General features: G+C 39.9%; 1 protein-coding gene across 1 annotated transcript; it reads left to right on the top strand.

The window, feature by feature from the left end:
• Positions 1-27,958: 27,958 nt before the first annotated feature.
• Positions 27,959-59,764, top strand: LOC131947021 (myosin-11-like). The gene is made up of 28 exons (XM_059308104.1): positions 27,959-28,006; positions 28,333-28,561; positions 28,802-28,885; positions 39,639-39,701; positions 39,810-39,893; positions 40,177-40,230; positions 41,769-41,831; positions 42,093-42,167; positions 42,558-42,620; positions 42,833-42,898; positions 43,264-43,326; positions 45,748-45,810; positions 46,008-46,070; positions 46,827-46,898; positions 49,095-49,157; positions 50,355-50,417; positions 50,917-50,988; positions 54,901-54,963; positions 55,095-55,157; positions 55,325-55,396; positions 55,796-55,858; positions 56,030-56,113; positions 56,468-56,542; positions 56,762-56,821; positions 57,106-57,243; positions 57,494-57,568; positions 58,395-58,486; positions 58,981-59,764. The coding sequence occupies exons 1-28, from the start codon at positions 27,959-27,961 to the stop codon at positions 59,659-59,661; spliced, it is 2,754 nt and encodes a 917-aa protein (XP_059164087.1). The 3' UTR covers positions 59,662-59,764.
• Positions 59,765-72,089: the final 12,325 nt, after the last annotated feature.

Here is a 72,089-nt window from a genome sequence, read left to right as displayed (position 1 = left end):
ATATGCTAGACTTGCCACTCCCCCTAACCTGAAAGCCTGTATACGCCTCTGCATACCACATACAACACTTAACTTACCATCACCAGAACAAAACAGCTGATCAAAGCCGGCAACAGAGCCGTCTGCCTCCACCTGTATTTTCCTGCTTGTGTTACAAAACTTGCCGGCTGAGTAAATTTTTCCCCGGACGGCAGGGTCTGACGGCGCGGCCAGGACTAGCCAGGAACCTGCAGACAATTACAAAAATTCTCATCTAACCAGAATGGATAAAATTATATTTTCAGTCTCGTATCAAATGTATCACAAGTCAAATGTCCAACAATGTTACTTGATAAACGTCCTCTGTAAAATGTTATATTGTTACATGTCCTGTATGTCCTGTATGTCCTGTATGTCCTCTATGCCCTGTTTGCCCTGTATGTCTTGTATGTCCTGTAGGTCCTGTGTGTCCTGTATGTCCTGTATGTCCCGTATGTCCTGTATGTCCTGTATGTCCTGTATGTCCTGTATGTCCTGTATGTCCTGTATGTCCTGTATGTCCTGTATGTCCTGTATGTCCTGTATGTCCTGTATGTCCTGTATGTCCTGTATGTCCTGTATGTCCTGTATGTCCCGTATGTCCCGTATGTCCTGTATGTCCTGTATGTCCTGTAAGTCCTGTATGTCCTGTATGTCCTGTATGTCCTGTATGTCCTGTATGTCCTGCAAGCTGCCCTACTCACCCAGGCCACAATGTCGTGTCGGACCGTCGTAGATGTAAGTGTAGCACGTTATGTTGGACGTCGTACAGCGAGTGGCACACGACAGATGACTGACGTCACTGTACTCCACATTTATGGGCAGCATCAGCCGGTTTTGTTCCTGCACCATTTTAAAACTTGTCTGCTTCACTAGGGCAGCCAGAGGGACTTGTGCTGGAGAATATAATATTATATAAACTTGTATTTTTATATAATATTATATTAATTGATCTATGTAAACGTGTATGTTTATATAATGTTATATAAACTTGTATTTTTAAAATAATATTATATAAACTTGTATCTTTATATAATATTACATAAACGTGTATGTTTATATAATATTACATAAATTTGTATATTTATATAATATTACATAAATTTGTATGTTTATAGGCTCAAATGGTACCCGAGCCTTGTAGAAACATCATATCATATTTGTGCATGTATGAAAGTGGTTGATTTTTATTTAGTTCATATCCAGTAGAGACCAGCTACATCATTTTTCGGTTACTTGAAACGTTGTCATGGTAACAGTTGATGGTTAAAGTTTTTTCTGAGGGTCTGACAGTTATCACTAGTCCATGAGTTCCCTTTCTAAATGGTGGGATTGTTTTTATGTTGTATATTTATATCTTTGTATTTTTTATGCCATCAATATCATATATGAAGGGTTCGAATGCAAAGTTACCTGTAGTAGCCATATCACTGAAAAATGTATGGTCCAGTCGAGTCAAAGTTACATGTAGTAGTCATATCACTGACCAATGTATGGTCCAGACGAGTCACAGTTACCTGTAGTAGCCATATCACTGACCAATGTATGGTCCAGACGAGTCAAAGTTACATGTAGTAGTCATATCACTGACCAATGTATGGTCCAGACGAGTCAAAGTTACCTGTAGTAGTCATATCACTGACCAATGTATGGTTCAGACGAGTCAAAGTTACCTGTAGTAGCCATATCACTGACCAATGTATGGTCCAGACGAGTCAAAGTTACCTGTAGTAGTCATATCACTGACCAATGTATGGTTCAGACGAGTCAAAGTTACCTGTAGTAGTCATATCACTGACCAATGTATGGTCCAGACGAGTCAAAGTTACCTGTAGTAGCCATATCACTGACCAATGTATGGTCCAGTCGAGTCAAAGTTACCTGTAGTAGTCATATCACTGACCAATGTATGGTCCAGACGAGTCAAAGTTACCCGTAGTAGTCATATCACTGACCAATGTATGGTCCAGACGAGTCAAAGTTACCCGTAGTAGTCATATCACTGACCAATGTATGGTCCAGACGAGTCAAAGTTACCTGTAGTAGTCATATCACTGACTAATGTATGGTCCAGACGAGTCAAAGTTACCTGTAGTAGCCATATCACTGACCAATGTATGGTCCAGACGAGTCAAAGTTACCTGTAGTAGTCATATCACTGACTAATGTATGGTCCAGACGAGTCAAAGTTACCCGTAGTGGTCATATCACTGACCAATGTATGGTCCAGACGAGTCAAAGTTACCTGTAGTAGTCATATCACTGACCAATGTATGGTCCAGACGAGTCAAAGTTACCTGTAGTAGCCATATCACTGACCAATGTATGGTCTAGACACGAGTCAAAGTTACCTGTAGTAGCCATAGCACTGACCAATGTATGGTCCAGTCGAGTAAAAGTTACCTGTAGTAGCCATATCACTGACCAATGTATGGTCCAGACGAGTCAAAGTTACCTGTAGTAGTCATATCACTGACCAATGTATGGTTCAGACACGAGTCAAAGTTACCTGTAGTAGTCATATCACTGACTAATGTATGGTCCAGACGAGTCAAAGTTACCTGTAGTAGCCATATCACTGACCAATGTATGGTCCAGACGAGTCAAAGTTACCCGTAGTAGTCATATCACTGACCAATGTATGGTCCAGACGAGTCAAAGTTACATGTAGTAGTCATATCACTGACCAATGTATGGTCCAGACGGTCAAAGTTACCTGTAGTAGCCATATCACTGACCAATGTATGGTTCAGACACGAGTCAAAGTTACCTGTAGTAGTCATATCACTGACCAATGTATGGTCCAGACGAGTCAAAGTTACCTGTAGTAGTCATATCACTGACCAATGTATGGTCCAGACGAGTCAAAGTTACCTGTAGTAGCCATAGCACTGACCAATGTATGGTCCAGACGAGTCAAAGTTACCTGTAGTAGTCACATCACTGACCAATGTATGGTCCAGACGAGTCAAAGTTACCTGTAGTAGTCATATCACTGACCAATGTATGGTCCAGACGAGTCAAAGTTACCTGTAGTAGTCATATCACTGACCAATGTATGGTCCAGACGAGTCAAAGTTACCTGTAGTAGTCATATCACTGACCAATGTCAGTTCTTAGCAATCCTACTGCAAGGCAGCGAATGCTGAAGAGTAACAACCGCTACAAGCAGATCAGGATAAAAGGCTTAGCATCAGCTCCAATATTAGACTACTAGGAGAGATGGCAATGAAAGTAGTTTCCGAATTAATAGCATAAAGAAGATGTCGATAGATAGGGCACGTTTCTAAGAATGAATCCTGACGTCATTGCAGAACTGGCGCTACACTGGACGCTTCAAGGAAAAAGAAAGCAGGGAAGGCCAAGTGAGACGTGGAGACACACGGCGGGGAAGCAGCTGGCAGAGGCAGGATTGTCATGGGGGACTGCCAGAAAGCAGAGGCAGGACTGTCATGGGGGACTGCTAGGAAGCAGAGGCAGGACTGTCATGGGGGACTGCCAGGAAGCAGAGGCAGGACTGTCATGGGGGACTGCTAGGAAGCAGAGGCAGGACTGTCATGGGGGACTGCCAGGAAGCAGAGGCAGGACTGTCATGGGGGACTGCCATGAAATCAGAGGCAGGACTGTCATGGGGGACTGCCAGGAAGCAGCTGGCAGAGGCAGGACTGTCATGGGGGACTGCCAGGAAGCAGAGGCAGGACTGTCATGGGGGACTGCCATGAAAGCAGAGGCAGGACTGTCATGGGGGACTGCCATGAAAGCAGAGGCAGGACTGTCATGGGGGACTGCCAGGAAGCAGAGGCAGGACTGTCATGGGGGACTGCCATGAAAGCAGAGGCAGGACTGTCATGGGGGACTGCTAGGAAGCAGAGGCAGGACTGTCATGGGGGACTGCTAGGAAGCAGAGGCAGGACGGTCATGGGGGACTGCCATGAAAGCAAAGGCAGGACTGTCATAGGGGACTGCCATGAAAGCAGAGGCAGGACTGTCATGGGGGACTGCCAGGAAGCAGCTGGCAGAGGCAGGACTGTCATGGGGGACTGCCAGGAAGCAGAGGCAGGACTGTCATGGGGGACTGCCAGGAAAATTGCTGGCGACCGAAAAAAAGTGGAGGGAGCTTTCCGTAGCGGCCATGTATCTAGGACCCTAGGACACAAGAAGTCGGAATGATAAGATGATGAAAGTATTTATATAATAACTGTAGTAGATGTAGTAGATGTAGTAGATGCAGTAGATGTAGTAGATGCAGTAGATGCAGTAGATGCAGTAGATGCAGTAGATGCAGTAGATGCAGTAGATGCAGTAGATGCAGTAGATGCAGTAGATGTAGTAGATGCAGTAGATGCAGTAGATGCAGTAGATGTAGTAGATGTAGTAGATGTAGTAGTTGTAGTAGATGTAGTAGATGTTTCTGGAAGAAACTCAAGCGATTTAACGAATTATCTTGATCAATAGTTAGTACTCACATTTTGTCTAATCACTTCATTGGATGCCTAGACATTGGATATAATGATTTTTCAAATAGGACTTATTCCCGTAACTCAAGTTCGTTACACTGACTCTAAGTAAACTATCCCACTAATTTTGCACCTAATCTGAAGTGCCCAGATAGCTGAGATGATAGTGTAATAGTTATCATGCGGGTGGTACGGGTTCGAGACACATCATGCCAATGTTAAATTTTTTTTTTTTTTTATGTGAATGATGAAGTTGGCTATTAGGACTTGGCGGAGCAGTGGAAGTAGAGTTCACATGTTTCTGTGTCCTCAGCATATGAAGGGATTGTGTGGTCAGACCTATGCTCAGTCAAAATCTGTGTTTTTAAAAGACTATAACATGTTGTCTGCGGTGTGAATGTTGGGATCTGACATTTTGTGCGATCTTTGACAGTGGGAAGGGAAAGTGAAAGTTAAAAATCTTCAAACAAACGTGACGTCATTTATAGATTACTCCCGAAACCCATGGGAATAAAGGGTGGTCGAGTACTTTTTGAAATATCAAATTATAATTAAAATCAAACACGGCCCAAAGTATAATAAATATTTTAGTTTTTTAACAACATAACAATCAGTGTATCCTATATATATATACACACACACACTCATATATATATATACATATACATATATATATATATATATATATATATATATATATATATATATATATATATATATATATATATATATATGTATATATGTATGTATATATCCTAGTTTCCAATGACGTACCTTGTGTTGACATAACAAATATGAAACACGCCAATGTATTTGGATTCATCTTTTATTTTGTTAACGTTTACCGTCATCCCCAGCCACAGATCCAAAAAATTTGCCGAGGTAAAAGAGTCGTCACCAGTGGCCCAGACTACAACAAATGTTGGTTGGCCAAACTTTGCTGGCCCATATCCTAACAGTTACGGTCATTAATTAAAAGGTCATAAAACTACAGTAATCAAATACCAGTGTCATCTTTCAACTGGTCCGCACTTTTATGTTTATAAAGTTCTCTCGAGTGATGGTTGTAGGCCCAACAAAGCAAACCTTCAAACCTTGGTCGGATTAGACGCTTGTCTGACACAATGGACAATAGCTTCATGCATTTATTATTCACGACAAGAGGGCATAGGAAATAGTAAACAGCCGTTAGCAGAATGTCAAATTACGGGACCTGTTGTTAACGAGCGAAAGGATGGAAGATCGTTAAACATTCAATGGGTTGAACACGTGACCTGCTGTTAAACATTCAACAAGTTGAACACGGGACCTGCTGTTAAACATTCAACGAGGCTACCACTTGATCATGCAACTTAACGAGTTGCCTTGATGTATCCTTGACCTCTTCCTCTTTCACCACCCATCCACACCACCCCTCCACCACCCCTCCACTTAAGGTCTGGCTAGGTGAGGTCATGACCTGACCTTGACATAAATTCTCTTAAAAAGTGACCATGAGGTCAGGATTACCTGCTGAAATTAATGACAGGTGGAGCGTGAAGGTCAGGTGGAGGATGAAGGTCAGGTGGAGCGTAAAGGTCAGGTGGAGGATGAAGGTCAGGTGGAGCGTGAAGGTCAGGTGGAGCATGAAGGTCAGGTGAAGCGTGTAGGTCAGGTGGAGGATGAAGGTCAGGTGGTGCGTGTAGGTCAGGTGGAGCATGAAGGTCAGGTGGTGCGTGTAGGTCAGCTGGAGCGTGAAGGTCAGGTGGAGCATGAAGGTCAGATGGAGCGTGAAGGTCAGGTAAAGCGTGAAGGTCAGGTGGAGCGTGAAGGACTGGTGGAGCGTGAATGTCAGGTGGAGCATGAAGGTCAGATGGAGCATGAAGGTCAGGTGTAGCGTGAAGGTCATGTGGAGCGTGAAGGTCAGGTGGAGCGTGAAGGTCAGGTGGAGCGTAAAGGTCAGGTGGAGCGTGCAGGTCAGGTGGATTGTGTAGAAGATGCTGTCGTCAGAAAGTGGCCTGAATAATGTATGACAACCTTTGTACAAACACCTCAACATCTTGCATAACTCATGAGTGGGCCAACAAGTAATGGGACAATACTGTGAAACTATACACACGACTGAGTGGACACACGACTGAGTGGACATATGACTGAGTGGACATATGACTGAGTGGACACATGACTGAGAGAGTGGACACATGACTGAGAGAGTGGACACATGACTGAGTGAGTGGACACATGACTGAGTGAGTGGACACATGACTGAGTGGACACACGACTGAGTGGACACATGACTGAGTGAACACATGACTGAGTGGACATATGACTGAGTGGACACACGACTGAGTGGACACATGACTGAGTGGACATATGACTGAGTGGACACACGACTGAGTGAACATATGACTGAGTGGACACACGACTGAGTGGACACATGACTGAGTGAACATATGATTGAGTGGACACACTACTGAGAGAACATATGATTGAGTGGACACACGACTGAGTGGACATATGACTGAGAGAGTGGACACATGACTGAGAGAGTGGACACATGACTGAGAGAGTGGATACATGACTGAGAGAGTGGACACATGACTGAGAGAGTGGACACATGACTGAGAGAGTGGACACATGACTGAGTGGACACACGACTGAGTGGACACATGACTGAGAGAGTGGACACAAGACTGAGTGGACACATGACTGAGAGAGTGGACACATGACTGAGAGAGTGGACACATGACTGAGAGAGTGGACACATGACTTAGAGAGTGGACACATGACTGAGAGAGTGGACACATGACTGAGTGGACACACGACTGAGTGGACACATGACTGAGAGAGTGGACACACGACTGAGTGGACACATGACTGAGAGAGTGGACACACGACTGAGTGGACACATGACTGAGAGAGTGGACACACGACTGAGTGGACACATGACTGAGAGAGTGGACACACGACTGAGTGGACACATGACTGAGAGAGTGGACACATGACTGAGAGAGTGGACACATGACTTAGAGAGTGGACACATGACTGAGAGAGTGGACAAATGAGTGAGAGAGTGGACACATGACTGAGTAGACATATGACTGAAAGAGTAGACATATGACTGAGAGAGTGGACACATGACTGAGTGGACATATGACTGAGAGAGTAGACATATGACTGAGAGAGTGGACACATGACTGAGTGGACACATGACTGAGAGAGTGGACACATGACTGAGTGGATATATGACTGAGTGGACACATGACTGAGAGAGTGGACATATGACTGAGTGGACACATGACTGAGAGAGTGGACACATGACTGAGAGAGTGGACACATGACTTAGAGAGTGGACACATGACTGAGAGAGTGGACAAATGAGTGAGAGAGTGGACACATGACTGAGTAGACATATGACTGAAAGAGTAGACATATGACTGAGAGAGTGGACACATGACTGAGTGGACATATGACTGAGAGAGTAGACATATGACTGAGAGAGTGGACACATGACTGAGTGGACACATGACTGAGAGAGTGGACACATGACTGAGTGGATATATGACTGAGTGGACACATGACTGAGAGAGTGGACATATGACTGAGTGGACACATGACTGAGAGAGTGGACACATGACTGAGAGAGTGGACACATGACTTAGAGAGTGGACACATGACTGAGAGAGTGGACAAATGACTGAGAGAGTGGACACATGACTGAGTAGACATATGACTGAAAGAGTAGACATATGACTGAGAGAGTGGACACATGACTGAGAGAGTGGACACATGACTGAGTGGATATATGACTGAGTGGACACATGACTGAGAGAGTGGACATATGACTGAGTGGACACATGACTGAGAGAGTGGACATATGACTGAGTGGACACATGAGTGAGAGATCGGACATAGGACTGAGAGAGTGGACACATGACTGAGTGGATATATTACTGAGTGGACACATGACTGAGAGAGTGGACATATGACTGAGTGGACACATGACTGAGAGAGTGGACACATGACTGAGAGAGTGGACAAATGAGTGAGAGAGTGGACACATGACTGAGTAGACATATGACTGAAAGAGTAGACATATGACTGAGAGAGTGGACACATGACTGAGTGGACATATGACTGAGAGAGTAGACATATGACTGAGAGAGTGGACACATGACTGAGTGGACACATGACTGAGAGAGTGGACATATGACTGAGTGGACACATGACTGAGAGAGTGGACATAGGACTGAGAGAGTGGACACATGACTGAGTGGATATATGACTGAGTGGACACATGACTGAGAGAGTGGACATATGACTGAGTGGACACATGACTGAGAGAGTGGACACATGACTGAGAAAGTGGACATATGACTGAGTGGACACATGACTGAGAGAGTGGACACATGACTGAGAGAGTGGACACATGACTGAGAGAGTGGACAAATGAGTGAGAGAGTGGACACATGACTGAGTAGACATAAGACTGAAAGAGTAGACATATGACTGAGAGAGTGGACACATGACTGAGTGGACATATGACTGAGAGAGTAGACATATGACTGAGAGAGTGGACACATGACTGAGTGGACACATGACTGAGAGAGTGGACACATGACTGAGTGGATATATGACTGAGTGGACACATGACTGAGAGAGTGGACATATGACTGAGTGGACACATGACTGAGAGAGTGGACACATGACTGAGAGAGTGGACACATGACTTAGAGAGTGGACACATGACTGAGAGAGTGGACAAATGACTGAGAGAGTGGACACATGACTGAGTAGACATATGACTGAAAGAGTAGACATATGACTGAGAGAGTGGACACATGACTGAGAGAGTGGACACATGACTGAGTGGATATATGACTGAGTGGACACATGACTGAGAGAGTGGACATATGACTGAGTGGACACATGACTGAGAGAGTGGACACATGACTGAGAGAGTGGACATATGACTGAGTGGACACATGAGTGAGAGATCGGACATAGGACTGAGAGAGTGGACACATGACTGAGTGGATATATTACTGAGTGGACACATGACTGAGAGAGTGGACATATGACTGAGTGGACACATGACTGAGAGAGTGGACACATGACTGAGAGAGTGGACAAATGAGTGAGAGAGTGGACACATGACTGAGTAGACATATGACTGAAAGAGTAGACATATGACTGAGAGAGTGGACACATGACTGAGTGGACATATGACTGAGAGAGTAGACATATGACTGAGAGAGTGGACACATGACTGAGTGGACACATGACTGAGAGAGTGGACATATGACTGAGTGGACACATGACTGAGAGAGTGGACATAGGACTGAGAGAGTGGACACATGACTGAGTGGATATATGACTGAGTGGACACATGACTGAGAGAGTGGACATATGACTGAGTGGACACATGACTGAGAGAGTGGACACATGACTGAGAAAGTGGACATATGACCGAGTGGACACATGACTGAGAGAGTGGACACATGACTGAGATAGGGGACACATGACTGAGTGGACATATGACTGAGAGAGTGGACATATGAATGAGAGAGTGGACACATGACTGAGTGGACATTTGACTGAGAGAGTGGACATATGACTGAGAGAGTGGGCATACGACTGAGAAACTAGGCCTACAGGTATATAATTTGATTTTCTTACATTTTTTATATTCAGAAAAACATTAAAATCTATTACTTCCCAGCCATACGTACAAGTTAGCAAAGAAATTAGCGTACAACTGTTAGCGTAGAAATTAGCGTACAACTGTTAGCGTAGAAATTAGCGTACAACTGTTAGCGTAGAAATTAGCGTACAACTGTTAGCGTAGAAATTAGCATACAACTGTTAGCGTAGAAATTAGCGTAAAACTGTTAGCGTAGAAATTAGCATACAACTGTTGAATTTCAGTGGCTTAGCTATTATGTAAAATAAAATTATAGTAGTACTCTGATGAAATATGAAAAAAAGCACACATTGTAGGCCGACAAAACAAAACAATTTGTCACTCTAAACAATAAAACAAAATATACACACAATACAACCAAAAACAATGAACGCAACGCAATCTGTTTTTTAATCCTTGTAAAAAAAACAATTTGCCATAATGATTCCTAGAATATTAATTAAACAAGCGAACTAGGGGAAATAATCACTTTCTTAATACAGCTATGTATTTTTCTACAAATTTAATTGTAAATGTCAAAACAGATCAATAATTACTTTAGTATGTAATAAAGTAGCTGAAAAATATTTATTTTTACAAAAATATTTTGTCTTTAATCAGAATTGTATATATTGTCATCATAAATGCTAAAATACTACAGCATAATGGAAGTTTTTGAAATCAGAGTTGTATAAAAATCACGCTTTTCCGTCAATTAGAATAGACTAAATCTAATAGGTTGAACATTCTGAATAAATAAATAGCCTACAATATTCTAAAATATTGGTCTTACAGTACTGAAAAATCATTTTTTTAATTAGCTACTGTTTTTGTGTTCTTTAAAGGTCACTTTTAACAAAATGATAAAGTGTGGGTTAGATCATTGTATTGATCACTCTGCTCTTAACTGGTAATTGCAAAAACAATATTTACAGTTTTACCTGTTTCAAAAGCTAAGATTCTGGCGGCATGGTACTTTGGTACATCATTACGCGTTTTCCCAAATGTACTTAAAATATAAGTTCGGGTTGGGGGGGGGAGGGGTTCAACTTCATTCACCACTGTCCGGTCACTTTAGGTCTATAATTTTATCCAGCGTACACCTAGGTGTGACATTAATGTCGCTCTACACAATTATGACCTGTCCGGTTTTAGGTGGTGAGGTGGGAGGGGGGGGGGGAGGGGGATAACCAACTCAAAGTGAACATAGTGTCAGTTTTTAGATGACTGTTCTAAACATACATATACAATTATACATATATACTGATTCAGAAATAGATTTAAATAAGTAACAGTGGTATTATGGAGGGAGCATAGGGGTGGGGTTTGTAACCCTCTACCCCCCCCCCCCCCCACCCCCCGCCTACGCCACTTTTGCCTTTAAGAACTCCTGATGCTCTTTCATATCTGGTAGCAGGTGTTAAAAACAAATAGCCGCCATGTTTTTTTATAAATGGGGATCATGTTCTCAAAAATTAATTTGGTTCGAAAATAAATTTATATCTCTTCATGGGTGCTGGTTAAAAAAAGTAAATAAAATTGCTATAACAATTTTAAAATAAACCGGGAATGATCTCCCCTAAACTTTCTCGAATATTTTTATATAAAATAACAGGGGATGGGAACTCGGGCTATAGACATGATTTTTAATCCATTTTAAATACTTAAACTTTTAAAAATAGAATAAAATCTCGTAGACAAAAGAATTGCACACCAAGTGAACGCTAAATAAAAAAGTGCATAATTGTGCGCAATATTAATTTATTATTAGTACTTTAAAAATTTACATTACTTTTTTGAGAAATCGGAAGTAGCGTAAATTAGTACTTACGTTCAACGGAAATGACTCAAAATTTAACAGAAGGTCGGGAATTAGATCTTTTACTTACATGTGAATTTTCGTTTATCTATCTGAAATAGTACTCAAGTTATAGGCTTTTGAAAATTTCAAAGTAGGAAAAGTACCACTTCCGGTTATCGGAAATCGCTCAAAAGTTTATGCGGATCTACGATTTTGATAAAATACTTATATATGAAATTTCATCAACCTAGCTGTAACGGTACTCAAGTTATCGTGTTTACACACACACACACACACACACAGACAGACAGACAGACACACAGACAGACACACAGACATACGGACAAGATTGCAAAATTATGTTTTTCCGTATCAGTGAGATGTAAAACGTCGAGATTTGTAAAAATCTCGATTTTTTTTTGCACGATTACAATACTTTCTCTATACTTCGTATATACGAGAAAGTAAAAAGTCAAAATCAACTAAAATAATCCTAAATACTATAAATCAGAGGCGTAGCGAGGGGGGGGGGCGGGGGGTGCGGACCGCACAGGGTGACACCATTTAGGGGGGTGACACCAAGGCAAAAAATAGCAAAATATATAGAGAAAAACTCGAGGGGGGTGCAAATCGAAAGTTTGAGGGGGGGGGGGTGTAAATCGAAAACTTGAGGGGGGGGGGTGCAAATCGAAAGTTTGAGGGGGGGGGGGTGCAAATCGAAAACTTGAGGGGGGGGTGCAAATCGAAAATTTGAAAGTTTGTCCCTGGGAAGGGTCTCTATGCCTCTGGGGGGTGATACCATTAAGTGCCGCACCGGGTGACACCCGACCTCGCTACGCCACTGCTATAAATATTCATGTAACAGTTACACTAGTGGTGTTCACAATACAAGCAGCTAAGGGACGACAAACCTGAGTGTGGACATTTACAATTAATTGTGTGGACATTTACAATTTATTGTGTGGACATTTACTATTTATTGTGTGGACATTTACAATTTATTGTGTGGACATTTACAAAAAGAAATCTTTGTTTAGCACTTGATGTCACGTGAGTTCAATGGGTTCTGGCATCAAATATGTATGACACGACGGTGACATCTATTTATAGCCTGGAGATTTCTAACACGTGACGCAATCATTGATTGACCTGCCTACTCCAGTAGACAGAGGACATAATTTAACACAGGTATGTCTAAGGGAGACCACACTTAGCACAGGTATGTCTAAGGGAGATCACACTTAGCACAGGTATGTCTAAGGGAGATCACAGCACAGGTATGTCTAAGGGAGATCACAGCACAGGTATGTCTAAGGGAGACCACACTTAGCACAGGTATGTCTAAGGGAGATCACACTTAGCACAGGTATGTCTAAGGGAGATCGCAGCACAGGTATGTCTAAGGGAGATCACAGCACAGGTATGTCTAAGGGAGATCACAGCACAGGTATGTCTAAGGGAGATCACAGCACAGGTATGTGTAAGGGAGATCACAGCACATGTATGTCTAAGGGAGATCATACTTAACACAGGTATGTCTAAGGGAGATCACAGCACAGGTATGTGTAAGGGAGATCACAGCACATGTATGTCTAAGGGAGATCACACTTAGCACAGGTATGTCTAAGGGAGACCACAGCACAGGTATGTCTAAGGGAGATCACAGCACAGGTATGTGTAAGGGAGATCACAGCACATGTATGTCTAAGGGAGATCACACTTAGCACAGGTATGTCTAAGGGAGACCACAGCACAGGTATGTCTAAGGGAGACCACAGCACAGGTATGTCTAAGGGAGATCACCTTACTTTAAAAAACATTTCCGACACCACAGATTTTTTATCTTTTTCCCAACCTTTTCTACTTTAAAGTTTATAATCTATATTAACTCAGCTCTGGAACTCAGTTCTGGAACTCAGTAACTCAGTTCTGGAACTCAGTTCTGGAACTCAGTAACTCAGTTCTGGAACTCAGTTCTGGAACTCAGTTCTGACCCACTCCTACTGCAGCGATTTCTTTCACTATCCAGCTACCAACTTTCTCGATGGCAATGCAAGTATATCTAAATTTTAATTTAATGAGATCAACAATTAGTTATTAAAATTTAATGTTGAAATTTCCTCATGTAGTAACGAATGTCAAGCTATTATGAGGGACCACACATGAGCACGTTACAAGACTCGAAACTTCATCTCAGTAGCTGAAAGCTGGTCCCGAGTCGTTACAAGACTCGGAACTTCATCTCAGTTGCTGAAAGCTGGTCCCGAGTCGTACAAGACTCGAAACTTCATCTCAGTTGCTGAAAGCTGGTCCCGAGTCGTTACAAGACTCGAAACTTCATCTCAGTGGCTGAAAGCTGGTCCCGAGTCGTTACAAGACTCGAAACTTCATCTCAGTTGCTGAAAGCTGGTCCCGAGTCGTTACAAGACTCGAAACTTCATCTCAGTGGCTGAAAGCTGGTCCCGAGTCGTTACAAGACTCGAAACTTCATCTCAGTTGCTGAAAGCTGGTCCCGAGTCGTACCAGGCAGCCTCCAGTTGATGCCTTTATCACCTGTTGATGTTCCCCACTGACCGTTCAAGTTGACGTAGTAGCAGATGTTATACCACCAGGCCACGTGATTCTCTACAGCACAGTTGCCACCTTTAATGTCGTTGTCCCGGTCGGGTGTGGAGAACCTCATGTTGGTGTGGTTGCTGAACGCGTCCCCTGCGGTGCCAGAATAGCCTGACACCTGCAGCCTGTAACTGTCAGCCTCACCTGAGATGCTGAAGTTGGAGTACCTGGCGTAGTAGTTTGTTCCAGAAAAGGTCATATCTATTCTTAGCTCGTGTTGTCGCTGTGACGTAATCAAGTAAATGTTCTCATTACCCAGGTAAAAATTACCTGAACTGAAGTTCCCAAACCCGTTTTTGTAATCCGTCCAGTTCCTGTAAAAATCTACAGTCCCAGAAACACGTTTTTGGAAAATGGTCCACCCTCCACCGTCTGAGTCAGTGTCACACATGACTAGACACCCAGGTGAAACAGCCACGACAGGTCTAGACTGGGAGGTCACGACGTCTTTACAGGAGCCGTGGACTGGGGGAGAAGGGAGGGGGGGGGGGGAGAGTTATATCAAATTCATGTCAAAATCAGATGGAAGATTATATTGATTAAAAAATAGCTAAAACAATTATAAGCGCAAGTAAAGCACTAAAAAAATTGCTGGTATATATACTTTTCGCTTTATTTAAATTGCAATTGCTGTTAATTATGCGAGCCTATTTTAGTCACAACTTAATTATTAATGTAATAATGTGTGTTGATTGAAACAAAATTTAGTCTATGTTCAAAGTCAGTTAACCCCATCACCTCATATATTGTATAAGATCGTCACTTGAATTAAGCAGAGTACTGCTTATTTCCTTAATTAATGCGGTGATATGCCTTGACGCTTATAGTTTCTAGTCTACGGGCTATAGAGCAAGTATTGTAATCGTGCAAAAATCGTAATCGACGTTTAACATCTCCCTGAAACTTAGGTTTCGCAACTTTGTCTGTTTCTCTGTGTGTCTGTCTGTAAACATGTTAACGTGAGTACCGTGTCAGTTATGTTAACGAAATTTCAAATATCAAATGTTAAATTCTGTGTTTAACTTTTGAACGATTTATGATAACCGGAAGTGCTACTTATTCTACTTCCGGTTTCTGAATAACTTGAGTATCGGTTAAGTTAGGTGAACGAAATTTTACTTGCATTGTATGTATCATTGAATGAATATGCTCTTATCAATTTTGAAAAAAATTCCGATAACCGGAAGTTATCTATATTGCTGTGAGAACAACCTAACGTGAGCACTGGTTCAGTTATTAAGACACAATGTGACACAATGTGACACAATGTGACACAATGTGACACATTAAGACACAATGTGACACAATGTGACACAATGTGAAACATTAAGACACAATGTCACACAATGTGACGTATATGAAATAGATCATATGCTTGAATCATTTAAGATTTTTTACTGACCTCCAAAAACCGGCATTGGTGCTTTACTCCATTTCTGTTTTCTAAACTACCGATAATTTAAATGACGTCTCAATTAGGTAGACTAATATTTATACATAGGTATAAAATCTTATTTTGATGATTCTGTCAATTTTTTGTATTATGTCCAGTGACTTGGAGTAGTACTACACGCTACTTCCAATAATTATAAAAAGTCAATGTAACCATACTAAATTTTAAAAAAAAATCTTTTAAAAAATATGGCAAGTGATAAAGTTATAGTTACATTTTAAAAACTTAAAACTGTTTGGGAACGATTGATTACACTAATTTTCATATCTTTGTATTGAATATAAGCCGTTGAAAAGCCGTTTAGAATTATTTTATCAATTCAAGTATTTTCAAAAACTGCCCTCAACCTCTCCTTGAAGTCTACCGGAATGGCCAGGGAGAGTAAAACAATAAAAGTCAGAACAATAGTTTCTTTGATAAAAATACACGATAGTGATCTATGGTGTATAGCCTAGTATTGTATTTATATGTAATAATACAATACTCCCTATTAACACAATACACTGACACTTACTCTACTAATCCAAATTAAAAAATAAAAGTATTTGCTAAATTACTATTATATTACAATTAATTATTTGTTTGACTATTTCTATCCTTAAGAAAACGGGAAGTCATTTTGTACTTATTACACAAATGTTATCAAATATTCAATTTTTGGTTGAAAAATTGCTTTCTTGCAACAATCATTCGGAACCAGTTTTTCAAGTCAATTTCTCAATTAAAGGGGGAGTGATCTCCCCTAAACTTTCCCGAAGTTCCTTATACAACACTACGGGGGATGCAACTCAGTATATATACATGCTTTTTAATCAACTTTTAATCATTTAAACTATTTAAAATAGAATAGAAACTCATACAAAAAATTGCCTACCACGTGAACAGCAAACAATGTGTGTATGATAGTGCGGAATATTAGTACTTTATAACTTCATATACGTTATTTTGAGAAATCAGAAATAGCGTAAAGTATTACTTCGGGTCAAAGGAAATTTCGCTTTTCTATCTGAAACAGTGCTCAAGTTATATGCTTTTGAAAAATCAAACGTACAATAAGTTCCACTTCCAGTTACCGAAAGTCGCTGAAAAGCTGATACAGAGCTACAAATTTGATACAATACTTATATAGAAAATGTCATCAACCTAGCTTTAACTTACTGCTATTTGGAGTATTAAAAAATTCATTAAAAAAAAAAACTTTTCTAAAGCCCTATCAGACTTGGCATGACGTTCCCCTCCCCCCTTCCTTACAGTTTTATAAGAATATACAAGAAAGTTTAAGGGGGATCACTCCCACTTTATTTCTTATTTCACTTATTTTCTGTTTGCACATTTTTCTGTGTGCAACTTTTTGTCTGCACATTTCTCAAGATGGACGATTTTCTGTCTTCCGTCAAGGTCAAGAAACTTACTTCTCGTGTAAACCTTTAAGGTCAAGAAACTTACCTCGCGTGTAAACATTCCCCAACACAACCGGATATGAACTTGCTTGAGTGAGATCAAAGCTGGTCCCTTTAGAGCACATATATACATTGAATATGAGCCAAACTATGGAAGGTTTCCACATGTCAACTAGAATCAATTGTGCTACAAAAACTGACCACTCCATGTCCTGTATGTCCTGTATGTCCTGTATGTCCTGTAGATCCTGTATGTCCTGTATGTCCTGTATGTCCTGTATGTCCTGTATGTCCTGTATGTCCTGTATGTCCTGTATGTCCTGTATGTTCTGTATGTCCTGTATGTTCTGTATGTCCTGTATGTCCTGTATGTCCTGTATGTCCTGTATGTCCTGTATGTCCTGTATGTCCTGTATGTCCTGTATGTCCTGTATGTCCTGTATGTCCTGTATGTCCTGTATGTCCTGTATGTCCTGTATGTCCTGTATGTCCTGTATGTCCTGTATGTCCTGTATGTCCTGTATGTCCTGTATGTCCTGTATGTCCTGTATGTCCTGTATGTCCTGTATGTCCTGTATGTCCTGTATGTCCTGTATGTCTTGTATGTCCTGTATGTCCTGCATGTCCTGTATGTCCTGTATGTCCTGTATGTCCTGTATGTCCTGTATGTCCTGTATGTCCTGTATGTCCTGTATGTCCTGTATGTCCTGCAAGCTGCCCTACTCACCCAGGCCACAATGTCGTGTCGGACCGTCGTAGATGTAAGTGTAGCACGTTATGTTGGACGTCGTACAGCGAGTGGCGCACGACAGATGACTGACGTCACTGTACTCCACATTTATGGGCAGCATCAGCCGGTTTTGTTCCTGCACCATTTTAAAACTTGTCTGCTTCACTAGGGCAGCCAGAGGGACTTGTGCTGGAGAATATTTCTTTAGTTCTCACTTAGACTAGTACGTTACCATGGAAACTAAATTTTTAGGTTTTAAAAAAACAATGAATCCTGTCAGTCAGATTAATTGAAACGACTAAAACATCTCACAGAGGTAATGAGAATTAGACTTCGGTGCACATGTCTGTTCTCATGTGTGTGTTCATATGTGTGCTCATATGTGTGCTCATGTGTGTGTTCACGTGTGTGTTTATGTGTGCGCTCATGCGTGTGTTCATGTGTATGTTCATGTGTATGTTCATGTGTGTTCTCATGTGTTTGTCCATGTGTGTACTCATGATCAGCACAAGATATGTTCTGTGTATTTAACGCTACATCCGGGCATCAAACTTATTTCAAAGAATATGATACATATCAAATATGTCGAGAGCTTAAATGTGAAACCCTTCCACAAACCCCTATATATATATATATATATATATATATATATATATATATATATATATATATATATATATATATAAACACACATACATATACGTATATACATAGTAGATAAATGTTTTCATTTTTTACTTACCTTGATACATGAACGAAATGATCATCATCACTTTACTGTTATACAACATAATGACTGTAAATTGAAATGTCAATTCGTGAATTCAAATTTTATACCTCCAAAAATGTATTTACAACAGTTTAGTCCAACATATTAGTTTCCTAATTTTAAATGATCATATATGACAAACGCATGATTTATACATAGCCATTATAATCATAACTCAGCTTCTTACGATCTACTTGTAGGACGAATAACAGTTTAACTGGCACAAATTAGCACGTCATGGCATGGGTTTCATTTACTGTCCACAAAATCTCAAGTAGTTTACAACTGCATAGCTTTCCTTTTAATTTTATACCAAATTCAATTACCCAAGTTCAAATATCAAAGTAACTCAATCACCCTAAAATTGATGTTTGTTAAAAAATTTATTGGTACTGTCTAGCTGGTCTGACGCAGTCGGCTTGTCTAGTCCAGATTATGTTTATATAAGTTGTATTCAATTAGTTTTTAATAGATGATAATTATGATGTAGGGACATTTAACTTTCATACTGAGGAATACTTTGGTAGAAGGTAAACACTGATTTATAAAATGATGACGTATTTAACGTTTACCTTGTCTTCTGCTCCCGTACTCCAGTGTTAAAGTTCCTGACGGTCTATGGGGCAAGTGAAGTAGAGTTCAGCTGATTCTGCTACCTCGGCATGTGAAGGGACAGAGTGGTCAAACGTATGCCTGTACTCCAGTCTATTGCTCAACACATTTCACATCGACTGCAGGATTCTCATTATAAAACTTTATTTAGTATACAAATGTATATACGACCACGCAAATTAAAATAAAAAGAGACTTTTTATGTGGACATATTGACAAGGGCGACATAGACACAGAAGGTCGACTAAGCTCGACCTAGAAAGCCACATTGAACACGCACCATAGCACCACACCTAGGTCTAGTTTGTTTAGGTTTGTCTATGGTGAACTGACAATCCTAGCTTAGGCTGGGGACAATAGCATCAAGCATTTAATATTAATTTAAACGTGGGCACGCAAAAATAATTGATGCGGGGCAGCTTAAATCGCCTGAGGTCACAATTGGTTGGGGAATAACGTATCAAGTATGACAGATTTTTCCCGTCCGCCGCATATATATATATATATATATATATATATATATATATATATATATATATATATATATATATATATATTGAGAAAGAGAGAGAGAGAGAGGAGTAAAATGAGCCATGAAAGTTTGTCCTTATTTTTACAGTACTCTAATAGATAAATCACATTTAAAGGAAAACATGTACCGATACAATATTTTGAATTTTAATTTTAGTCATAATTATGTACTGATGTCAGACCTCATAATGACTTCTCCCCCTACCCTCATTCAGTTATCAACCTCGACAGTAATAGACTATCCTGTCCGCCCGCTATTGTCCTATGGTGGTATTGTCTCCTCTGTTGAATTATTTAGCCAGACTTTTTGTTTAGCATCCATTCTATCATTTATGCCCGTTTGAAAGAGTCAACAAAAGCAGGGGGGGGGGGGGGGGCGCTCCGGGCGCCGACCTAGGGGGGGGGGCGCCAAAAGGGGTTTGAAAAAAAATAAAAAGCCTTTGCATACTGATTTAACTATTTTCTACCTTGATTGTGTAACTGTAAAACATATACACTTAAGAATTAGTGACCGGAAAAACCCGTTCTTACCTAGATGGAAGGGGTGGGGGCGCTTTTTCAAAGACTAAAATTGGAAACATTTACACTGGATTAGTGAATAGTGGGCCCATTAAAAATTCAATAACTTTAGTCTTGGTTAAATGACCTCGTTTGTAGCCTCAGAGAATGTCATCATTTAGCTGTGTGGCCTCAGAGAATGTCATCATTTAGCTGTGTGGCCTCAGAGAATGTCATCATTTAGCTGTGTGGCCTCAGAGAATTTCATCATTTAGCTGTGTGGCCTCAGAGAATTTCATCATTTAGCTGTGTGGCCTCAGAGAATGTCATCATTTAGCTGTGTGGCCTCAGAGAATGTCATCATTTAGATGTGTGGCCTCAGAGAATGTCATCATTTAGCTGTGATTTTGTTACACTTAGCCGTCTTCACAAAAACTAAAAACAAAAATGTTTTGGAATTAGCTGCTTAAATCATTCTACTCTTCCTGTTACCTAATTAAAGCCAAAACTAAATAAACCGGGAGTGATCAATAGTAAACTTTCTCGAATATTCTTATATAATACAACAGGGGATGGGAACTCGGGATGTAGACATGATTTTTAATCCATTTTAAATACTTAAACTTTTTAAAATAGAATAGAATCTCATAGAAAAAAAGAATTGCGCACCAAGCGAACGCCAAAACAAAATGTGCATAATAGTGCGCAATATTATTACTACTTTATAAATTTACATGCGTTTTTTTTTTTTTTTTTTTGAGAAATCGGAAATAGCGTAAAGTAGTACTTCCGGTCAACGGAAATTACTCATAATTTGATAAAAGGTAGAGAATTAGATCTTTTACTTACATGTGAAATTTAATTTATCTATCTGAAATAGTACTCAAGTTATAGGCTTTTGAAAAATTCAAAGTAGAAAAAGTACCACTTGCGTTTATCGGAAATCGCTCAAAAGTTGATCAGTATCTACGATTTTGATAAAATACTTATATATGAAATTTCATCAACCTAGCTGTAACGGTACTCAAGTTATCGTGTTTACACACACACACACAGACACACACACACACACAGACACACAGACATACGGACAAGATTGCAAAATTATGTTTTTCCGTATCAGTGAGGTGTAAAACGTCGAGATTTGCAAAAATATTGATTTTTTTTGCACGATTACAAGACTTTCTCTATACTTCGTATATACGAGAAAGTAAAAACATAGTTTGGAATTAGCTGCTTAAATCATTCTGTTCTTCCTGTTACCTAATTAAAGCCAAAACCACAAAACATTTTCACACATTTCATCAACAGAACCACGACATTTGTGACATTAAACCCACGACATTTTGTCCTACACTGTGACATTAAACCCACGACATTTTGTCCTACACTGTGACATTAAACCCACGACATTTTGTCCAACACAAAACTGTGACATTAAACCCACGACATTTGGCCTTCAGTGTGACATTAAACCCACGACATTTGGCCTACACTGTGACATTAAACCCACGACATTTTGTCCTACACTGTGACATTAAATCCACGACATTTTGTCCAACACGACACACTGTGAGACTGCTATAATCTTTACACCCGAGTAAACTTTACTATCGAAAATAAAATACTCTCAAAAGCTCAGCACCGAAATATGTTTACAAAGACGTTTTAATTCTCCAGTGATCTCCCTTGGCCTAGCTGCCGCTGTAAAGGACAGGAAATGTATTGTAGTTTTGTTGTAATGGTGGTAGATGTAGCTAGGAGTGGTGTTGTAATGGTGGTAGTTGTAGCTAGGAGTGGTGTTGTAATGGTGGTAGATGTAGCTAGGAGTGGTGTTGTAATGGTGGTAGATGTAGCTAGGAGTGGTGTTGTAATGGTGGTAGATGTAGCTAGGAGTGGTGTTGTTTCCTGTACTGGAACTTCCCTAGCACCCCATACCCTGCACCATGACTCACCCCCTGTCTAAAATCAGACCTCCATGCCCTGATCCCTGTCCCTAAACCTCTCCGCCCCTGACCCGTGTCTTACACCCCATCTCCGCCCCTCCCCCTGTCGTGTCGAGGGCGACTGTGTCTACCACGACGAGACGGCTGTGTCGCTGGTTGCTGCTGGTGGATGATGCGGTTCCCCGGGGGCGGCACCTGACCCCAGGGGCGGTACCTTACTCTAGGGGCGGTACCTGACTCATAGGGGCGGTACCTGACTTCAGGGGCGGCACCTGACTCCAGGGGCGGAACCTGACTGAATGTTGGACGAGGTAGCACTCTAGAAACATACAACAATAGATTAAAAAACTCGTATTATTGTTAAGGGAACATTTTGATTGGCTATTATTGTTAAGGGAACATTTTGATTGGCTATTATTGTTAAGGGAACATTTTGATTGGCTATTATTGTTATCGTACATTTGTGTGTGTACCAGTACAGGAAGTCAATTTTTATCTCAGCTTCACGACGTGGGGGAGGGGGGGGGATTCACAAGTACAGAAGATTACAACAACATATAAGCAGGTTGGTAAATGCTTCCTTGTTCGACCTGTGTTTGACCTGTGTTTGACCTGTGTTTGACCTGTGTTTGACCTGTGTTTGACCTGTGTTTGACCTGTGTTTGACCTGTGTTTGACCTGTGTTTGACCTGTGTTTGACCTGTGTTTGACCTGTGTTTGACCTGTGTTTGACCTGTGTTGGCAGGCTTTTGTCATTGAGTCGATACCAGAGATAGTGGCATACTATGACGGCAATGGATCAATGGTTTCGGATTGACGCGCCCTTGAAGAAAGAATTTACAAAATGAAATACTTAAAAGTGAGCACACAATTTGCAGAAAAACTCACACAAACTCACACAAACACACACAAACTCACACAAACACACACACACAAACTCACACAAAATCACACAAACACACAATCACACACAATCACACACAAACTCACACAAACTCACACAAAGACACACAAACTCACACAAACTCACACAAACTCACTCAATCAGCCATATTTCCAAGTTTTAACAGAAAAATAAAAAAAATCGTACAGGAAAAAACTTGTTTCATCATTGTTGGAGTCTTTCATGATAAGTTGAACCATTTGGGGGGGGGGGGGGTTCTATCACACACTTCCCCCCCCTCCACCCCGCACATGCCCTACACCCACCCCCTCCCCCGCCACCCCACACATAACACCCGACCAAGCCACGAACCCTAATGTACGATCGTGGTGAGAACCAGTGACTATCTGTGGTGAGAACCTGTGACTATCTGTGTTGAGAACCAGTGACTATCTTACTATCAAAGTGTCATGTCTGAACGTCCTTTACAGCATTGTTAAATCTACACTGCTGGAAAAAAAAAACAATACAAGTAGGGGGCCAGATTTGGGGGTGGGGGGGAGTATAGGGGCAATAGGGGGGGCAGTAGGGGGGAGTAGGGGGCCAGTATTACGGCTGTACAACACAATTATGTCTTTACAATACACGTATGTTGTGTGTTTACAATCATCTTGACACCACATTGTAAAAGATAAGATAATTTTACTTCCGGGTTTGACGTCTAAACACACAGTACCCGACTCTGCTGTTTGGGAGTTTTGAGTTGTCTAGCAACACGGAGCAACCATCAGCAGGTTGTAAACCAGGAGTGGGTTGTCAAAATGTGAAACCATTTATTGGATGCCACATTTGTTTTAGTTTAACATCTCAGCCATGCGGGATAACATGCTCATAGACTGCAACAGAAAGGTTGTATTTCGCTCATTAGAAGTTCACTAAGATGACAAATTATAGAAGAGAGAGGTAAGCTAATTAAAGCGTACACGATGCATACAGACACACAAGTTTGTGTTTTCTTTTAAATCTTCCCTTTATACTCCATTACTCTTTTCTTAATCTTCCGTGCTTGTACAGAAACTGGAGCTATATCAGCGAACCTCAACACACTGACGATAACATCACAACACACTGACGATAACATCACAACACACTGATGATAACATCACAACACACTGATGATAACATCACAACACACTGACGATAACATCACAACACACTGATGATAACATCACAACACACTGACGATAACATCACAACACACTGATGTGAACATCACACTGACGATAACATCACAACACACTTACGATAACATCACAACACACTGATGTTAACATCATAACACACTGATAATAACATCACAACACACTGACGATAACATCACAACACACTTACGATAACATCACAACACACTGATGTTAACATCATAACACACTGATAATAACATCATAACGCACTGATAATAACATCACAACACACTGACGATAAAATCACAGCAACCGGACCTAGGTCGCTTGATCTCAGACAAACTCACACCCGTTAACTCAGTCGTGCACACACATACACATACACACACACGCACACACACACACACATATATATATTTATATATATATATATATATATATATATATATATATATATATATATATATATATATATATATATATATATATATAACCAAATACAGTGGCGGAACTAGAAAAAAGGCTCCCCCGCAAAGAAAAAATTAGGGCCCCCTGTATATATATATATATATATATATATATATATATATATATATATATATATATATATATATATATATATATATAACCTATATCCTAACTGAGTAATTTAGTCTACTTCATTGCAATATATAACCATTCTGAGAGAACAAACCAGATAAATTTAGTCCACACTCATCTTGGGCTTGAAATTGTCATGACCACTACTATCAAAGCTGGTCAAAAAAATATAAAGTCGTAAGCTTGATTCGTGAATGGTTTCTCGCGTTATGTTTATTTTTTTCATTTTTGGCTTATATAATATCAATTTTGAAAACATTAATTTTTATAGCTATATCATTGTTTAGTACGTCTTATTTAAATAACAATTCAGAGAATCAATTGCTTTTTAATATACATAGTACAAAACTATTTAAATGAGCTTCGTGGGCATACCTATTTTAAAGTAGGGCAGTAAGTCATGGAATTAGTGTGGATGTTTGCTTACCTTTCAAACTATAGCTTTTGTAGATTTAAGGGAACAAGATACCCATGTTTTCGATAAAATTTTAATTTTGCTCCCCAAAATTTTTATTTCTTAATTCGATACTAATACCTTTTATCTATCTAACCCGAACATTTCGGACTTCTACAGTTTACGGTTATCCGTTTATTGCGATGTGAAACATGGTACCCCCCGGCAAGTTTTCACACTACTACGCGGACAGCGGCTATCTTCGAGCGGGTATTACATGTATTTATGTCCCGCGAGGCACCTGAAACTTTACAGCAATCTAAGGGCCAAGCACTCGTGTACCCGCTGGTGTAGTGACCTTTTCTTTTGTTTTAAAAATAAGTGAGATAGAAGTTGTTTTCTACAAAGTAAAATTTTATATGAAACTCCATATAAGGGCATGCGCGTAAAAATCTCTGCTATAGTAGACCCCCTTTTTTTTTTTTTTACAAAACCACTTTCAAGATGCATGAAAAACATAATTTTTGAAAAAAAAATCATTGTTTTTTGGTCGGAACTGGGCCCCTGGACGTCCTGGCCCCCCCCCCCCCCCCCCCCCCCCGCATTGCGGGGTCTGGCGGTATGGTGGTTCCGCCCCTGACCAAATATAAAGTTTAATTGACTCTGTGTCTCTGTGGCGCGCGAAATTTATAGAGCACATGTAATATAGTAGAAAATCTCTACTCGATCGCCATTGTGTAATACGTTCAAAGTGTTTATTTTTGTGCTAAAGTCTAAATTGATGATTTGAAAAAAAAACTATATTGATCTGTTTCAAATTAAATTTCCATTGGTAAATTTATTGACTTAATGTTAAAAGAACAAAATTAAACTAAATGTATCACCTTTTACAAAAATTACAATTTTGTTTGAAACAAGTAACCAAAATACGTCCCTTTGTATTAATGACTTATATGACAATTTAAAAAGACATTTCATCGGAAAGAAAAGTTACTTTTTAAATATTTTTTTTAGCATTTGGTAAAAACACAATTATATCATTAGCATGGATTGATATAATGAAAAGCGGTATTATTTTTTTATGCATTGAATGTACTTTTTACTAAGAATTTTAAAAAATCAATAACTGTTTAGAAGCCGTTCCTAAATGTTATCTGTTACTTTTATCTTTCCATTTTCGGATAAGATGGGGTATTATAGTCGTTCACTGAATTGGATTAGCCGCAACCGCCGGCGCCACGCAAGATTTGATTTGGCGCCCCCGGCTATTCTATGAGCGCTATGGTGCAATCGTTCGTTTTAAAGAGTGCGATAGGCCATGGATAAAAAGGTTACTATAGCCGTTCACAAAATCGAATCCAACGCCCCGACAGGTTGCTACTTGGTGCCGCGGGCCTTCCCGTGAGAGCTTTGGCGCCTACGTTAGTTTTATTGAGTGCAATAGACTATGGATAATATGGTGTATTATAGACGTTTACTACGTTGAATAAGGCGGGTCCACTAGCGCCTAAGGCTATACTGTGAGCACTATGAGATTATATTTTGCGTTTATGTTTGCGTTTGCGATTGTCTTTTTGTTTTTGTTTGCGTTTTTTTTGTGTGTATTTGTTTTGTTTTGCTTTTGATTGGTTGTGGTTAGGCTTAAGTTTAGAGTTAGAGTTAGGTTTAGGGTTATTTGTAATTTTTTCAAACGTCCTCATTTGCATAAATACAAAATTTAATTGGAAAGGTAATATATTTGATAAACCCGGGCAATGCCGGGTATATGCTGCTAAACAAACACACAATTCATGGTCATTTACAGATAGGTTCTTTACAAAGGCCAGTACAGGGTTGGTCGTGACAGCTAGTATATATATATATATATATATATATATATATATATATATTAAAATGTGATGTTTTAAGTTATAACACTGTATAGTCAACCCTAGTGTATTGACAACATTAGTGTTTAGACAACCGTTTTATCCTTTGCCAGAGAATAGTAATTTTTTTGTGATTTACAAAGCTTGTTATTTTATACACATAGGAACCAGTCTCTCTATTTTAGAATTGACATTAACGCTTGATTTTATGTTATCAGAGCTTCTCTTGTCGTGTTCTCTTTGCAGATAGTCAAGAACAAAATGGAGGAGGTTTATTTTACGCAGGAATTTCTATGTCGAATCCAACCTTTTTTGCATGATTTGTTTGAGCGCTTCATCAAACCTGAGAATGTTCTCCACGTCTTTCAAAAATACGACCTTAATGTTCTGACCAGCAATGACCTTGTACGTTCATGCAACTCATATTTCAAAGACGTAATTAATGAAACTATTTAATTGAAGTAGTTTAAATGTTTCTCTATCTTCCAACCTACTGCTCGGGTACCGCTTTTAAAAAAAAAATACCATCTATCCCCATGGTAGTCCCTCCACTACCCCTGGGTAGTCCCTCCACTGTCCCCAGGGTAGTCACTCCACTATTTCTGGGTAGTCCCTCCACTATCCCCTGGGTAGTCCCTCCACTGTCCCCAGGGTAGTCAGACTTTTACCTGATATTCTTCAGCTGCGAGTCTCCTCGGAATTCCCTTTTCCCTTGCAGCCAACAAGAACCACTCCCGGCATTTCATCTGGTTTTATCCTTTTGTCCCCCATACAGTGCCATGTTTTTTTTATTTCTCATTGTAATCTTTCATTGGTGCTTGGCCCGTGTATGCCCCCCGTATTCCCCTAATCTTGAAATGACCCACATTAACATAACACATTATAGCCCTTTAGTGCCATTTCCTTGCAGGCCTATATCAAGGCAGAGAACAACTCCAAAGGTGAAATTCAGGCAAGCCTCTTGTTGTGTAGTAGACTTCTGCTCTACAAGGGCTGGTACAAGTGCCTGATTCAAACTCTCAAAGACCCAGGGGTCAAACTGAGCCATGTGGCACAACTTATTGAAAACAAAGTCAAGGAACTGAGTGGCTCATTGCAAACAGGACAAGCCATGGAACCCGAGAAAACTTTAATCATTTGTAAGTATGGATGGCAACACAGCTGTCATACAGGCTAGGTTTGATTCAGTGAAAGCTAACCGTTGGTTACTCTCTACATGACGCCTGTATTAAATAAGTCGATACATTTTTAGTCAGTTGTCACATTTTTAAAAATAGGCTATGTAAGTTTACCTGTAAAATGTTAAGAATTAAACAAAAAAAATAATGTTTCATGCATAATAAAGCAGTTTTATTTTGTTTGTAAATCAAACAAAACAGTAAAGCTTCAAGATGAGAAGAGTGGACTTCAACAAAATGTGACGGTCATGGAGAAAGGAATGCTAGAACTGAAGGAGGAAAACGGTAGAGTGTGGTAGAGTGTGGTAGAGTGCGGTAGAGTGTGGTAGATGGGTAGAGTGTGGTAGAGTGTTGGTAGAGTGTGGTAGAGTGTGGTAGAGTGTGGCAGAGTGCGGTAGAGTGTGGTAGAGTGTGGTAGAGTGTGGTAGAGTGTGGTAGAGTGTGTTAGAGTGTGTTAGAGTTTGGTAGAGTGTGGTAGAGTGTGGTAGAGTGTGGTAGAGTGTGGTAGAGTGTGTTAGAGTGTGTTAGAGTTTGGTAGAGTGTGGTAGAGTGTGGTAGAGTGTGGTAGAGTGTGGTAGAGTGTGGTAGAGTTTGGTAGAGTGTGGTAGAGTGTGGTAGAGTGGGGTAGAGTGTGGTAGATAGGTAGAGTGTGGTAGAGTCTGGTAGAGTGTGGTAGAGTGTGGTAGAGTGTGGTAGAGTGTGGTAGAGTGTGGTAGAGTGTGGTAGAATGTGGTAGAGTGTGGCAGAGTGTGGTAAAGTGTGGTAGAATGTGGGAGATGTGTGGTAGAGTGTGGTAGAGTGTGGTAAAGTGTGGTGGAGTGTGGTAAAGTGTGGTAGAATGTGGTAGAGTGTGGTAAAGTGTGGTAGAATGTGGTAGAGTGTGGTAGATGGGTAGAGTGTGGTAGAGTGTGTTAGAGTTTGGTAGAGTGTGGGAGGGTGTGGGTAGAGTGTGGTAGAGTGTGGTAGAGTGTGGTAGAGTGTGGTAGAGTGTGGGTAGAGTGTGGTAGAGTGTGGTAGTGTGTGGTAGAGTGTGGTAGAGTGTGGTAGAGTGTGGGTAGAGTGTGGTAGAGTGTGGGAGGGTGTGGGTAGAGTGTGGTAGAGTGTGGGAGGGTGTGGGTAGAGTGTGGTAGAGTGTGGTAGAGTGTGGTAGAGTGTGGTAGAGTGTGGTAGAGTGTGGTAGAGTGTGGGAGGGTGTGGGTAGAGTGTGGTAGAGTGTGGTAGAGTGTGATAGAGTGTGGTAGAGTGTGGTAGAGTGTGGTAGAGTGTGGTAGAGTGTGGGAGGGTGTGGGTAGAGTGTGGTAGAGTGTGGTAGAGTGTGATAGAGTGTGGTAGAGTGTGGTAGAGTGTGGTAGAGTGTGGTAGAGTGTGGTAGAGTGTGGTAGAGTGTGGTAGAGTGTGGTAGAGTGTGGTAGAGTGTGGGAGGGTGTGGGTAGAGTGTGGTAGAGTGTGGTAGAGTGTGATAGAGTGTGGTAGAGTGTGGTAGAGTGTGGTAGAGTGTGGTAGAGTGTGGTAGAGTGTGGGAGGGTGTGGGTAGAGTGTGGTAGAGTGTGGTAGAGTGTGGTAGAGTGTGGTAGAGTGTGGGAGGGTGTGGGTAGAGTGTGGTAGAGTGTGGTAGAGTGTGATAGAGTGTGGTAGAGTGTGGTAGAGTGTGTTAGAGTTTGGTAGAGTGTGGTAGAGTGTGGTAGAGTGTGGTAAAGTGTGGTAGAATGTGGTAGAGTGTGGTAAAGTGTGGTAGAGTGTGGTAGAGTGTGGTAGAGTGTGGTAGAGTGTGGTAGAGTGTGGGTAGAGTGTGGTAGAGTGTGGGAGGGTGTGGTAGAGTGTGATAGAGTGTGGTAGAGTGTGGTAGAGTGTGGTAGAGTGTGGTAGAGTGTGGTAGAGTGTGGCAGATGGGTAGAGTGTGGTAGAGTGTGGTAGAGTGTGGTAGATGGGTAGAGTGTGGTAGAGTTTGGTAGAGTGTGGTAGAGTGTGGTAGAGTGTGGTAGAGTGTGATAGAAAGTTGTTAGAGTGTGGTAGAGTGTGGTAGAGTGTGGTAGATGGGTAGAGTGTGGTAGAGTGTGGTAGAGTGTGGTAGATGGGTAGAGTGTGGTAGAGTAAGGTAGAGTGTGGTAGATGGGTAGAGTGTGGTAGAGTTTGGTAGAGTGTGGTAGAGTGTGGTAGAGTGTGGTAGAGTGTGGTAGAGTGTGGTAGAGTGTGGTAGAGTGCGGTAGAGTTTGGTAGAGTGTGGTAGAGTGTGGTAGAGTGGGGTAGAGTGTGGTAGATAGGTAGAGTGTGGTAGAGTCTGGTAGAGTGTGGTAGAGTGTGGTAGAGTGTGTTAGAGTGTGGTAGAGTGTGGTAGAGTGTGGTAGAGTGTGGTAGAGTGTGGTAGAGTGTGGGTAGAGTGTGGTAGAGTGTGGGAGGGTGTGGTAGAGTGTGATAGAGTGTGGTAGAGTTTGGTAGAGTGTGGTAGAGTGTGGTAGAGTGTGGTAGAGTGTGGTAGAGTGTGGGAGGGTGTGGTAGAGTGTGGTAGAGTGTGGTAGAGTGTGGGAGGGTGTGGTAGAGTGTGGTAGAGTGTGGTAGAGTTTGGTAGAGTGTGGTAGAGTGTGGTAGAGTGTGGTAGAGTGTGGTAGAGTGTGGTAGAGTGTGGTAGAGTGTGGTAGAGTGTGGTAGATGGGTAGAGTGTGGTAGAGTGTGGTAGATGGGTAGAGTGTGATAGAGTGTGGTAGAGTGTGGTAGAGTGTGGTAGAGTGTGATAGAGTGTGGTAGAGTGTGGTAGAGTGTGGTAGAGTGTGGTAGAGTGTGGTAGAGTTTGGTAGAGTGTGGTAGAGTGTGGTAGAGTGTGGTAGATGGGTAGAGTGTGGTAGAGTGTGGTAGAGTGTGGTAGATGGGTAGAGTGTGGTAGAGTTTGGTAGAGTGTGGTAGAGTGTGGTAGAGTGTGGTAGAGTGTGGTAGAGTGTGGTAGAGTGTGGTAGAGTGTGGGTAGAGTGTGGTAGAGTGTGGGAGGGTGTGGTAGAGTGTGATAGAGTGTGGTAGAGTGTGGTAGAGTGTGGTAGAGTGTGGTAGAGTGTGGGAGGGTGTGGTAGAGTGTGGTAGAGTGTGGTAGAGTGTGGTAGATGGGTAGAGTGTGGTAGAGTGTGGTAGAGTGTGGTAGATGGGTAGAGTGTGGTAGAGTTTGGTAGAGTGTGGTAGAGTGTGGTAGAGTGTGGTAGAGTGTGGTAGAGTGTGGTAGAGTGTGGTAGAGTGTGGTAGAGTGTGATAGATTGTGGTAGAGTGTGGTAGATGGGTAGAGTGTGGTAGAGTGTGGTAGAGTGTGGTAGAGTGTGGTAGAGTGTGGTAGAGTGTGGTAGAGTGTGGTAGAGTGTGGTAGATGGGTAGAGTGTGGTAGAGTGTGGTAGAGTGTGGTAGAGTGTGGTAGATGGGTAGAGTGTGGTAGAGTGTGGTAGAGTGTGGTAGAGTGTGGTAGAGTGTGGTAGAGTGTGGTAGAGTGTGGTAGAGTGTGGTAGAGTGTGGTAGAGTGTGGTAGAGTGTGGTAGAGTTTGGTAGAGTGTGGTAGAGTGTGGTAGAGTGTGGTAGAGTGTGGTAGAGTGTGGTAGAGTGTGGTAGATGTGGTAGAGTGTGGTAGAGTGTGGTAGAGTGTGGTAGAGTGTGGTAGAGTGTGGTAGATGGGTAGAGTGTGGTAGAGTGTGGGTAGAGTGTGGTAGAGTGTGGTAGAGTGTGGTAGATGGGTAGAGTGTGGTAGAGTGTGTTAGAGTGTGGTAGAGTGTGGGTAGAGTGTGGTAGAGTGTGGTAGACTGGTGGTAGTGTGGTAGAGTGTGATAGAGTGTTTTAGTGTGTGGTAGAGTGTGGGAGAGTGTGGGAGAGTGTGGGAGAGTGTGGTAGATGGGTAGAGTGTGGTAGAGTGTGATAGAGTGTGTTAGAGTGTGTTAGAGTTTGGTAGAGTGTGGTAGAGTGTGGTAGAGTGTGTTAGAGTGTGTTAGAGTTTGGTAGAGTGTGGTAGAGTGTGGGAGGGTGTGGGTAGAGTGTGGTAGAGTGTGTTAGAGTTTGGTAGAGTGTGGTAGAGTGTGGTAGAGTGTGGTAAAGTGTGGTAGAATGTGGTAGAGTGTGGTAAAGTGTGGTAGAGTGTGGTAGAGTGTGGTAGAGTGTGGTAGAGTGTGGTAGAGTGTGGTAGAGTGTGGGTAGAGTGTGGTAGAGTGTGGTAGAGTGTGGTAGAGTGTGATAGAGTGTGGTAGAGTGTGGTAGAGTGTGGTAGAGTGTGGTAGAGTGTGGTAGAGTGTGGCAGATGGGTAGAGTGTGGTAGAGTGTGGTAGCGTGTGGTAGATGGGTAGAGTGTGGTAGAGTTTGGTAGAGTGTGGTAGAGTGTGGTAGAGTGTGATAGAGTGTGGTAGATGGGTAGAGTGTGGTAGAGTGTGGTAGAGTGTGGTAGATGGGTAGAGTGTGGTAGAGTGTGGTAGAGTGTGGTAGATGGGTAGAGTGTGGTAGAGTGTGGTAGAGTGTGGTAGATGGGTAGAGTGTGGTAGAGTGTGATAGAGTGTGGTAGAGTGTGGTAGAGTGTGGTAGAGTGTGGTAGAGTGTGGTAGAGTGTGGCAGATGGGTAGAGTGTGGTAGAGTGTGGTAGAGTGTGGTAGATGGGTAGAGTGTGGTAGAGTTTGGTAGAGTGTGGTAGAGTGTGGTAGAGTGTGATAGAGTGTGGTAGATGGGTAGAGTGTGGTAGAGTGTGGTAGAGTGTGGTAGATGGGTAGAGTGTGGTAGAGTGTGGTAGAGTGTGGTAGAGTGTGGTAGAGTGTGGTAGAGTGTGGTAGAGTTTGGTAGAGTGTGGTAGAGTGTGGTAGAGTGTGGTAGATGGGTAGAGTGTGGTAGAGTGTGGTAGAGTGTGGTAGATGGGTAGAGTGTGGTAGAGTTTGGTAGAGTGTGGTAGAGTGTGGTAGAGTGTGGTAGAGTGTGGTAGAGTGTGGTAGAGTGTGGTAGAGTGTGGGTAGAGTGTGGTAGAGTGTGGGAGGGTGTGGTAGAGTGTGATAGAGTGTGGTAGAGTGTAGTAGAGTGTGGTAGAGTGTGGTAGAGTGTGGGAGGGTGTGGTAGAGTGTGGTAGAGTGTGGTAGAGTGTGGTAGATGGGTAGAGTGTGGTAGAGTGTGGTAGAGTGTGGTAGATGGGTAGAGTGTGGTAGAGTTTGGTAGAGTGTGGTAGAGTGTGGTAGAGTGTGGTAGAGTGTGGTAGAGTGTGGTAGAGTGTGGTAGAGTGTGGTAGAGTGTGATAGATTGTGGTAGAGTGTGGTAGATGGGTAGAGTGTGGTAGAGTGTGGTAGAGTGTGGTAGAGTGTGGTAGAGTGTGGTAGAGTGTGGTAGAGTGTGGTAGAGTGTGGTAGATGGGTAGAGTGTGGTAGAGTGTGGTAGAGTGTGGTAGATGGGTAGAGTGTGGTAGAGTGTGGTAGAGTGTGGTAGAGTGTGGTAGAGTGTGGTAGAGTGTGGTAGAGTGTGGTAGAGTGTGGTAGAGTGTGGTAGAGTTTGGTAGAGTGTGGTAGAGTGTGGTAGAGTGTGGTAGAGTGTGGTAGAGTGTGGTAGAGTGTGGTAGAGTGTGGTAGAGTGTGGTAGAGTGTGGTAGATGGGTAGAGTGTGGTAGAGTGTGGGTAGAGTGTGGTAGAGTGTGGTAGAGTGTGGTAGATGGGTAGAGTGTGGTAGAGTTTGGTAGAGTGTGGTAGAGTGTGGGTAGAGTGTGGTAGAGTGTGGTAGACTGGTGGTAGTGTGGTAGAGTGTGATAGAGTGTTTTAGTGTGTGGTAGAGTGTGGGAGAGTGTGGGAGAGTGTGGGAGAGTGTGGTAGATGGGTAGAGTGTGGTAGAGTGTGATAGAGTGTGTTAGAGTGTGTTAGAGTTTGGTAGAGTGTGGTAGAGTGTGGTAGAGTGTGTTAGAGTGTGTTAGAGTTTGGTAGAGTGTGGTAGAGTGTGGGAGGGTGTGGGTAGAGTGTGGTAGAGTGTGTTAGAGTTTGGTAGAGTGTGGTAGAGTGTGGTAGAGTGTGGTAAAGTGTGGTAGAATGTGGTAGAGTGTGGTAAAGTGTGGTAGAGTGTGGTAGAGTGTGGTAGAGTGTGGTAGAGTGTGGTAGAGTGTGGGTAGAGTGTGGTAGAGTGTGGTAGAGTGTGGTAGAGTGTGATAGAGTGTGGTAGAGTGTGGTAGAGTGTGGTAGAGTGTGGTAGAGTGTGGTAGAGTGTGGCAGATGGGTAGAGTGTGGTAGAGTGTGGTAGCGTGTGGTAGATGGGTAGAGTGTGGTAGAGTTTGGTAGAGTGTGGTAGAGTGTGGTAGAGTGTGATAGAGTGTGGTAGATGGGTAGAGTGTGGTAGAGTGTGGTAGAGTGTGGTAGATGGGTAGAGTGTGGTAGAGTGTGGTAGAGTGTGGTAGATGGGTAGAGTGTGGTAGAGTGTGGTAGAGTGTGGTAGATGGGTAGAGTGTGGTAGAGTGTGATAGAGTGTGGTAGAGTGTGGTAGAGTGTGGTAGAGTGTGGTAGAGTGTGGTAGAGTGTGGCAGATGGGTAGAGTGTGGTAGAGTGTGGTAGAGTGTGGTAGATGGGTAGAGTGTGGTAGAGTTTGGTAGAGTGTGGTAGAGTGTGGTAGAGTGTGATAGAGTGTGGTAGATGGGTAGAGTGTGGTAGAGTGTGGTAGAGTGTGGTAGATGGGTAGAGTGTGGTAGAGTGTGGTAGAGTGTGGTAGATGGGTAGAGTGTGGTAGAGTTTGGTAGAGTGTGGTAGAGTGTGGTAGAGTGTGGTAGAGTGTGGTAGAGTGTGGTAGAGTGTGGTAGAGTGCGGTAGAGTTTGGTAGAGTGTGGTAGAGTGTGGTAGAGTGGGGTAGAGTGTGGTAGATAGGTAGAGTGTGGTAGAGTCTGGTAGAGTGTGGTAGAGTGTGGTAGAGTGTGTTAGAGTGTGGTAGAGTGTGGTAGAGTGTGGTAGAGTGTGGTAGAGTGTGGTAGAGTGTGGGTAGAGTGTGGTAGAGTGTGGTAGAGTGTGGTAGAAGGGTAGAGTGTGGTAGAGTTTGGTAGAGTGTGGTAGAGTGTGGTAGAGTGTGGTAGAGTGTGGTAGAGTGTGGTAGAGTGTGGTAGAGTGTGGGTAGAGTGTGGTAGAGTGTGGGAGGGTGTGGTAGAGTGTGATAGAGTGTGGTAGAGTGTGGTAGAGTGTGGTAGAGTGTGGTAGAGTGTGATAGAGTGTGGTAGAGTGTGGTAGATGGGTAGAGTGTGGTAGAGTGTGGTAGAGTGTGGTAGATGGGTAGAGTGTGGTAGAGTGTGGTAGAGTGTGGTAGATGGGTAGAGTGTGGTAGAGTGTGGTAGAGTGTGGTAGATGGGTAGAGTGTGGTAGAGTGTGGTAGAGTGTGGTAGAGTGTGGTAGAGTGTGGTAGAGTGTGGTAGATGGGTAGAGTTTGGTAGAGTGTGGTAGAGTGTGGTAGATGTGGTAGAGTGTGGTAGAGTGTGGTAGAGTGTGGTAGAGTGTGGTAGAGTGTGGTAGAGTGTGGTAGAGTGTGGTAGAGTGTGGTAGAGTGTGGTAGAGTGTGGTAGAGTGTGGTAGAGTGTGGTAGAGTGTGGTAGAGTGTGGTAGAGTGTGGTAGAGTGGGTAGAGTGTGATAGAGTGTGGTAGAGTGTGGTAGAGTGTGGTAGAGTGTGGTAGAGTGTGGTAGAGTGTGGTAGAGTGTGGTAGAGTGTGGTAGAGTGTGGTAGAGTGTGGTAGAGTGTGGTAGAGTGTGGTAGAGTGTGGTAGAGTGGGTAGAGTGTGGTAGAGTGTGGTAGAGTGTGGTAGAGTGTGGTAGAGTGTGGTAGAGTGTGGTAGAGTGTGGTAGAGTGTGGTAGAGTGTGGTAGAGTGTGGTAGAGTTTGGTAGAGTGTGGTAGAGTGTGGTAGAGTGTGGTAGAGTGTGGTAGAGTGTGGTAGAGTGTGGTAGATGTGGTAGAGTGTGGTAGAGTGTGGTAGAGTGTGGTAGATGGTAGAGTGTGGTAGAGTGTGGTAGAGTGTGGTAGATGGGTAGAGTGTGGTAGAGTGTGGGTAGAGTGTGGTAGAGTGTGGTAGAGTGTGGTAGATGGGTAGAGTGTGGTAGAGTTTGGTAGAGTGTGGTAGAGTGTGGGTAGAGTGTGGTAGAGTGTGGTAGACTGGTGGTAGTGTGGTAGAGTGTGATAGAGTGTTTTAGTGTGTGGTAGAGTGTGGGAGAGTGTGGGAGAGTGTGGGAGAGTGTGGTAGATTGGTAGAGTGTGGTAGAGTGTGGTAGAGTGTGTTAGAGTGTGTTAGAGTTTGGTAGAGTGTGGTAGAGTGTGGTAGAGTGTGTTAGAGTGTGTTAGAGTTTGGTAGAGTGTGGTAGAGTGAGGTAGAGTGTGGTAGAGTGTGGTAGAGTGTGGTAGAGTGTGGTAAAGTGTGGTAGAATGTGGTAGGGTGTGGTAAAGTGTGGTAGAGTGTGGTAGAGTGTGGTAGAGTGTGGGAGGGTGTGGTAGAGTGTGGTAGAGTGTGTTAGAGTTTGGTAGAGTGTGGTAGAGTGTGGGTAGAGTGTGGTAGAGTGTGGTAGAGTGTGGTAGATGGGTAGAGTGTGGTAGAGTTTGGTAGAGTGTGGTAGAGTGTGGTAGACTGGTGGTAGTGTGGTAGAGTGTGGTAGAGTGTGGTAGAGTGTGGTAGAGTGTGGTAGAGTGTGGTAGATGGGTAGAGTGTGGTAGAGTTTGGTAGAGTGTGGTAGAGTGTGGTAGACTGGTGGTAGTGTGGTAGAGTGTGATAGAGTGTTTTAGTGTGTGGTAGAGTGTGGGAGAGTGTGGGAGAGTGTGGGAGAGTGTGGTAGATGGGTAGAGTGTGGTAGAGTGTGGTAGATGGGTAGAGTGTGATAGAGTGTGGTAGAGTGTGGTAGAGTGTGGTAGATGGGTAGAGTGTGGTAGAGTGTGGTAGATGGGTAGAGTGTGGTAGAGTGTGGTAGAGTGTGGTAGATGGGTAGAGTGTGGTAGAGTGTGGTAGAGTGTGGTAGAGTGTGGTAGAGTGTGGTAGAGTGTGGTAGAGTGTGGTAGATGGGTAGAGTTTGGTAGAGTGTGGTAGAGTGTGGTAGAGTGTGGTAGAGTGTGGTAGAGTGTGGTAGAGTGTGGTAGAGTGTGGTAGAGTGTGGTAGAGTGTGGTAGAGTGTGGTAGAGTGTGGTAGAGTGTGGTAGAGTGTGGTAGAGTGTGGTAGATGGGTAGAGTGTGATAGAGTGTGGTAGAGTGTGGTAGAGTGTGGTAGAGTGTGGTAGAGTGTGGTAGAGTGTGGTAGAGTGTGGTAGAGTGTGGTAGAGTGTGGTAGAGTGTGGTAGAGTGTGGTAGAGTGTGGTAGAGTGTGGTAGATGGGTAGAGTGTGGTAGAGTGTGGTAGATGGGTAGAGTTTGGTAGAGTGTGGTAGAGTGTGGTAGGGTGTGGTAGAGTGTGGTAGATGGGTAGAGTGTGGTAGAGTGTGGTAGAGTGTGGTAGATGGGTAGAGTTTGGTAGAGTGTGGTAGAGTGTGGTAGGGTGTGGTAGAGTGTGGTAGATGGGTAGAGTGTGGTAGAGTGTGGTAGATGGGTAGAGTGTGGTAGAGTGTGGGTAGAGTGTGGTAGAGTGTGGTAGAGTGTGGTAGATGGGTAGAGTGTGGTAGAGTTTGGTAGAGTGTGGTAGAGTGTGGGTAGAGTGTGGTAGAGTGTGGTAGACTGGTGGTAGTGTGGTAGAGTGTGATAGAGTGTTTTAGTGTGTGGTAGAGTGTGGGAGAGTGTGGGAGAGTGTGGGAGAGTGTGGTAGATTGGTAGAGTGTGGTAGAGTGTGGTAGAGTGTGTTAGAGTGTGTTAGAGTTTGGTAGAGTGTGGTAGAGTGTGGTAGAGTGTGTTAGAGTGTGTTAGAGTTTGGTAGAGTGTGGTAGAGTGAGGTAGAGTGTGGTAGAGTGTGGTAGAGTGTGGTAGAGTGTGGTAAAGTGTGGTAGAATGTGGTAGGGTGTGGTAAAGTGTGGTAGAGTGTGGTAGAGTGTGGTAGAGTGTGGGAGGGTGTGGTAGAGTGTGGTAGAGTGTGTTAGAGTTTGGTAGAGTGTGGTAGAGTGTGGGTAGAGTGTGGTAGAGTGTGGTAGAGTGTGGTAGATGGGTAGAGTGTGGTAGAGTTTGGTAGAGTGTGGTAGAGTGTGGTAGACTGGTGGTAGTGTGGTAGAGTGTGGTAGAGTGTGGTAGAGTGTGGTAGAGTGTGGTAGAGTGTGGTAGATGGGTAGAGTGTGGTAGAGTTTGGTAGAGTGTGGTAGAGTGTGGTAGACTGGTGGTAGTGTGGTAGAGTGTGATAGAGTGTTTTAGTGTGTGGTAGAGTGTGGGAGAGTGTGGGAGAGTGTGGGAGAGTGTGGTAGATGGGTAGAGTGTGGTAGAGTGTGGTAGATGGGTAGAGTGTGATAGAGTGTGGTAGAGTGTGGTAGAGTGTGGTAGATGGGTAGAGTGTGGTAGAGTGTGGTAGATGGGTAGAGTGTGGTAGAGTGTGGTAGAGTGTGGTAGATGGGTAGAGTGTGGTAGAGTGTGGTAGAGTGTGGTAGAGTGTGGTAGAGTGTGGTAGATGGGTAGAGTGTGGTAGAGTGTGGTAGAGTGTGGTAGAGTGTGGTAGAGTGTGGGAGAGTGTGGCCTGAGAGAATAAGTAGCAATTACCTGCACCTAAATGTATCTTTATGCATCCAAGCCATACATTTTAAGCTAAGTGCTACACACATACACACACACACACGCACACACACACAAACAAACACACAATGCCAATCGGTTTAAAGTTCATATTTGTGTCGGAAACCAAAGCGGAACTTAGATTTTATATGTTATCATATAAGTGAAGTGTCGTCAAAAAATAGCCCTAAAACTATTATATAAATAATAATAACATGAAAAGTATTAATAATAATATAAAATAATAATAATAATAATAATAATAATAATAATAATAATAATAATAGGTGTAATAATAATCATAGAAATGATGCTGATTATAACAAATAATAATAGCAATACTACAATTTCTAACTCTTACAGTAGGATAATTAATTTTTTTCTAAATTTAACGAAAAAAAACCTCGATATATATTTTTTTTAAAAACATTTCCTTTTTTAAGGCAATCTTCAAAAGGAAATTGTCCATCTGAAAGAAATCATTGCTCAATTGCGACGACACATCGGTAAGGTGTTCATGCATGTTTTAAGTTAATGATACGTAATAAAACGCGGCAATTTCTGGTAATTGACCTTAACCTGGAGTGAACTTGACCTTGTAAATTAACCTTCAGCTTGGCTGGAAGGCAAGTATCAAGCGTGTGAGGACAGCAAAAAACATTTGAAAATTCTGGCCAGATTTAAACTGGATCCCGATGGTAAGAATTTTATTAATATCTATCAATACATACAAAGTATTTGTGTGCATATATATATATATATATATATATATATATATATATATATATATATATATATATATATATATATATATGTGTGTGTTTGTGTGTGTAATTTATATTTATGTGTGTGTGTGTGCGTGCGTGCGTGCGTGCGTGTGTGTGTGTCTGTGTGTCTGTGTGTGTGAATGGCTTTCTAACTTGTCCGTAAACTTTGTATTTAGCCTAATAAAGTATTTTTATAATCCCTAAACGTTTGTAGTGGTCAAGTTAATGGAAGAGATCTGTGAGCTAAAAAAGAAATTGGACACGGCGGGTAAGTCAAAGTCACATTATAAGTCAGTCACATCATAAGACAAAGTCACATTATAAGTCAAAGTCACATCATAAGACAAAGTCACATTATAAGTCAAAGTCACATCATAAGACAAAGTCACATTATAAGTCAAAGTCACATCATAAGACAGTCACATCATAAGTCAAAGTCACATCAAAAGTCATTACTGTAATTGTTAAAATCTGCCTATACCAGCATGTTAAGAAACGTCTCAAGTTAGAACCCTCGGGTAGATGAGGCTCGACAACTGGGGACAGCCACTCTTCTAGGAGAGACAACTCCAAAATCAAACAACTGCTGCCTTGTAGTTTGTTCTTGGTTGGACAAAGGCCATGAAAGAAATAAAAAAAATGCACAAAAAAAAACGTTTTAATAACAAGCTTTTATTTAATAATGCACTAAAAAGTAGAAAATAAATTATACACTACTATTTAAATAACTATAAAGAAAAGCGTGGGTCTCTTCCTAAATATTAGTAAAGGTATCCAATAGATACTAAAGTAATCCAAAAAGAAAAGGAAGCTATTAGCACAGTTAACTGTTTAATTGGCGCAGAGCCAATTGACGCGTATACTTAATTGTGTTGGAGGGAATCCCTTCCAACACAAAAATTAAGAACTAAGAAGTAGCATGTTAAGAATACGTCGCGTCAGTAAGGCACCTGACAATCGGCCAGAAGCTTTTCACATATGACATAATATATCACCGGAGTGGACAAGTGACCACAGGACAAGTAGGACATGTAGGACAAGCAGGACAACTGCAAAGTTTGAAATAAATCAGTTCGGTAGAAAGCATATTTTTAAGAAACCGGATATACCGTAAAGAAGTACTTCAGGTCACCGGGAATGCCTCAAAATGTATCAGAATAAAAAAAATAAGAACTTATAAATTTTCGTTGATCAAAACACTACAAATGTCATCTGTATTTTAGTAACAGGAATTAAGGTAAAATACCATTTAATGATATCGGAAAATTTGTAGTTATCCAACTGTAAGAATGTATACTTATAAAGAAACTCCGAAATACAATCTAGTACGTGGTGACTGGAAAGATGTGCAACGAAAAACTGCGAAGGGCATTGATAGAAATTAACAAAAATGTACATTGTAACTTAATAAATCAGATTTCCTCAAATTATGACAAAATTAAAAAGTGTATTAGTATAATTATTTTGTATTAGCGCAGTTTCTGATTGCGCCTTTTTCTGGGATCCCCAATACGTATATTAAAAGTGTTGTCTACCGAGCTGTAATGTTTCTTAAGTTATCAGCTTTCAGGAGACCGGAAGTAAAGTACGTATCACTTCCGGAGTAAAGCCGGAACTAATTAGATTTATTTTTTTAATTTTTAAATATTTCTTTGTCTATTTCTTTTGCTGTTGTATCTGTTTTGTTGGGTTTTTTAATTCAATTTCTTTTAATGTTTAGAAACGAATGAAATGACTTTCTTTTCCACACGCTTTTACTTTTTCTTTTGAATAAAATATGTAGACAGTTTTTATTTTTTATTTCAGTAAGTTTGACCTTAACAATTGAAAATCTAAAATATGAGTTGAGTCAAAGGAATAGAGACAGAGGTAATTTCTAGAGGATGAAAACACACACAGACACACAAACACACAAACACACAAACACACACACACACACACACACATATATATATATATATATATATATATATATATATATATATATATATATATATACAAGAATGTCTATGCGTAAACATTTAATTTGTACGAGTCTTATTGTATGTATAATAGTTGTATATGCATAGTAGTGTGTATGTATGTATAAAAAAGATTGAGTATTTGTAAGTTTTTATTTTATTTTTTTAGTAAAAATAGCAGAAAAAAACAAATCTTTAAATGAAAAAATTCTGGACATAAACAGGACATTCTCTGGAAACTACGGTAATATAATTTTTTGGAAACTACGGTAATATACATTTTTGGAAACTACGGTAATATACATTTTTGGAAACTACGGTAATATACATTTTTGGAAATTACGGTAATATAATTTTTTGGAAACTACGGTAATATAAATTTTGGAAATTACGGTAATATAATTTTTTGGAAACTACGGTAATATACATTTTTGGAAACTACGGTAATATACATTTTTGGAAATTACGGTAATATAAATTTTTGGAAACTACGGTAATATACATTTTTGGAAACTACGGTAATATAAATTTTAAATTCACAATTTATTGTCCTATTTATAGAATATATTTTGTAAATATTTATTAATTAATAAATATGAGTAGAATCTAAAATATTTATTGTTTCATCTAACAGAATTACTGCAAGAAGAATTGATGCAGTTGAAGGCAAAACTATTGATATTGGAAAAACAAAATGGTAACATATGCTGAGTGTATTGTATAACGTTGTAGTTGGTTTAAGGCTTCTTTTGAAAAAAGTTATGTATTTAAAAAAAAACAACTATATACGATAAGTATACCAAACACATACATACACCTCACACTCACTATATATATATATATATATATATATATATATATATATATATATATATATATATATATATATATATATATATATATGTTTAGCCAGCATGAAAGAAGAAAACAGAAAACTAAAGCAGACTGTCCAGTTAAAGGATACATCCAACAATGGTACTGTTTCTTCTAATTGAGAGCATTAGTGCTATAAGTAATTCAGTCCAAAAATATTATTTTTTGTGATAAATAAGTTTCAACATATTTTAGATAATAAATTTTTAAAAAGGTTTAATTTTATACGTTTATTTGAAAAAATACCATACTTCTAATATAAATTATTTTAATTTGTTAACAAGTCATGCTAGAGAAAATAATGACTGCTTGGTTTAATTTTCACAACAATGTGACGTCACTACTGAATGTCTGAGTTACGAAAGCATGAAAGCTCTTCAATTTTAATTATTAATGAGATAGTTCTTGCAGTAGATGTTTAATTGTACCTATTATTAACCATAACCTTTCAATCCTCTATTTGCAAGTGAACCTCATTGACGAAATCAATCGTTTGAAACAAACCATCTCCAGGCTCGAATCTGAAAAATGTAAGAATTTTTTTTGATGTAAGAATTTTTATTTATGTCAAAATTTTTTTTTATGTCGGAATTTTTATTTATGTAAGAATTTTATTTATGTCACAATTTTTATTTATGTAAGAATTTTTATTTATGAGAGAATTTTTATTTATGTAAGAGTTTTTATTCATGTAAGAATTTGTATTTATGAAAGAGTTTTTATTTATGTAAGAGTTTTTATTCATGTAAGAATTTAGCATTTATGAAAGAGTTTTTTTTTTATGTCAGAGTTTTTATTCATGTAAGAATTTGTACTAATGAATAAGTCTCCTTTCTGAAAGCCTATCCTGATGAACTACTAGTGGGCACCACTGGCACTAGGGTTAGTTCCTGCATCAGTACACTCAAGGGACATAAGCAGGATATATAAACATAATACAAAGGGCATTAACTAACGAGACATAACGCAACTAACACCAAACATTAACACCACGGATCTTCATTTCACAGAGTTAAATCTAACGGCCATTTGAAGAATAAATTTATTGTTTAACGCACTTAGTGCAGTTAAAAGGTTAATAAAAAATAAATTATCAGTTAAGTGATTTAACAATATTTGGTTTGGATATTTTAAAAAATTAAATGTCACCTGGTACCAGGGGCGGAACTACAGTGCCACCAGACCCCGCAATGTGGGGGGGGGGGGGGTGGGCACGCCATTTAGGGGGCCACAGCCGACCATAGTAATTTTTTTTTAATAGTTTAAAAAAAAAAAATTTTCTTGCATTTTTGACTTGATGTTTGTTTTGTAAAACGATTACCGTAGCTGCGGTTGGATTATCTTTATTCTATAGACACCAACCCACGCTCTTGTATATTCTTTTCCCTTTTTTAAAACCACAGTGAAAGCCGAGTCCTTTTTCACCTACAATTAAACTTAGCAAAGATAAGCAAACATGACTTATTTCCCTTTTTTAAATAGTCAAATAGGGGTGCTCATAGGCTCTTTTTAACAGATTTGTACTAAACAAATTAAAAAGCAATTACTTCTCTTAATTATTTTTGTTTATATAAATATTTACTAAAGAATGACATTGTATAAAAAGGAAATGTATTTAAAATTAATAATAAAAATACAAAAAAACCCATAAAACTAATCATAACACGAGACACCAGTACTTCTACAAAGCTTTTATGTTTTATAATCTTTAGGCCTACCAGATCATTGAAGCAGGGGTTCCCAACCCTGTGCCCGCGGGCGTCCGCTGAACGATTTGTTTGTGCCCGCCTCTCACTATTCGACAGAGACAGAATTTTTTGCATAAACATAATTTTAAAATATGATTTATTTTTATTCATTTCTTACATTTTTTTTTTTTGAATGCCTAGGTTTATTAAATATGTTCGATACTTGTCCCAACTTGTCTAGCGGCGAGCAACTGCAATATTTACGTTTTGTAAATATATTTCTCTGTGTGTATGCAATTTGAAAAAATGCCAAATAATTTTATTATTTTGAAACATTTTTGTTTATTATTTATTAATACATTATGACTACAAGAAAATAAGAAAATAAATTATGGGAAAATGACAAGTTATAGAAGGAGTTTGTCGATTTGAAATAGGTGGTGCCCGCCACCCTACCGATATTTTAGAATGTGCTCTAGAGTAAAAAAGGTTGGGAGCCCCTGCTTTAAAGGATCTATAGCAGAGATAAAATAAAACTTATTTTCACAAAACACACTAATATACGTAGGCCTACACATATGACATGATTTTGTTATTTGTTTAAATTGAAAAAAAACAACTTTCTTTTCAAAACCCGAACAGGCCAGCAATGAGTATCCTATGTTCGTATTTTGTGTTTGTATATATATATATATATATATATATATATATATATATATATATATATATATATATATATATATATATATATATATATATATATATATATATATATATACATTTATAGGCCTATATATTTATATATATGGGGGTGGCGGGGCCTAACAAAAATTTTTGGGGGGTGGCCCTTTTTTTTCTAGTTCCGCCACTGCCTGTTAAATATGTTTTATTTATAGGAGGTGAATGTAGCATCTTTAAATTCTTAAAAATAATCTTATTATAGCGAGATAAGTATTAAAAACCATCTATTTACATACATCTATTCTACATACATCTATTCTACATACATCTATTTTACATATATCTATTTTACATACATCTGCTTTTAAATGTTACCGTGACATTTTCTTATAATGTTATTGACAGCTAACACGAGAATCAGTTGGTGAGAAATATATTCAACACTTATCGATGTAGTGCATGAATTGTATATGTTTATATAAATAAATAAATATAAAAACACATACACAGACACGCATATATCTTTATATATGTGTGTGTGCGTGTGTGTGTGTGTTTCTTAATTCAAAACATTCACTCCAGTTAAACTCTCGGAATTAATTCAAAATAAATCTGATGAAATCACGAAAAAGACAAGTGAAATTAGTAAGTAAGATTATCTTATATGAACATGTGAAATAAAGTAAGTAAGATTATCTTATATGAATATGTGAAATAAAGTAAGTAAGATTACCTTATATAAACATGTGAAAAAAGTAAATATATATGTACGTGTATGTGTATGTATGTGTATGTGTGTGTACATATATACTAATTGTAATAAAACCCATATTTGACTTCAGCCCGACAACTTGAAGAGATTTTACACTTGAGAAAAGAACTAGATCATCAGACTAACATAGCAGGTCGTTTCTTTTATCGATGAAATGTGTAGCTGTATGTATAGAGGGGATTGTTTTACTTTCTTGGAAGTTAAGTCTCGAGTTCGAATCCCGGTTAGTGTCAGTAGAACTCCCCTTAGTCCAACCAGCTGTGATCGGTGCTCATGTTAGGGAAAGTAAAGATGGCTGGACATAGTGCTGACCACACCTTCCCCCCAGCTATGATGGGTGCTCATGTTAGGGAAAGTAAAGATGGCTGGACATAGTGCTGACCACACCTTCCCCCCCCCCCCCCATCTCTAGCACCGAAGAAAGCCATTCCTGTAGCCAACTGGGGGTGGTTGTTGCTTCACCTTCCTGCACCAAACCTAACTACTGGCCAATATGACGTCATAACTCATGCACCAAACCTAACTACTGACCAATATGACGTCACAACTCATGCACCAAACCTAATTACTGACCAATATGACGTCATAACTCATGCACCAAACCTAACTACTGACCAATATGACGTGCCAACTCATGCACCAACGATGAAGTGCAACATTTCAAGAAACTGAAAACACCATCAAATGTAGCTTTAATTTATCATAACACAATGGTGCCTGGTTGGGGGGTGGGGGGGGGGGGTGGTTCTAACTTTCCCTTCACGGCAATTATTCTCGCTACTGCTTGTATCACGTGCATTAAGTTAATGATTTTTTTTAAAGATAAATATTTGAATTGTCTAAAGAGTTCTAGGGAATATCTTTCACATAACATGGTCTAATATTTCAGAAGAAAGATTGAAGGAAAACACAAAATTGACTAGCCACGAAAAACAGTTGAATCACTTGTTTCACAGAAACTGTAAGAATATAATGTATTGTGTAATCTGTGTGTAATCTGTGTGTAATCTGTGTGTAATATGTATTTCATCCTTATATTATTTCAAGAATTTGTATCTATTGATCCTACACTTAGGAAATATAAATCTCAAGTATATTTGGGAAATTCATTTTTATTTTTGAAATGGACCGATATTGTTTGCATCCATTTGCGCAGGCTGTTTAAAATTAACCAGGCATGCTGCCCAGCTTCGCTTAGGCTTTCGAAAACATTGAGGATTTGAATGCTTAATTAATTGGCCCATATAAGGCGCCGGTCAGTTGAGGTCAGTTTTGACCCCCTCATCGTAGACTTTTCGGCCAACCGGCCCCCGTGTTCTGTCGCCCCAAGGCAAGATCCTGCTAAATTTGAAGCGCCTGCGGCGCCGGAAAGTGCCCTATCGGACACCCGACAACTTTGCTTTATATATTATAGAGATTAGCAAATTGCATAGATAAACAAAGATTTCAATAAAGTAATTAAGGCCTGAAATACTTTAGTATAGAAATGTATTGTTTGAATAGATTCAAAGCCCCTCCCCCCCCCCCCCCCCCCGAAAAATTTTTACCGCCCCCCCCCCCGAACGAAATTTATATAATTTATATAGAAAATATATACTTTTAACAGTGTCCGACCCCCCGAAGAAAGTCTACCGCCCCCCCCCCCCCCCCCCCGAAAATTTCAAGTGCCCCCCCCCCCGGGAGAAAAAAGTCTGGAAGAAACACTGACCATAACCCCCCCCCTATATATGCCTATTCTTTCAAATTGATTTCTTTTATCCCAAATTAGCCAGTTCCAAACAAAGATTTTTTTATAAAATAATTAAGTCTTGGAATAGATTCTAGAGAAGTTAGAGTCTAAATCTAGATCTTAGCGTCTACGTCTAGTTATTGCGTAGATTTAGATCTAGTCTAGATCTAGAACCTCTAGATCTAGAATCCAATTAAATAACATAAATTTTATGAGCTTAGGCCGGAAAAATTGTATTGTATACATTTCATAGTGTACGTAGATCTAAATCAAATTTGAATGAGGAAAAATTGTATTGTATACATTTCATAGTGTACGTAGATCTAAATCAAATTTGAATGAAATAGTTAATTTCTTTTTATTTTAAACACGGCAGATGACGTCATTAGTTAATGTATAAACATTAGTGACGTCACAGTTTTATGCGTTCTTTTTCACATCTATAAATTCTTTTCCGGTTGCATAAATAAAATTGTTTTTCTACAGTTGAATACGCCTTTATTTTATATTTTTCTTCTTTAAATAAAATTGTGGTTATACATTTAAAACATCTAACATATTATTTTCAACTAAAGTCCGTAAAAAGTTCTCGATATATCGCTGTAGATTCTGATGTGATGTCCGGCGAAAATATTTTGCGGACAGAGAGAGAGAGAGAGAGAAGTGCGACCGTGGCCTATTATAGATTTAGATTTCTATTGGGCGTTTGGTAGATTTCTTCAGATATACGTTTGGTAGATTTCTTCAGATATAAGTTTGGTAGATATCTTCAGATATAAGTTTGGTAGATTTCTTCAGATATAGATTTGGTAGATTTCTTCAGATATAAGTTTGGTAGATTTCTTCATAATTATATAAGTTTGGTCGATTTCGTTATATATAAATTTGGTAGATTTCTTCAGATATAAGTTTGGTAGATTTCGTTATATATAAATTTGGTAGATTTCTTCAGATATAAGTTTGGTCGATTTCGTTATATATAAATTTGGTAGATTTCTTCAGATATAAGTTTGGTAGATTTCGTTAAATATAAATTTGGTAGATTTCTTCAGATATAAGTTTGGTAGATTTCGTTATATATAAATTTGGTAGATTTCTTGAGATATAAATTTGGTAGATTTCTTCATATATAAGTTTGGTTGATTTCTTCAGATATAAGCGGTATAGTAGCGTATCAAATCGTGTTGATTCACTGGCCACGACACAAGGTCGATGTACTGACGGACGCTGTCAAACGGTTACTGTTCTACAGACGTTAACCAGGACATATAGATATATAAAAAATAGAATCTTCAGAGAATGTGAGGGAAAGTGGTGTGACTGTGTGTGTGTGTCTGTCTGTGTGTTTGTGACTGTGTGTCTGTGACTGTGTGTCTGTGAAAGTGTCTGTACGTGTGTCTTGATTTTATTAACAATGACTTTCACCAGTGTTTTTGAGTGATGAATTAAAGAGATACAAAGATAGAGCAGAATTGCTGGATAAAGAAAAATGTAAGTCAAGAAAACTCTCCTAGAACTTCTTTTAATTTACTCGTTAGCTCTTTAATTTGGCGTGAGTTGTTGTGTTATATATTTTGCGCGATGTTGATATATATATATATATATATATATATATATATATATATATATATATATATATATATATATATATATATATATATATATATATATATATATATATATATGGGTGGGTGTGTGTGTGTAATGTTGTTTGAGCTGACCTCGTTAATTGTTTGGTAAAAAAATATTTTTAACCAGCCAGCAATACATAATTAGTCTCATTAGCCATGGACAGTTTCATTAGCGAACTAAATTAATTAATTTAAAAATGATCCCGTTGTCAAAAAAACAAACTTGGCGGTTGTTTGTTTGTAGACATGTCTTCAATACTTTAAAATACCCAGATGCATAAATTATAATTTGTTTGACTGATAATAGAATCAAATAACTTACTTGTAGGCCTAGAATATTAATATTTTATTAATAATGTAATTGCATTTTGGACAACTTTTTACGGAATCGAAAAAAATTATATTTAACCGTACGCATCTTTTAAAAAAGTCAGTTTTTTAAAGCTAGCCTACAACGTGTGGTATATCATTCGGATTGTTTAGGATTTTACATAAAATAACAATAGCGGCAGTAACATTTCAAATTTCTCAAACCTATTTAACAAAACAATTGGCATTTGGTTTGAAAAATACTAGCTGGCAAGTACAAAAAACAAGAAGCTGGTGACCTATTTAAAAGCCTGATTCCCCGAAATGGTTTTGCAATAAAGCGAACAAAAGCGTCTATTTAGTACGGCTTAAAACCTGTAATTAAATTAAGTTACATGAAAACAAAAAATTAGATTGAGAAAGATCAAGACAGAGTGCACACACGGAGAGAGAGGGATATTGATGCCAATCGTATTTAGCAGCCTATAGCTCTACCGACCCGACCACGCGGACACCACTTCATTATTGATACCTAGGTTAATGTAATTATCATTAGATGCGTACATGTACAAATATACATTATATACATTATATATATATATATATATATATATATATATATATATATATATATATATATATATATATACATATATATATACAACTACGAAAATATGTATATCTGTTGTTTTTTTGTGCGTCTGTGTGTCTGTGTACTGTAACATCTTTTTACCATTACTTTGAACAGCGTTTTTAATCGATGAACTGCAGAAATACAAAGAAAAAGCGGAATCACTCGAGACTCAAAAATGTAAGCAGCAACATTAAAATAAATCGAGCGTGAGTTATCTCATCTAGACTTTTTAGAAAACTGTCTACGGTGAAATCAGAGAAATGTTTATTATTGGGTTTTTTCAAAACTTATTTTTAATTTCTCGTTCAGACAGAATACGTTAATTATGTTAATTGTGTTGAATATTTATGATATTATGACCGTTTTCGCCGTTTTACACCTCACTTATTTAACGAATTCTGAATATAAATGATATATTATATTCGTGCAAAAATATTAATCGCAACTATGATAAACGATTTTTTACCCTTTTATTTATAATCTATTTGCATAGAAAGCAAATATATATATATATATATATATATATATATATATATATATATATATATATATATATATATATATATATATCCCTACTTATGCATAAATATGTGTATACTTATATGCAATAGAGTCAGTTATTTCATTTAGAAAAAAAAATCGATATAAACGATGTTATTTTCAAAACAATTTTAAGGTAATCTTCAAATAGAAATAGATATTCAACTTACAGAATTAAAAAACATGGACATTCTAAAAGAACAGAACAGTAAGTACTTTAACAAGTAAATCTTAGTGATCTGAAATCATTTAACATATCTCAATGTACGCTCTCTCTCTCTCACACAGACACTCTCACTCTCTCACACACACTTACACACACATGTAAGAGTGTTGTATATAAGGCGAACATGTGATCCACCTATCACACAAACTATAAGGTCTACTGAAAACAAGGCGTACATACCATGATGCCTGCCAACCATAACGCCGATATACCATAAGGCCGACAAACTACAGAACCGACAATATGGTTACCGTTGTATGTCATCGAGGTGAGGCAACCTTCAAATAACGTGATTAAAGGCCACTGGTGCCAGTCCACACGAGGGCCGATGTTCTGGCATTGCTTGATGCTACTGGACATTTAGTTCTGAGAGACTCCGGATGACGGGGTGCGGTAGTGGGGTGGTAAGGTAGTGGGGTGGTGAGGTAGTGGGGTGGTGATGTAGTGAGGTGGTGAGGTAGTGAGGAAGTGGGGTGGTGAGGTAGTGGGGTGGTGAAAAAGTGGGGTGGTGAGGTGATGGGGTAGTGAGGTAGTGGGGTAGTGAGGTAGTGGGGTGGTGAGATAATGAGGTGGTGAGGTAGTGGGGTGGTGAGTTAGTGGGGTGGTGAGGTAGTGGGGTGGTGAGGTAGTGAGGTGGTGAGTTAGTGAGGTGGTGAGTTAGTGGGGTGGTGAGTTAGTGGGGTGGTGAGGTAGTGGGGTGGTGAGGTAGTGGGGTAGTGAGGTAGTGGGGTGGTGAGGTAGTGGGGTAGTGATGTAGTGGGGTGGTGAGGTAGTGGGATGGTGAGTTAGTGGGGTATTGAGGTAGTGGGGTGGTGAGGTAGTGAGTTAGTGGGGTGGTGAGGTAGTTGGGTGGTGAGGTAGTGGGGTGGTGAGGTAGTGGGGTGGTGAGGTAGTGAGTTGGTGGGGTGGTGAGGTAGTGAGGTGGTGAGGTGATGAGGTAATGGGGTAGTGAGGTAGTGGGGTAGTGAGGTGGTGAGGTAGTGGGGTAGTGAGGTAGTGGTGTGGTGAGGTAGTGGTGTGGTGAGGTAGTGGGGTGGTGAGGTAGTGGGGTGGTGAGGTAGTGGAAGGTGAGGTAGTGGAAGGTGAGGTAGTGAGGTGGTGAGGTAGTGAGGTGGTGAGTTAGTGGGGTGGTGAGGTAGTGTGGTGGTGAGGTAGTGGGGCGGTGAGGTAGTGTGGTGGTGAGGTAGTGGGGCGGTGAAGTAGTGGGGTAGTGAGGTAGTGGGGTGGTGAGGCAGTGAGGTGGTAGGTTGGTGAGTTAGCGGGGCGGTGAGGTAGTGGGGTGGTGAGGTAGTGGGGTAGTGAGGTAGTGGGGTTGTGAGGTAGTGGGGTGGTGAGGTAGTGAGGTAGTGAGGTGGTGGGGTGGTGATGTAGTGGGGTGGTAATGTAGTGGGGTGGTGATGTAGTGGGGTGGTGAGGTAGTGGGGTGGTGAGGTAGTGGGATGGTGAGGTAGTGGGGTGGTGAGGTAGTGGGGTGGTGAGGTAGTGAGGTAGTGGGGTGGTAGGTTGGTGAGTTAGTGGGGTGTTGAGGTAGTGGGGTGGTGAGGTAGTGGGGTAGTGAGGTAGTGGGGTGGTGAGGTAGTGGGGTGGTGAGGTAGTGGGGTTGTGAGGTAGTGGGGTGGTGAGGTAGTGAGGTGGTGGGGTGGTGATGTAGTGGGGTGGTAATGTAGTGGGGTGGTGATGTAGTGGGGTGGTGAGGTAGTGGGGTGGTGAGGTAGTGGGATGGTGAGGTAGTGGGGTGGTGAGGTAGTGGGGTGGTGAGGTAGTGAGGTAGTGGGGTGGTAGGTTGGTGAGTTAGTGGGGTGTTGAGGTAGTGGGGTGGTGAGGTAGTGGGGTGGTGAGGTAATGGGGTGGTGAGGTAGTAAGGTAATGGGGTGGTGAGGTAGTGGGGTAGTGAGGTAGTGGGGTGGTAGGCTGATGAGTTTGTGAGGTGGTGAGGTAGTGAGGTAGTGGGGTAGTGGGATGTTGAGGTAGTGAGGTAATTGGGTGGTGAGGTAGTGAGGTAGTGGGGTTGTGCGTTAGTGGGACGGTGAGGTAGTTGGTTGGTGACGTAGTGAGGTAGTGGGGTAGTGGGGTGGTAGGTTGGTGAGTTAGTGGGGTGGTGAGTTAGTGAGGTAGTGGGGTAGTGGGGTAGTGGGGTGGTGAGGTAGTGAGGTAATGGGGTGGTGCGGTTGTGAGGTATTGGTGTAGTGAGGTAGTGTGGTGGTAGGTTGGTGAGTTAGTAGTGTGGTGAGGTAGTGAGGTAGTGAGGTGGTGAGGTAGTGTGATGGGGTGGTGAGGTAGTGAGTTATTGGGGTAGTGAGGTAGTGGGGTGGTAGGTTGGTGAGTTAGTGGGGTGATGAAGTAGTGAGGTAGTGGGGTAGTAGGGTGGTGAGGTAGTGAGGTAATGGGGTGGTGATGTAGTGAGGTAGAGGGGTAGAGGGGTAGTAAGGTATTGGGGTGGTGAGGTAATGCGGTGATGAGGTAATGGGGTAGTGAGGTAGTGGGGTAGTGAGGTAGTGAGGTGGTGAGGTAGTGAGGTAGTGGGGTGGTGAGGTAGTGGGGTGGTGAGGTAGTGGGGTGGTGAGGTAGTGGGGTGGTGAGGTAGTGGGGTGGTGAGGTAGTGGAAGGTGAGGTAGTGGAAGGTGAGGTAGTGAGGAGGTGAGGTAGTGAGGTGGTGAGTTAGTGGGGTGGTGAGGTAGTGGGGTAGTGAGGTAGTGGGGTGGTGAGGTAGTGGGGTGGTGAGGAAGTGAGGTGGTAGGTTGGTGAGTTAGCGGGGCGGTGAGGTAATGGGGTTGTGAGGTAGTGGGGTAGTGAGGTAGTGGGGTGGTGAGGTAGTGGGGTGGTGAGGTAGTGGGGTGGTGGGATAGTGGGGTGGTGAGGTAGTGAGGTAGTGAGGTGGTGGGGTGGTGATGTAGTGGGGTGGTGATGTAGTGGGGTGGTGATGTAGTGGGGTGGTGAGGTAGTGGGTTGGTGAGGTAGTTGGATGGTGAGGTAGTGGGGTGGTGAGGTAGTGGGGTGGTGAGGTAGTGGTGTGGTGAGGTAGTGCGGTGGTGAGGTAGTGCGGTGGTGAGGTAGTGGGGTGCTGAGGTAGTGGGGTGGTGAGGTAGTGGGGTGGTGAGGTAGTGGGGTGGTGAGGTAGTGGGGTGGTGGGGTGGTGAGGTAGTGGGTTTGTAGGTTGGTGAGTTAGTGGGGTGGTGAGGTAGTGGGGTGGTGAGGTAGTGAGGTGGTGGGGTGGTGAGGTAGTGGGGTGGTGAGGTAATGGGGTGGTGAGGTAGTGAGGTAGTGGGGTGGTGAAGTAGTGGAGTGGTGAGGTAGTGGGGTGGTGAGGTAGTGGGGTGGTGAGGTAGTGGGGTGGTGGGGTAGTGAGTTAGTGGGGTGGTGTGTTAGTGGGGTGGTGTGTTAGTGGGGTGGTGAGTTAGTGGGGTGGTGAGGAAGTGGGGTGGTGAAGTAGTGAGGTAATGGGGTGGTGACGTAGTTGGGTGGTGAGGTAGTGAGGTAGTGGGGTGGTGAGGTAGTGAGATAATGGGGTGGTGAGGTAGTGAGGTAGTGGGGTGGTGAGGTAGTGGGGTGGTGAGGTAGTGGGGTGGTGAGGTAGTGGGGTAGTGAGGTAGTGGGGTAGTGAGGTAAAGGGGTGGTGAGGTAGTGGGGTGGTAGGTTGGTGAGACAGTGGGGTGGTTAGCTAGTGAGGTAGTGGGGTGGTGAGGTAGTGGGGTGCTGAGGTAGTGGGGTGCTGAGGTTAAAGTCTGTCCTTTATCCACGTTGTCTTTGATATCTCTGCCTTCTCCCTGTTGCCTTATACACCTTACATAGACAGTTCAATGTGAGGCTTTGTAAAGATGTATTTCGAATAAACACATTATTCATTCTATTAAAAATATTATGAAATATTCATTAAAAACATTTGCATCCGTTTAGATCAACTAAGACGACAGCTTGAAGAATTACAAAACAAATATGACAACCTGGAAACACTTTACAGTAAGTTCATCGCTGTGATTGTTGTACTTAAATAACGTTGTTAATGAAATTTAAATAGTGACTTGACTTACAGACTTTAAATTGTTCTACCATAATTTTTAAAAAAATGTGCTTGTTGTTAATATTTACAGAAAAATTGCAAGACGAATTAGAATCTTCAAACAAACATAACGAAAGAATCACAAACGAAAAAAGTAAGGTGTAGGGGCAAGCTAAGAATATTATCATGATAACCATTTTCTTGTTGTACTGTAGATGTACTGTGTTCATATTATTGAATTAATCAACAGAAAATATTTTTCCACAAACTTAGAACTGATGTAATGTAGTAAACAATTTGACATAAATATTGTTCTTACAGCCCTCTTACAGATAGAACATGACATTCAGAGTCAAGAAATCAAGCAGTTAGAGGGGAAACAGGCGGATCATGGTCAGTTGATACAGAAACTAAATTCACCTGCAGCTACATAGGATGCTTAAGTCACACAAACATTGTTAGCAGTTCATTAAGACTGCTGTCATTAGAGAGAGAGATAGAGAGAGAGACATTAATTAACAAAATATTTTAAAATCTCAAGATGTTAATGAGAACATGCATCCTTCGTTTTAATCTTCAGTGCCTCAGTTTCATACGTTTTAAAGTGTTACTTTTAAAAGCTACTGCACTTAGTTAATTTATTTCAAATACAAAAGTTTACTTTTATTGATTTTTCATGAGCTACACCGTTACAAAACAATTTTAAATTCATCTGTCCTTTCAAAAGTAACATTAGCACGTGCCTCTGTCAGCCATTTTCTTTATTGTCATTTTTTTATGAACCATCGACAGAAAATCTGATGCAGAAGTTTTTACAACTACAAAAGAAATACGCAGACCTCGAAAATGAAAATCGTACGTACTTCGGGGTTTAAATATCTTTGAGTACAACTTTAAAAGAAAGTTCTAGTAGATTATATTGTGCTCAGTTTAGGAGTTTAAAATAGGTAGAATAAATAAATAAATAAATACAGTAAATATCGTATTGATATTAACTGGGGATTTTTAACTGCTATTTTCATAAAGGAAATCTTTTAATTGAAAATCGGAATCAAAAATGGAAAATTGATAGACTAGAGAAAGAAAAACGAGAGGCTAATGCAATCACAGGTATGTAATCGGTATTCATGTAATCTACTAATGTAATGACAGGTATGTAAACGGTATTCAAATAATCTACTAATGTAAGCACACATATGTAAACGGTATTCATGTAGGCTACTAAAACATGATAGCGCTCACAAATTATATATATACGTACATATATATATATATATATATATATATATATATATATATATATATATATATATATATATATATATATATAGGTTAATATACATATTTATATATTTATATTCTACAGTATATAAGATATTTAAAAATCAGTAGACCTGAAAATATAGATATAAGGTGTTGTAACAAACATATAATATTGATGTCACTTTATTTATTTTTATTTAGAAAAGAAACCAGAAACAACGACAGTATTAAGTAAAAATCTTCAAGATCTGATGGACGCCATCTCTCAACACAACAGTAATTTCTTTGAAACAAAATCATAATTTCATCAATTGTATTTAAAATTTCTTTTTTGCTTTCACAATTCTGGCAAAATTTTAATTTCAAATGTGTTCAACTTCTGAGTCCATAAGGTCTACAGTTTTCTGATATTGCCAGAATTGTGCATTAAGCATGCATAGCTGATACATTAGCAAACGTTTGATCAAATAATTAACGGCAATTTTTATTTTCCAGAGCCTGTAGTTCAACAGAGTCAAACAATATTTTCCTTCAAGACTGAGCCTGTTCTGACACGTACGTTAAAGTTGTTTCTAGACTAGGAGTATATACCGCCGACAAGCAAAGCGATATTGGTCGGGCTAACCCTTTGCCACACAACCACACTTATATCGTATATATATATATATATATATATATATATATATATATATATATATATATATATATATATATATATATATATATATATATATATATATATGTTTACGTGTGTGTCCTCTTGTGTGTCTAAGTGACTAAATGTGTCCAATATTTTATACAGACATATTAAATTTTTAACTAATGTTTCGTTTACACAGAGCCTGAACGTCAAAAAACCAATCCAATATACGAACCTAAAAGTATACGAACCAATCCAATATACGAACCTAAAAGTATACGAACCAATCCAATATACGAAACTAAAAGTCAACCGCAGGATAAATCAAACGACGCCGGTACATTAAATATATTATATAGCTAGATGCAGATATAGGTGTATATAATATATAAATAAGAATATAGATATACATAGATATACAGATATAATTAAACATACAAATAAAGATACAAGTACGGACGCAGATACAGATGCAAAATAATCTATATCGTATATACATATTTAAGAATTTATGTTTATTTTATTATATATTAATGAACATATAGGCCTACACCTTTTTAAAATGCCTATACAAGTTTAAATTTCAGAATCTGACGGTAAAGAAGCAAATAACAAATTTGAACCTAAAACTGAACCCGATGAAACCAACGTAAAGAACGAACGTATGTCTTAGATATATAATTAGATGAATGAATGAATGAATACATGAATAAAAGAATTAATTAATTGATAAATTAGTTAATTAATTTAAAAAAAATATACAAATAGATAAATAAATAAATAAATTTAAATAAATAAATACATAAATAAATAAAATTATTATTAGGCGTATCAATTGAATATATATATATATATATATATATATATATATATATATATATATATATATATATATATATATATATATATATATATACAAGTGGAAACACCCCAAAACTATTGTAAGTGACTATGACTCGTTGCTGTATAACGATAATAATCCTCTACTCAACTGAAGTGGCAAAGTTCACCCTTTTTATAGTTATATATTACATGTGGTGTCATCCCACACTTTGAATTGCTAATGAGCTATTAAAATATTCAAAAAATTGTTTTGCTATATTAATTTTGTCACTACCCTCCCCCGCCCCAACCCACCCCCTAATTACCACCTGACAGCTTCAAACTGTGCACAGTTTATAGTAACGATGCATGTTTATTGTGGGTTATAGCCGGACGTAGCATTGTTTACCTATAGTCATGCTGACAACCCGCCCCCCCCCCCCTGGTGACTAGCGTCAATTTTTTACTTAATGGATTATTTAACTCTAATTAACCGTTAAAAAACTGGCAAAATTTTTTTTTTTGGAAATGTTTTAATTGCTTGCCTTTGTGTCACCCGGTGCGGTCTGACCACTTCTTAACGCTATATACATTGGAGAGCGAGAAAATATTTTGCCTTGTGTTTGGATATTTTGTCTCCTGACCAAATACTGTTGTTTGTTTCAGCCAGAAACGTCTCCACAGAAGGTTTAGCAAAACCAAAAACTGAACATGTGAACAAGCCGAATCCAGAGAACACAAACCTGATGGCAAGTTTAGTAAGTAAATATAGTAACATAAACACAAACATGATGCCAAGTTTAGTAAGTAAATATCAGATTATAGTAACATAAACACAAACATGATGCCAAGTTTAGTAAGTAAATATCAGATTATAGTAACATAAACACAAACCTGATGACAAGTTTAGTAAGTAAATATCAGATTATAGTAACATAAACACAAACATGATGCCAAGTTTAGTAAGTAAATATCAGTTTATAGTAACATAAACACAAACATGATGCCAAGTTTAGTAAGTAAATACCAAATATTCGAATTCATGATTTTAATTTTACCTTTAAGAAAAAGAATATTGTTTTCTGATTAATATAGATTTATTTTAAGGTTCCAACTTATCACGTAAGCTATTTATAAATGGCTTTTTAAAATAAATTTATCCCTGCTTATGAGACCAGGTCGTCTTGTATACTAGGATTTGAAACATAAAACACTTGCAGCTCAATGAAAACAATTTTTTTTATTTGAACAGGTGGAAAAACCAAAGGAGAAGATCAAAAACAATTTCCTAATATTTAGTGAAAATGTAGCTAATCTAAACCAAGTCGTTCGATCAGTTCTCAAGAAAGTTGATTTAGTAGAACCGTCAGTTGAAGAACCAATCGCAGTCAACAGGATTGAAAGCAAAGATCAGATTTTCTCTACCGTCACCTGTTTCCTGTCGTCAATCCAACGTTCAGGTTTTCAAAAGTTCTGGATGTATAAAAATATTTTAAGGTGTATTGAAGCTGTGGATTACACATTATCAGCAATCATCCTGCCCATTTGTTTCGATCAACCTATCTCTAAGCTTGATCTTTCCTTTATTGAAATACTGAAAGGTGTTTTGGGAGATGACATAGTTAAGACTAACGTTATCTGCCTAGTGCTCAAACCTGCATCGAAAGATATGAATGCCACTTTTAATTTCGAGGAGTGGTGTAAGATTCAAAAAGATGACATTGGTATGATTTTTAAAGAGTGTCGATACAGGTGCGTCCTTCTGGAATATTCCGGTCAAAACCAGGTCACAAACCGAAAGCAGTTTTCGAAGCTGTTCAACTGGTCAACACAAATGTTGAAGTACACACGAGAGAGGTACGACAGAGGTCTGGACAATCGCAAACGTTTTATAGCTGAAAACAAATTAGAAATCAAACTAAACAGGTCTTAAAGGAAATACACCATCGCTGTAGATTCTGCTTGGGTTTTAGTCTACTTCCAAACGTTAGAACTTAATCCACCACCAGCAACGTAGTTTGAGGTCTAATGTTTTATGGGAAACGTAAATAATATGAGTTGAAAAATGTTATACTATGTATAGATTTGTTAGTGAAGATATTTATTTCAAATTGCAATATGTATTCCAATTGAAATTAACTATGAATTAAAAAAAATTAAGTTAAATACTGTGTATATCAATATAATAATATTTTAATCAACTAAACTTCAAAATAAGATATTATATAAATATATATCCCAGTTTTTGTTTAGATGTTTCTTATTCTATTCTTTTAAAAAAAGCAATTTTTGTCTATGTTGAAGAATTCTAATGTTTGTACTATTAAACGTATAGGAATATTGGGATTTTAACATTTTTTGTTCGACATTTTAAAATTATTGGGATTTTAACTTTATTGTTCAACATTTTAAAATTATTGTGATTTTAACATTTTTGTTCAACTTTTTAAAATTATTGTGATTTTAACATTTTGTTCATCATTTTAAAACTATTGGGATTTTAACATTTTTGTTCAACTTTTAAAGTTATTGTGATTTTAACATTTTGTTCATCATTTTAAAACTATTGGGATTTTAACATTTTTGTTCAACTTTTAAAGTTATTGTGATTTTAACATTTTCGTTCAACTTTTTAAAATTAGCGACCGCATGCTTCTATGTTACCATGAATAAGTTTTTATTTTGTAATAATTTACAACAGCCTTAGTCGATAGCTTTACTTTATACATGAACAGTGTGTACGATAATTATACTAGTACATTATTTAAATGTGTGTACTTTTCTCAAACTTTATAGTCAGTGTGTCTGGTCATTGTACCTGTTAAAAAATTGTAGATTAGGTCGATTTTGTTGAGCAATCAACGATGACAGCAGATGACACCTCACACATCCGACTAGATACCGTAATGGGTATTTCATTGTGGGGCGCCACTTTGAGGCGTCACTGTGGGGTGTCACTGTGGGCGTCACTGTGTGACGTGTCCAGGCGTTTACCTAAAAGCTTACTGTTTGCTTTAATCAACCACATCAACTACATCAACCAAGTCTCAGACAAAATGTTTTTATCGTTTAAAAAAAAGATTTCTGACCACGCTATCCCTTTATATGCTGAGTACAAAGAACCAGGTGCACTTTTTTTCCCATGCCCTGTATTCCGCCAAGTACCGAAGGCAACTTTACCATTCAATCTAAAAAAAAAATAAACCGGGAGTGATCTCCCCTAAACTTTCTCGAATATTCTTATTTGAAACAACAGGGAATGGCAACTAGGGATATAGACATGACTTTTAATCCATTTTAAATGCTTAAACTTTTTAGAATAGAATAAAATCTCATAGGAAAAAGAATTGCACACCAAGCGAACGTGATATAAAATGTGTAAAATAGTGCGGAATATTATTAGTACTTTATAAATTCACATGCGTTTTTTGAGAAATCGGAAATAGCGAAAATTATTACTTTCGGTCACGGAAATTTGACAGAAGGTAGAGAATCAGATCTTTTACTTACATGTGAAATTTCATTTATCCATCTAAAATAGTACTCAAGTTATAGGCTTTTGAAAAATTCAAAGTAGAAAAAGTACCACTTCCGGTTAAATGAAATCTCTCAAAAGTTGATACGGATCTACGATTTTGATATAATGCTTATCAATGTAATTTCATCAACCTAGCTATAACGGTACTCAAGTTATCGTGTTTACACACACACACACACACACAGAGAGAGAGATATACGGACAAGATTGCAAAATTATGTTTTTCCGTATCAGTGAGGTGTTAAACGTCGAGATTTGTAAAAATCTAGATTTTTCTTGGCACGATTGCAAGGCTTTCTCTATACTTCGTATATACGAGAAAGTAAAAATTTAAAAAAATACAACTTGTCCCGAACCCGTGCCACCCATATGGATATCTATTTCATTAACACATTAGCTATCTAGGCTCTAACTTTCTGAGAAGTTTTTTTAGTCTATATTATACTTTGTATATATCGTACCTTGATTCTGCTAAAGATACTTGATTTATGCGAGTAGGTCCTAGTATTATTTCAAATTTAAATTGTACCCCAAATGAGTCTATTCCGTAGCTAAACAAACAAAGATTTATATAAAATAACTAAGGTCTGAAATAGTTTAATTTAGAAACTCATTATTATCTAGATCTAGGTACAGTTATCTAGATTCTACGACTGGTTTGTTTGAGGGGTCGTCCATAAATGACGTCACACTCGAAGGGGGAGGGGGAATCGGTAATTTGTGACGATGTCTGATGAGGTGTGTGTGGGGGGGGGGGGGGGGGGGGTTCAGATGGTGCGAAAGAAATGTTAGAAAACGAATTTTAGACGTTATTTTGGTTTTTAGAAAACAGTTTTAATAAATTGTAATAGGTATTGATATAAATACTCTTTGACAGATTTCAGTCAAGATTTTGGAAAATATCTATGTTTAAAAAAAATGTTCAACTGCAATTTTGAGGTGGGTGGGGGGGGGGGGGGTTGTAGGCGGAGGTATGACGTCATTTTATGGGGGGGGGGTCTAACTTTTTATGACGACGTGTGACAGAGTGGAGGGGGGAGGTAAAAATCGTCAAAAAATTCGTGACGTCATTTATGGATTACCCCTAAGTCTAGTCAAGTCTTTCCGTAGTTCTACATTCTAAATATAATCTAGATCTAGATCTAGAACCTAGATGTAAATAGTATAGATAAATCTCTGGTATTCTTGAATTAGATGATCATTGAAGCTAGAAAGCAAAGATTAATATCAAATATTTAAGGACTAAAATACTTTAATAAAGAAACTCAATAATTTATTGTAATTTTATAATGGTTTTTATTTTTAACTGTGGGTTTCAGGGGTCATCCATTAATGACATCACGTGTGTCACTGATCGTTACAAAATAAACAGACCCACACATTCAAAAAGACATAAGACATCAGACGTTTTTGCCCACTGTCCTCCCAACTGAGACATGTTTTTGTCTTTTAAAACTCCGATTTTGGTTGAGCATGGGTCAGACCATATGACCCCTTCATATGACGTCATAGGTGAACTCTACACCTACCCAACTCTACTTCACCTGCCCAGTGTCCAGCCAAGTCTCATACAACACGATTTTATCGTTTAAAAAAAGATTTCGGCCTAGCATGGTTCTGACCACACTATCCCTTCATACGCTGAGGACACAGAAACAGGTGAACTCTACTTCATCTGCCCAGTGTCCCGCCAAGTCTCAGACAACATGTTTTTATCATTTAAAAAAACATTTCGGCAGAGCATGGCTCTGACCACACTATCCATTCATACACTGATGACACAGAAACAGATAAACTCTACTTCCCTGCCCTACATCCCGCCAAGTTGCGATTGGCAACTTTATCATTCAAATCTAAAAAAAAAATGAAAAAAATGTAGCATTGACACGATGTATCTTGAACCCTTGCCACCCGAATTGTAACATATTACACTAACATCTTAGCTATCTAGGCTCATAAGATCAGTCGTATATTTATTTTTATATTTTACTTATAGTCTGTGTGAGAAACTTCATTTACGCGAATAGGCCATAGAATTATTTAAAATTAAATATTACCCCAAATTAGCCAACAAAGATTTATATAAAATAATTAAGGCCTGAAATAGTTTAGAATATCTAGATAGAGATTCTAGATGTAGAAAATACGTTAAGCCTAGATGTAGAAGTTATGTTAAGTCTAGTTTTACTTTTTCTGTATCTCTACTTTAGTTTCTAGAACTTGAACTCTGAACCCATATATTCTCAAATTAGATGATTCATGAAGCTAAAAAGCAAAGATTTATATCAAATATTTAAGGACTAACATAGTTTAATAAAGAAACTCAATAATTTATTGTGATTTTATAATGGTTTTTATTTTCAACTATTTAATTTTGGTTTTACCAAGATTTTAGAATTTATATCTAGGATAGACTTTTTCTGCGTCTGATAGCTGATCTCTAGATCTTTAGATATTACTAGAATACCCGTCATCCGTTGGATAACTGTGGGTTTCGGGGGTCATCCATCAAAAAACATCACGTCTGTCACTCAGAGGCATAGCGACCCTTCTCGGCGCCCGGGGACAAACTCTTCGATTTTCAACCCCCCCCCCCCTCAAACTTTTGATGTGCACCCCCCCCCCCACTCAAACTTTCGATTTGAACCCCCCTCAACCTTTCAATTTATTTTTCCAAACCATTTTGGCGCCCCAACATATGTCCCCCCGCCCCCCCTTCCCCCCTCCACCTCCCCCCGCCTGCCCTTCCCCCCCGCCCCCCCCCCCCCTTCCCCCCTCCACCTCCCCTTCCCCCCCGCCTCCCCTTTCCCCCCCCCCCCCCCCCCCGCCTCCCCTCCCGCCCCCCTTTCCTCGCTACGCTACTGCAGTGTCACTTATCGTCACAAAAAACAGACCCCACATTCAAAAATATGTTTTTTATCTTTTAAAAACACCGAAAACACCGATTTCGGACTATCCCTTCATATACTGACGTCACATGTGACCTACTCAACTCTACTTCACCTGCCCAGTGTCCCGCCAAGTCTCAGACAACTTGTTTTTATCGTTTAAAAAACGATTCCAGCCGAGCATGTCTCTGACCACACTATCCTTTCATATGCTTAGGACAAAGAAACAGATGAACTCTACTTCACCTGCCCTGTATCCTGCCAAGTTCAGATAGGCAACTTTATCATTCACATCTAAAAAAAAAAATATTGAAAAAAAAATATCATTGACATATTGGTCTAGAACCTGTGCCACCCACATGAGAGCGGGCTACGCTACCAACTTAGCTATTTACTCGTGACGTCACAAATGAATTTTTATACTATACTTTTGAGTCTCCGCGCATAGATCTAGTAGTAGTAACTTTCAAATTAAATTTAATCTTAAATTAGCCAAACAAAGATTTATATAAAATAATTAAGGCCTGAAATAGATTCTAGATGTATTAAGGCCTGAAATAGATTCTAGATGTAGAATTTACATTAAGTCTAGATCTAGAATTTACACTGAGTCTAGTAGTGACCTAGAATCTAGATCTAATCTAGATCTAGGCTAGATCTAGGCTAGATTCATAACTTCCCTTTGACAGCTGATCTTTAGATCTAGAGAAATTTATCGTAAAACTAAATGAAAAAGACAGTTGAAAATTGATATAAGTGTTGGAACGTAATAAATACAGCAAACGGACGTATTGTTTAAGTTATAGCCGGCAGAAAATTAGCTTTGTAACGCGTTAAACTTTTGAATGGGCCACAAAGTCTATGATGAGTCCGCCATTTTTATTGAACCAAAAAGTAAACACATCAAGGGACGTCACTATCCCCACAAAGTTTATTCAAAGTATTAACATTTTTAAAAAAATACGGTTAATTTAACTATGAATAAATCAATAAATTAATTAACGTCTTTAAATAAATTTGTGATCAACAGTCTGTCTGCATTAAAAAAATATTCTCTACCTGCATACTATTTTACAGCTTTCCAGATAGAGTCGAACATATCACAATAGTCGATCAGGCAAACAAATAAATATTCAAACATGTAAACAAAGTTGAGTTTTAGTAGTATACTAGAATACCCGTCATCCGTTGGATAACTGTGGGTTTCGGGGGTCATCCATAAAAAAACATCACGTCTGTCACTCAGAGGCATAGCGACCCTTCCCGGCGCCCGGGGACAAACTTTTCGATTTTAACCCCCCCCCCCCAAGATTTCGATTTTCAACCCCCCCCACCCCCTCAAACTTTCGATTTGCACCCCCCTCAACCTTTCAATTTATTTTTCCAAACCATTTTGGCGCCCCAACATATGTCCCCCCCGCCCCCCCCCTCCACCTCCCCCCGCCTCCCCTTCCCCCCCCCCGCCTCCCCCCTCCCCCCCGCCTCCCCTCCCGCCCCCCCCCCTCCTCGCTACGCTACTGCAGTGTCACTTATGGTCACAAAAAACAGACCCCACATTCAAAAATATGTTTTTTATCTTTTAAAAACACCGAAAACACCGATTTCGGACTATCCCTTCATATACTGACGTCACATGTGACCTACTCAACTCTACTTCACCTGCCCAGTGTCCCGCCAAGTCTCAGACAACTTGTTTTTATCGTTTAAAAAACGATTCCAGCCGAGCATGTCTCTGACCACACTATCCTTTCATATGCTTAGGACAAAGAAACAGATGAACTCTACTTCACCTGCCCTGTATCCTGCCAAGTTCAGATAGGCAACTTTATCATTCACATCTAAAAAAAAAATATTGAAAAAAAAATATCATTGACATATTGGTCTAGAACCTGTGCCACCCACATGAGAGCGGGCTACGCTACCAACTTAGCTATTTACTCGTGACGTCACAAATGAATTTTTATACTATACTTTTGAGTCTCCGCGCATAGATCTAGTAGTAGTAACTTTCAAATTAAATTTAATCTTAAATTAGCCAAACAAAGATTTATATAAAATAATTAAGGCCTGAAATAGATTCTAGATGTATTAAGGCCTGAAATAGATTCTAGATGTAGAATTTACATTAAGTCTAGATCTAGAATTTACACTGAGTCTAGTAGTGACCTAGAATCTAGATCTAGGCTAGATCTAGGCTAGATTCATAACTTCCATTCGACAGCTGATCTTTAGATCTAGAGAAATTTATCGTAAAACTAAATGAAAAAGACAGTTGAAAATTGATATAAGTGTTGGAACGTAATAAATACAGCAAACGGACGTATTGTTTAAGTTATAGCCGGCAGAAAATTAGCTTTGTAACGCGTTAAACTTTTGAATGGGCCACAAAGTCTATGATGAGTCCGCCATTTTTATTGAACCAAAAAGTAAACACATCAAGGGACGTCACTATCCCCACAAAGTTTATTCAAAGTATTAACATTTTTAAAAAAATACGGTTAATTTAACTATGAATAAATCAATAAATTAATTAACGTCTTTAAATAAATTTGTGATCAACAGTCTGTCTGCATTAAAAAATTATTCTCTACCTGCATACTATTTTACAGCTTTCCAAATAGAGTCGAACATATCACAATAGTCGATCAGGCAAACAAATAAATATTCAAACATGTAAACAAAGTTGAGTTTTAGTAGTATATAGAAGATAGATAGATGTGTATACTCAAATTGGAAGAACAGTTGAAAATTGATAATATTGTTGGAACCTAATAAAAATAGCAAACGGACGTATCGTTAAAACTTTAGCCGACAGAATAACGTTAAGCTTTTGAATGGACGACAAAATCTTCAATGGAAGCCGCCATACTGTTATGAAAAGTAAATAAATCATGTGACGTCACTATAAGTAAAGTCATTTTTCTGAACTTTTATAATTAAAGGGGTTAATCTACCAATGAATATATAAATTAATTAATTAACGTCTATAAATTTATTTGTAATTAACAGTTTGGTCAAAAATAACATTGTTCTCTACCAAATACGTATTTTACAACTCTGCACATAGTGCAGATTCTCTACTGTAACCAAACAGACAAACAAAAAACAAATAAATATTCAAACATGTAAACAAACTTCAGTTTTAGTAGTATATAGATAGATAGAGAGATTACATAATTACTGCTTTTAAATGTCAGACCATAATAAACTAATTTTCACTTTCTAATAATGAAAAAAATAGCAATATAAGTTTTTAATAGTTTAGACTAAACCTTATTGTTTAATTAATTAAATTACCTTTTGTTTTAATAGCAGTTAAATATTTAATTAGCAATAAAACATCATATTTTAACGACTTTAATTAAATTTGTTTCTGATAGTTTGTGATTCTCATAAAGTTTAGTAAATTCCCCTAAGCTAACCCAATGGTTACCAAAGATATGGTCTAAAGTTGGACACAGCTAACCCAATGGTCACCTAGTCACCAATAATCAGTTGATGCAAACTATCAACAGTTGGTGCAAGATATCAACATTTTGTGGAGCAAGATATCAACAAAACTAAATGCTAAAACCTTTATTTCTTGCAAAATAATGTTTAATTATAATAAAATCATTAGACATTTTTGTGATTTAAATAATTCTACACATTTCTATAACAATCTTCTAGATATAAAATTATTATTTTTATGTTTGCAACAATTATGATTTTATTTTATTTAGACAAAACGAAACAAAGGTCTATCAGTGGGCTATTTATGTTGTCATGAAGCCCTTTATAATTTGGTTGACGTTAGTTGGCATCTGGCTGTCTAATCAAAGAAAGAACTTTACGGTAGACTGCTGGTAGTGTGTATAGCAGCAAGGTAGTGGCAGAGTTTAGAGGCAGCAGAACAATCGCAATCCATCCGAGAGTGTCTGTCGTCATGTCTGCTACAGGAGAAGACAGACTCAGTAGACAGACAGGCAGACAAGAGAAAAGTTTGGCCACGATGACCAGTGTAATGGACCAGGCGACCTTGACCTCATGGATCAGTACAGGAGACTGAAGGTCACGAGAAGAAAAGATTTTGCTGACGAGGAGAATGCCGGCTACAGCTGTGGCCAGGAGTACCAGGCCATTGAGGACTGATGTCAAGGTCAAGGTTAGCAGCCAGTCAGCAGAGGGAGGGGGGATGAGAGGCAGACACAGAGAATTTGAGGAGTAGACCTGCAGGTCAGGCCATACAAGAGGGAGGGACGACACCACCAGACCCAGGATCCAGGCCAATGCTGTCAGAGTTAGCAGACGTCGTAGTGTGTGCTGTGTCAGGACAGCAGGGTCAGCCTGTGCTGGAGGCTGGTCCAATCTCATCACAGCGTGCTCACTCAGTGTCCCCAGCCGTTCGTGTGTAGTCAAGAACACAAAGATGGCGGATGTCTGAGTGGAGAGAGTAGCGAGAAAACCTGCGACCTTACACAGTGAACTGTCCCGCCATTCTGTGTCATACAACACGTAGTCGTCCCGGTAGTAAACATCAGCTCCTGCTATGATCAGTAGATACACGCTCATTAAAAGATCTGATAAGCCAAGGTTTGAAATTAAGACTTTATATCCCTGATTTACATCCGGGTGTATATTCAAAAGTATACAGCCAATCAAAACCGAGTTAGCAGTTAACCCGAACATCGCCATAACCCAAACCGTATTCCGTTTGTTCTGATTCAAAAGTTGTCCACAACCCGACACGTTAGGTGCAAAACACGTGATGCTAGGAATCCCCGGCCCCCTAAACTGTGAGCAGCAGAGCTTGTAGCTGTCCCCGTGAACAGCCGACAGTATCGTCAGCCTTGCCAGAGACTGGGACGTTTTCAAATTGTAACCAATTCGAGTATTTCGAATGTCTAGTGTTGCGATGGTCATGTTGGACTCAGCCCAATTCATGCCATCTATTTGTGTTGACGCTACGTTCAGATATGCTAGACTAGCCTCCACAGACTCCAGAAATCTGAGAGCCCTTAGTGGGGTCAAGGCCAAGTCCACGCTAGTTATGTACGGAGTCTGGTCAGATCGTATGGCCAGCGTGTCAATTGATGTGTGGGTCAGGTTTAGAAAACGTAAGTTTGGAAATCTGGGAACGAAAGCTTGAAAGTTGTCAAAGTCATTGGAACTGAGGTCAAGGCTGTACACGGCAGATAAACTGTCACGTAATGCGTCCATTATCGAGGTCAGAAGGATTTGGTTAATGGTGCAGTTGGATAGAGTAAGTTCTAGAAGATCTGGCCAGTCAAGCGTGTCGGGAATGGCAGCTTTTGAGAAGTTGAAGTCTACAACACGGAGGTACTTAACGTTGGTGTCAACTAAATACAGAAAATTGCCTTTCGTTAACTCGGGTGAATGGCTGTTGTCGGTCGCACCCATCGCGCATAAAAAGCCACGAGGACAGTCGGCGAAACAAACCGACTCGTCTTCTCCATGTGGACACTGAATCTCTCCATCACACAGGTGGGCCAGGTCGATGTAGCGATCTGGGGCCCGGCACGGGAAGTAATCGTCGTAGTTGTCGGGGCTATCAAAGATGGCAAAAGGAAGCTCGTCTTCCCCGTGGGGACAGTCCCGTGCCCCGTCCCCCAGCATATAGAGCGCGATACAGTAGGAGCGGGGGCACTTGATGAGACCAGGGCTGCAGGCAAAGTCCTCGCACTTGTCTAGGTGAGACAGGTCCCCACAGCCTAGGGCTTGCTGAGTGCCTCGAGACTTGAGATGAACACACTTCGGGGCGTACTGCTCACTGTTGCTGAGCTTTGGGTCACGGTTGGAGCAGACGGTTACAACATGATCTGGTTGATCGTTCATCACACATTCGCCGTCTGCACACTGAGTAACATTTGTCCACACAACCCTAGGTAAGTATCGAACACGGTAGCGAATAGGTCGCGACTCCGTTATAAACCACTGGCTGGGCAGACACGCCCCATTTTCTGACAGAACTTCCAGGCAGTGGCTGCAGAGTCTCTCGTCCCATCCGTCAGGACAATCGCTGACCCCGTCACAAACCTGCTCGTGTTTCAAGCAGGTCACCCTGGAGTCGTTGACCCGTGGGTTCACGCGACACGCCACCCCGCCCCTGCAGGAACTGATAGCCCCACACATGAACTCGTCCCTGGCGTCCCTACAGTCAACGATGCCGTCACACACGTAGCTGTAGGGGACATATCCCAGGTTCAGATAGGGACACGGGAAACGGACATGCTCGTAATCAAATATGAATTGTTGAATGAAGACAGTTTTTCTGCAAACAAACATATCATTGATAACCATTTTTATAATTAAAGACAGTCAAATATATATATATATATATATATATATATATATATATATATATATATATATATATATATATATATATATGTGTGTGTGTGTGTGTCTGTGTGTGTATCTATATGCGTGTGTGTGCGTCCCTTTTTTTAACCCGACGGTCCATGGGGACTGTGAAGTTGAGTTCACCTGTTAATGTGACCTTAGTATATGAACTAATGGTATGGTCAGCACTATGTCAATCCGCCATTATTTTCCCAAACGTTAGCAAGTACTCATCAGAGCTGGGTGGACTAGAGTCAGGTACCCATCAGAGCTGGGTGGACTAGAGTCAGGTACCCATCAGAACTGGGTGGACTAGAGTCAGGTACCCATCAGAGCTGGGTGGACTAGAGTCAGGTACCCATCAGAGCTGGGTGGACTAGAGTCAGGTACACATCAGAGCTGGGTGGACTATGGGACGTTGTACTCACTTAAACCCAGATTCGAACTCGAGTCTTTCGGTTAGCTGTGTAGTTCTCTACCGCTAGTCCACGTCGCCTCATATATATATATATATATATATATATATATATATATATATATATATATATATATATATATATATATATATATATATATATATATATATATATATATATATATATATATGTATATATATGTATATATATATATATATATATATATATATATATATATATATATATATATATATATATATATATATATATAATGTATGTATAAAATTTGATTGACCTGAATTCTATCTGCTGTCCCTTTTTGAAAACGATCTCATCTGTTGACCTAAGGTCATGCTGGATCAAGTGCTGCATGTTGGACTGACAGAGCGTGAACTGAGTCATGTCTGTCTGTCTGTCAGCTTCTATGACAGACATGTCGTACGACTGCTGTCCGGCAGCGCTGGAGCTGTTGAACAGCAGGCCGAGACAGGTCTGATTCTGTCCATCTGCTGTACGACCTGACCTCGTGACCTTGTACAGCTGTAAAGTGGGCAGCTTCTGGACGCTTCTAGGGTCGTCCTCACACATGCCAGTCTGTAAGAAAACGGAATCCACATTGTTAATGGCGCCTAACAAAATGGCGGGCACCCTGTCCCTAAGTAGGTCTAGGTCATCACATGTCTCCAGCATCAGCAAAGTGGAATTCTGTCGTCTGCACATTTCTTTCGCTGCCTGAAAGTTCATCCTTGACCTTGACTCAAGCAGACGGTAGCAGGAGAGGTGTGCACGAGCCCTGACCACAACCCAGCCCCGCCCACACTGGTCACAGACACCCAGCGGCAGACGATGGCTGGACAAGTCGTCCGTGACCTTGAATTCATTGAACCGACTCCTGGTGTCCGGTAGCTCCGTGAAATGTATGATGTACACCAGAAAGTCAGAGGTCAGCCAAATGCTCCTGTCGAAGGTCAAAAGGTCGCTCGCGTACCTCGCCAGAATGAGCGTCATCAGCTTTCTGTCGACGCTTGGATTTTCTTGAAAGAATTCTCGCGAGCGATGGATGGTTGCGTTGATGCTGTCTAACCTCGTGTCGTTAGACAGAGACAACCGGTCTATTCTCTCCATGAGATCTGATGAGCTGTTGTAACCTTTCAACTCTAGGACATTGAGCACAGAA

The sequence above is a fragment of the Physella acuta genome, unplaced genomic scaffold (assembly GCF_028476545.2).
Source record: "Physella acuta isolate Inbredline_101_S28 unplaced genomic scaffold, ASM2847654v3 ptg000579l, whole genome shotgun sequence".
Taxonomy (NCBI): Eukaryota; Metazoa; Mollusca; class Gastropoda; family Physidae; genus Physella; species Physella acuta.
This window is presented reverse-complemented; position numbering and strand designations above follow the sequence as displayed.

Coding starts and splice junctions, on each gene's coding strand:
- LOC131947021 (XM_059308104.1), top strand. CDS start 27,959: ATGGTAGTCCCTCCACTACCCCTGGGTAGTCCCTCCACTGTCCCCAGG. Junction 56,543..56,761: donor CGCCATCTCTCAACACAACA/GTAATTTCTTTG, acceptor TTTATTTTCCAG/AGCCTGTAGTTCAACAGAGT. Junction 57,244..57,493: donor GGATAAATCAAACGACGCCG/GTACATTAAATA, acceptor TTTAAATTTCAG/AATCTGACGGTAAAGAAGCA.